At 46.5% G+C, this 72,089-nt stretch overlaps 1 protein-coding gene across 1 annotated transcript; it reads right to left on the reverse strand.

The window, feature by feature from the left end:
• Nucleotides 1-22,958: 22,958 nt before the first annotated feature.
• On the reverse strand, nt 22,959-43,148 carry LOC136520281 (callose synthase 3-like). Its single transcript, XM_066513736.1, has 41 exons — nt 42,611-43,148; nt 42,396-42,496; nt 41,975-42,099; nt 41,784-41,877; nt 41,551-41,661; nt 41,314-41,445; nt 41,105-41,197; nt 40,885-40,976; nt 40,556-40,682; nt 40,275-40,412; nt 40,117-40,193; nt 39,936-40,029; nt 39,428-39,550; nt 39,196-39,310; nt 38,306-38,640; nt 38,146-38,198; nt 38,002-38,062; nt 37,369-37,450; nt 37,246-37,295; nt 37,083-37,169; nt 31,460-31,585; nt 31,175-31,363; nt 30,929-31,089; nt 30,247-30,370; nt 30,069-30,169; nt 29,607-29,736; nt 29,352-29,503; nt 28,528-28,637; nt 28,294-28,419; nt 28,119-28,187; nt 27,849-28,023; nt 27,000-27,144; nt 26,426-26,545; nt 26,227-26,345; nt 26,025-26,108; nt 25,728-25,840; nt 25,416-25,645; nt 24,474-25,283; nt 24,339-24,389; nt 23,886-24,071; nt 22,959-23,785 (listed from the first exon to the last, which is right to left on the reverse strand). The coding sequence occupies exons 1-41, from the start codon at nt 42,843-42,845 to the stop codon at nt 23,537-23,539; spliced, it is 5,895 nt and encodes a 1,964-aa protein (XP_066369833.1). The 5' UTR covers nt 42,846-43,148; the 3' UTR covers nt 22,959-23,536.
• Between the last annotated feature and the right edge of the window lie 28,941 nt (nt 43,149-72,089).

Below are 72,089 nucleotides of genomic sequence, written 5' to 3' on the forward strand. Positions count from 1 at the left end.
TGATGGAGTCAGCATGGCCTACATGGGGCATCCCTTTGCTCCTTACCTGTCTCTCGGTGTTTTCCTAAGCCATTCAATCGACTTAGGAAGCCCGATGGTCTCTCCTGGTGGAGATCTCGTTGTTTGGGGTTTTTTCAAGTCCCGCCTAGGGAGGCGGAGAGCCGCCTGCGTGTGGTGACGCTTTGGTTTTTGCGCCTGGCGTGCGCTAGTGGTGGGCCATACCTAGGCCACGTCCTGTCTGACCAGGCGCCATTCCATCTGACCAGGCGTCGTTCCATCGGTCAGTGTGCGTCTGAAAGGTCCTAATGGCTAGAGAGGGGGTGAATAGCCTAATAAAATTTCTACAACAACACTTAACAAAACGGTTAGACAATTATGAGGTGAAGCAAGTGTTACGCTAGCCTACTCAAGATGCAAGTCACCTAGATAGTGTCTATTCACACAATAGCTATGACACTACCCTATGTTAGTGTGCTCTCAAAAGCTAACTAAAGAGCCACACCAACCAAGCAAACAAGCTCTCACAACTAGGCTACACTAAAGAGCTTGACAACTAGTTTGCGATAATGTAAAGAGAGTGATCAAGAAGGTTATACCGCTGTGTAGTGGAAGAAACCAATCAATCACAAAGATGAATAACAATGAAGACCAATCACCTCGGAATCAATGATGAACACAATGATTTTTACCGAGGTTCACTTGCTTGCCGGCAAGCTAGTCCTTGTTGTGGCGATTCACTCACTTGGAGGTTCACGCGCTAATTGGCTTCACATGCCAAACCCTCAATAGGGTGCCGCACAACTAACACAAGATGAGGATCACACAAGCCACGAGCAATCCACTAGAGTACCTTTTAGCTCTCCGTCGGGGAAAGGTCAAGAACCCCTCACAATCACCATGATCGGAGCCAGAGACAATCACCACTCTTCGCTCGATGATCCTCGCTACTCCAAGCCATCTAGGTGGCGGCAACCACCAAGAGTAACAAGAGAAATCCGCAGCGAAACACGAATACCAAGTGCCTCTAGATGCAATCACTCAAGCAATGCACTTAGATCACTCCCAATCTCACTATGATGATGAATCAATGATGGAGATGAGTGGGAGGGCTTTGGCTAAGCTCACAGGGTTGCTATGCCAATGAAAATGGCCAAAGTTATGAGCTATAGCCGGCCATGGGGCTTAAATAGAAGCTCCCACGAAATAGAGCCGTTATACCCCTTCACTAGGTATAACGCGGGCTGACCGAACGCTCTGGTCAAGTTGACCAGACGCTAGACCTCAGCGTCCGGTCACCCAATGACAGCCACGTGTCCCGATCTCAACGGTCACATGAGTTGATCGGACGTTGCGCTATCAACTAATCGGACACTGAGCCACCAGCGTCCGGTCATTTTTAGTAAGGTTCTAGAAGCGACTTTCTTCGACCGGACGCGTTCGGTCAAGCATGACCAGACTCTTATAGCGTCCATTGAGAGACCCTAGCCTCTGCGCACTGCCCGACAACACGACCGGACTCTACCTCCAGCGTCCGGTCGCTGTATAACCAGCAACACTTACTCCTTTTCACTTCTAACTTCTTCACCCTTGCTCAAATATGCTAACCACCAAGTGTATCACCTTGTGCACATATGTTAGCATATTTTCACAAATATTTTCAAGGGTGTTAGCATTCCACTAGATCCTAAATGCATATGCAATGAGTTAGAGCATCTAGTGGCACTTTGATAACCGTATTTCGATACGAGTTTTACCCCTCTTAATAGTATGGCTATCAAACCTAAATGTAATCACACTCTCTAAGTGTCTTGATCACCAAAACAAAATAGCTCCTATGGTTTATACCTTTGCCTTAAGCTTTTTGTTTTTCTCTTTCTTCTTTCCAAGTCCAAGCACTTGATCATCATCATGGCATCATCTTTATCATGCTATGATCTTTGTTTGCTTCGCAACTTGGAGTGTGCTACCTATCTCATGATCACTTGATAAACTAGGTTAGCACTTAGGGTTTTATCAATTCACCAAAACCAAACTAGAGCTTTTAATCTCCCTATTTTTGGTATTTGATGACAACCCTTATACAAAGATATGAATTAAAATTCAATTGAATCCATGTTGCTTGCCCAAGCATATTTACCATGTGTAAAGGATATGGACAAGTTTCATAAACACCATATAGTAGCAATTGCCCCCTACATATATGCTAAGAGTTTGGATTATAGCTTGCACATATGATTATATAGGAAATATGTGAGTCAATGTCTACCAAATGATGCTAAGGTATAAAAAATGGACCTTTGAAGCGTGATACCAATCGGAGTGCACCATTATACCATCCTTAGCATCATGGTTAGCTAGATACCACTTGAACACTTGATAGCTAGATACCACTTGTAAAAACTTTATAAATATTTGGAAATAAAATCACTAGTTAACCTGTACATGAAAGATTTTTATTTCATCATTCAATCTTACAACTAGCATACATCACACAAGCATGGATACTTAAATTTGAACTTGTGCCATGCAAGCAAACATATGAAATGCACATTCAAATGCATCATACAAGTTTATGAGCTTGCTCCCCCTACTTGTGTGCTCAAGATTTTAATTTATGCTCCTTTGTCATACTTCTCCCCCTATGTGAATTTCTCCCTTCTTTCACTATCTTTGAATTCTCCCCCTTTCATTATCTTTGTAACTATTTCTCCCTATGTACCCCATGTACTAATATCTTTGTTTCTCTCCCCCTTTGTCATCAAGGACCATAAAGGTTTAAAATGTAGATAATAACACTTCTAGGGTTGAGATTATCAAAGTCAATCAATGGGGTGAGGATCATGTTCTCAAATTTTGGTTCAAACTAGAATATTTGCCAAAGACATTTAACTCGGTTTGATCCAAGGATAAGCTTCTTCACACCTCCAAATAAGGGTTATCTTGTATCATGTTGAGTTAAACACTTAGAGCTCATTTTCTAGATTAAACACTAGGTTTACAAGCCCACAAACATGTCATATGCTACCACTAGATCAAGTCAAGCATAGAAACAATAGTGGTACCATACAATCACCAAATTCATTTGATTTTCATGAATGAGCCTAATAAAATTGATGAAAGGTCTAAATAAAATTGAAAATGTGACTAGATGCACTAAACATGTCCTTAGCAAGGATGTATGTCATGCCAATCAACTTTTACCTTGAATAGCTCGAAGGAGAGGCATCTCATATAAGTGGGGGGTGCATCAACACATATTTGAGAAATCTAATTTGTTCAACTCATTCCTTAGCTTGCAAAACCTTTTCTCATCAAATGGCTTGGTGAATATATTGGCAAGTTGATCTTCGGTGCCTATACTCTCAATGCAAATGTCCCCTTTTTGTTGATGATCTCTTATGAAATGGTGGTGGACATCAATGTGCTTTGTTCTTGCATGTTGAACCGGATTATTGGTTAGCTTGATTGCACTCTCATTATCACATAGCAATGGCACTTTCTTGAACTTGATTACAAAGTCATTCAAGGTGGCCTTCATCCAAAGAATTTGTGCACAACAACTACCGACGGATATATATTCGGCTTCGGCGGTTGATAATGCAATACTATTTTGCTTCTTTGATGACCATGAAATAAGTGATCTTCCCAATAATTGACATGTGCCTGAGGTGCTCTTTCTTTCAACCTTGTATCCCACATAATCCGAGTTGGAGTAACCAACTAGCTCAAACTTTGCTCCTTTGGGATACCACAAACCAACATTTGGTGTATGCTTCAAGTACCTCAATATTCTCTTTGTAGCATTCAAATGACTTTCTCTTGGTGAGGCTTGAAATCTTACACACATGCATACACTAAACATGACATCCAGTCTTGATGCGGTCACATAGAGTAGGCTTCCAATCATAGACCGATACAACTTTTGATCCACCATATTTTCACTTGCATCACTATCTAAGTTGCCATTGGTTTCCATTGCTGTGCTAATGGCTTTACTATCACTCATTCTAAACTTCTTGATCATATCCTTGATGTACTTGCCTTGGCTCATAAATGTACCATTCTTCAATTGCTTGATTTGAAGACCAAGGAAGTAACTCAACTCTCCAATCATGGACATCTCAAACTCATTAGCCATCATCTTTTCAAACTCATCACAAAAATCTTGATTGGTTGACCCGAATATGATATCATTAACATAGATTTGCAATACAAACAAGTCTTTTCCAAACTTCTTGATGAAAAGAGTTGTATCAACCTTGCCCATTGTGAACCCTTTAGAGAGGAGGAAGTCCCTCAATCTCTTATACCATGTTCTAGGTGCTTGTTTCAATCCATACAATGCATTTTTCAACTTGTATACATGGTTGGGCTTCTTATCATCTTCAAAACTAGGAGGTTGCTCAACATATACTTCTTCATTGATGTAGCCATTTAGAAATGCACTCTTAACATCCATTTAATAGAGCTTGATGTTATGGGCACAAGCATAGGCTAGCAAGATTCTAATTGCTTCCAATCTAGCAACCAGGACATATGTTTCTCCAAAGTCAAGACATTCAACTTGTGTATAGCCTTATGCTACTAATCTTGCTTTGTTCCTTACAACTATCCTATCTTGATCTTGCTTATTTCTAAAGACCCATTTGGTTCCAATCACATTATGTCTCTTTAGTCTTTCTACCAATTCTCATACTTGATTTCTTGTGAAGTTATTCAACTCTTCATGCATAGCATACCCAATCAACATTCTTCAATGCTTCATCTATCTTCTTTGGTTCAATGAATGACACAAATGAGAAGTGTTCACAAAATGAAGCCAATCTTGATCTTGTTTGCACACCTCTTGAAATATCTCTAATTATAGTGTCCAATAGATAATCTCTTGCAACATTGGTTGGTTGGAGGATTAGAGCTTGATTGTTTGCACTTGCTTGATCATTGGGTAGAGGTGATGTACTAGCCACTTGATCTTGTTCATTATCATGAGAGTCACTTGTGCTAGCTTGATTTGTATCATCTTGCATATTTGAGTTTGAGAGCACTTGCCCTTGATCATCTTCATCACCATTTACTTGCCTAGGCCTCAATTCACCAATATCCATGTTCTTCATGGCATTTGAAAGTTGAATGCCTCTAACATCTTCCAAGTTCTCATTCTCTACTTGTGAACCCTTGGTTTCATCAAATTCAACATCATGAATTTCCTTAAGAGTATTACTAACCAAATTCCAAACTCTATATGCTTTGCTTATGGTGGAATAACCAAGTAGGAATCCTTCATCATATTTCTTATCAAACTTGCCCAATCTAGTGCCTTTCTTTAAGATATAGCATTTGCAACCAAAGACCCAAAAATATATAATGTTGGGCTTTCTACCATTCAAGAGCTCATATGGTGTCTTCTCTTTCAATTTGTGACAATAGACGCGGTTGCTAGAATAGCAAGTCGTGTTGATAGCTTTAGCCCAAAAGGATTGACTCACATTGTACTCACTAAGCATAGACCTTGCCATATCAATGAGTGTTCTATTCTTTCTCTCAACAAGGCCATTTGATTGAGGTGTATACTTAGCCGAGAATTGATGTCTAATTCCAAATTCATCACATAACTTATCAATTCTAGTGTTCTTGAACTCACTACCATTGTCACTTCTAACTCTCTTGATGGTTGTTTCAAACTCATTATGAATGCCTTTGACAAATGATTTGAATGTTGCAAATACATCACTTTTATCCACTAGAAAGAATACCCATGTGTATCTAGTGTAATCATCCACTATCACAAAGCCATATTTGTTTCCACCAATGCTAGTATATTATGTTGGCCCAAACAAATCCATGTGCAATAACTCAAATCCTTTACTAGTGCTCATCATGCTTTTCTTAGGATGGGTGTTTCCAACTTGTTTGCCGGCCTGATAAGAGCTACAAAGCTTATCCTTTTCAAACACAACATCTTTCAAGCCTTTAACTAAGTCATGCTTAACCAATCTATTCAATTATTTCATTCCAACATGACCAAGCCTTCTATGCCATAACCAACCCATACTAGACTTTGTGAATAAGCACATAGATAATCTAGCTTCACTAGCATTGAAATCAACCAACTATAGATTCTCATATCTAAAGCCTTTGAAGATCAAGTTAGAGCCATCTATACTTATGATCTCTACATCATCTACTCCAAATATGCATTTGAATCCAAGATCACATAATTGAGCCATAGATAGCAAATTGAAGTTCAAGCTTTCTACTAGCAACACATTGGATATGCTCATGTCATTGGATATTGCAATCTTACCAAGTCCTTTGACCTTGCCTTTGCCATTGTCACCAAATGTGATACAATCATAACCATCATTGCTATTTGTGTTGATTGAGTTGAACATTCTTGCATCACCGGTCATGTGTTAAGTGCACCCACTATCAAGAACCCAATGTCTTCCTCCGGCTTTGTAATTGACCTACAAAAGAAGATCAATTCTTTTTAGGTACCCAAACTTGTTTGGGTCCTTGAAGGTTAGTCACTAAGCTCTTTGGTACCCAAATAGCTTTCTTCTTTGAGCCCATCCATGATTTACTAATGAACTTAGCCTTCACACCATTTGTACCCTTAGTAAGCACATAGAAAGAATTAAGCTTAATGGAGGATACATTAGCATTTTTGCTCTTGTTGGTGCAATCATGCTCTTTGTGACCAACTTGCTTGCAACTAGTGCAAAACCGACCATTGTTCTTCACAAAACTAGTTTTGTGAGGAGCAATGGCTGCCTTGCCTTTCTTGGGGTATAGCCCAATCCCTCTTTGTAGAGAGAAGCTCTTTGGCTACCCAAGCACATAAGCAAGCTGTCCTCACCACCATAAGCCTTAGCTAAGGTGTGAGTGAGCTTGTTGACCTCCTTCTTCAGATTCTCATTCTCAACCACTAGTAAGGTGTCACAAGTGAGACCATCACTACTAGATGAGGTGAAAGTAGTAGTACTACAAGAAGGTTTAGTAGGAGCAACAATGATAGATATAGATAGTGATGTATCAATTAAGTCACAAGTTAAACCTACGTTGTAAGTTTCAACATGCTTCTTTTTATTTTGCTCATCAAGCAAAGAAGAATAAGCTTTTTCAAGCTTCTTGTGAGCCTTGCCAAGCTTCTCATGGGCTTCCTCTTGCCTATCATGAGATGCATTGAGCTCATCAAAGGCTTGCTTAAGGGCTTTGATTTCCTTACGCAAGCTTTTGCATTCTCTTCTCTTAATGTCAAAGTGTTCTCTAGCATCTTCTAGCATGTCAAATAATTCATCCTTAGTAGGTTCATCATTATCACTATCACTATCATTTTCATTTTCATTTTCATGTTCATTTTCATCATCATGTTCTTCATCACTTTCATCATCACAAGATTATACCTTAGTGGCCTTAGCCATGAAGCATGATGAAGATTCGAAGAGAGAAGGCTTCTTATTGATAGCAATGCTTGCAAGTGCCTTCTTCTTCTTGGTGGTCTTGTCATCATCACTATCATCATCATCACTTGAGGAAGCATCACTATCCCAAGTGACCACATATGAACCACCCTTCTTCTTTTTGAAGGTCATCTTGTCATTCTTCTCTTTCTTTTCCTTCTTGTCCTTCTTCTTGTTCTTCTTGTTATCATCATTATTGTCGCTATTGTATGGACATTGAGCAACAAGATGATCTTTGCCTCCACACTTGAAGCACCTTCTTGACACTTCTTTGTTCTTGAATAAAGACTTCTTTCTTCTAGCATGGTAGCCCTTCTTCACCATGAACTTACCAAATCTCTTGATAAAGAGAGCCATCTTCTCATCATCATCATCATCCCAAGAGTCATCATCTTCACTTGATGTTTCTTGCTTTGCTTTGCCCTTGGATGGTGCATCTTTGAATGCCATGCTCTTCTTCTTCTCATCCTTCTTCTCATCTTTCATCTCCTTCTTTTCTTCTTTCTCATCTTCATCTCTATATGTGTCATCGGTCATTATATCTCCCAACACTTGGTTTGGTGTCATGGTGTCCAAACCACTTCTCACTAGAATTGTGACCAATGTGCCAAATCTTGAAGGTAAGCATCTCAAGAACTTGTGGGAGAAGTCCTTGTCCTTCACCTCTTCTCCAAGTGCTTTGAGATCATTGACAAGCACTTAAAGCCTATGAAACATCTTCGACACATTCTCATCCTCCTTCATCTTGAAGCTTGCAAACTTCTCTTTGAGAATGTATGTCTTTGCACGCTTCATGGCTTGAGTGCCCTCAAATGATTCTTCCAACTTCTTTCAAGCCTCATGAGCCATCTCAATATTCTTGATTTGCTCAAATATTCTTTCATCAATTGCATCATGAATGGCACTTAGAGCAATGTCATTGTTTTGGAGTAGCACTTCTTCGGCCACGGTGGGATTCTCCGGATCACCAATCTCAATTTTGGTTTCTACCACCTTCCACACTTGGGGTGGCTTCTTGGTGTTGTTGATTTGAGCCATTTTTACACCAAAGGTTGTTAAGCCTCAAATCACGGTGACCTTGGCTCCGATACCACTTGAAAGGTCCTAATGGCTAGAGGGGGGTGAATAGCCTAATAAAATTTCTACAACAACACTTAACAAAATGGTTAGACAATTATAAGGCGAAGCAAGTGTTGCGCTAGCATACTCAAGATGCAAGCCACCTATCACAATTCTAGTTTAGATAGTGTCTATTCACACAATAGCTATGACACTACCCTATGTTAGTGTGCTCTTAAAAGCTAACTAAAGAGCCACACCAAACAAGCAAACAAGCTCTCACAACTAGGCTATACTAAGGAGCTTGACAACTAGTTTGCGGTAATGTAAAGAGAGTGATCAAGAAGGTTATACTGCCATGTAGTGGAAGCAACCAATCAATCACAAAGATGAATAACAATGAAGACCAATCACCTCGGAATCAATGATGAACACAATGAGTTTTACCGAGGTTCACTTGCTTGCCGGCAAGCTAGTCCTCATTGTGGTGATTCACTCACTTAGAGGTTCACACGCTAATTGGCTTCATATGCCAAACCCTCAATAGGGTGCCGCACAACTAACACAAGATAAGGATCACACAAGCCACGAGCAATCCACTAGAGTACCTTTTGGCTCTCCACCGAGGAAAGGTCAAGAACCCCTCACAATCACCACGATCGGAGCTAGAGACAATCACCACTCTCCGCTCGACGATCCTCACTGCTCCAAACCGTCAAGGTGGTGGCAACCACCAAGAGTAACAAGCGAAATCCGCAGCGAAACACGAACACCAAGTGCCTCTAGATGCAATCACTCAAGCAATGCATTTAGATCACTCCCAATCTCACTATGATGATGAATCAATGATGGAGATGAGTGGAAGGGCTTTGGTTAAGCTCACAGGGTTGCTATGTTAATGAAAATGGCCAAAGTTGTGAGCTACAGCCGGCCATGGGGCTTAAATAGAAGCCCCCACGAAATAGAGCCGTTATACCCCTTCACTGGGTATAACGCGGGCTGACCAGACGCTCTGATCAAGTTGACCGAACGCTGAACCTCAGCGTCCGGTTGCCCAATGACAACCATGTGTCCCGATCTCAATGGTCACATGAGTTGATCGGACGCTGCGCTATCAATTGACCGGACGCTGAGCCACCAGCGTTCGGTCATTTCCAGTAAGGTTCTAGAAGCGACTTTCTTTGACCGGACACATCCGGTCAAGCTTGATCAGACTCTTCCAGTGTCCGTTGAGAGACCCTAGCCTCTACGCGCTGCCCGACAACACGACCGGACTCTGCCTCCAGCATCCGGTCGCTGTATAACCAGCGATACTTACTCCTTTTCGCTTCTAACTTCTTCACCCTTGCTCAAATGTGCCAACCACCAAGTGTATCACCTTGTGCACATGTGTTAGCATATTTTCACAAATATTTTCAAGGGTGTTAGCATTCCACTAGATCCTAAATATATATGCAATGAGTTAGAGCATCTAGTGGCACTTTGATAACCGCATTTCGATACGAGTTTCACCCCTCTTAATAGTACGGCTATCAAACCTAAATGTGATCACACTCTCTAAGTGTCTTGATCACCAAAACAAAATAGCTCCTATGGTTTATACCTTTGCCTTGAGTTTTTTGTTTTTCTCCTTCTTCTTTCCAAGTCCAAGCACTTGATCATCATCATGGCATCATCTTTATCATGCTATGATCTTTGTTTGCTTCGCAACTTGGAGTGTGCTACCTATCTCATGATCACTTGATAAAGTAGGTTAGCACTTAGGGTTTTATCAATTCACCAAAACCAAACTAGAGCTTTCAGCGTCCCATCGGTTAGGGTGTATCCCATCGTTTCCCATACGCATTGAATGGGGGAAGGGAGAGAGTTTTTTGCTCTGATCTTTTGCCCTTCTTCAGCTATCACATTTCCTCCTTAAATAGGGGTAGGGAGAGGGCTTCTCGTCACAATCCTTTGCCTATTCTCCAACTATTGCCTCTCCTCCTTCTTCCTCCTCACCGAGAGTGCCTGTATATCGCGGTGGTTCCTAAGTGAGAGAGAGGGGAAGCGAGGGGGAGGACTTATAGATCCTTTCATGAATTCAGAGCATGATGTCGAGTTGGAGGCTGCCCTAGGTGGTGCTAGTCGTCTTTGCCTAAGAAGGGGTGGCTTCCACCGAAGGAGGTGGCGCTAGATTCATCTGCAAGGCCTTTTTTGGGATGGAGCCATGTGTGGATTTTTTCTAGTGGATCTTCACCGGTCGAGCCTTGTCGGAGGGGAAGTTGTCTAGGATCATGCTGGTGGAGGGTTCCATGGCTGCAGCTGCTCAGGTTGGCCAGTTCATAAAATTTGATGAGATCTCTTCCAGCCATGGTGGCCATACCACGGTGGCAGCGTCTTTGCCTAGAAGCTGCCTCGACTACATGAGAAGGTCAGGAGCTCTATGCTTTTCTGCTAAGCATCTATGGGTACGATGCCCTTGAGGTACCCGTTACGCTCACCGAAGTCGAGGGAGTGGAACCGGGCAGGTCCCTTGAAGTACCCATTGCGCTTTGCTAAAGTCGAGGGAGCGAAACCAAGCGGGGCCCTTGTGGCGGTGGTTATGTCCGGCGGCGTGTGCCGTGGCCTCTCCTTTGTCATCAGGCGATGTCGTCGAGCGGCCACAGTAGTATTTGGAGTAGAAGTAGTTAGAAAATGTAACAATTGAGTTCATGGGTGAGCCCCCGTATGAACAGTTTTTGTATCAATGAATACATCAGTTCTGTTTTTGTGATAGAACCACTATCCGTTCCTTGTTTTTTTATCCTAGCATAGCTTTTGTTTTTATCCTTTCTTTTTCGCACCTGCCCGTTAGTTCCATAGGCTATATCTTTTAAGAACCTAGGCATGGCCCACAGGGCTCGGCTGCTCGTAACCATAGGTCGTGGCAGGGTGCGTTCGGTTAGGAGTAAGAACAAACTCACATAGGGCAATCAAAGGAATGGAATGCGCTTCCGTTTGGGAACAAAGTTGTTACCATGTGATAGTAAAAAAGAGAGGTAGTATTTAGTATTGTACCCTCATGGAGCCCCCGAGCAACCTGGGCTAAAAGTGTTTGAGTTGGGGTGCTTTACAGGAGCAAGTGTTGACTAAAAAGCGGTAAGACCAAATTTAGGGGGAAAACGACGTAGCTGTTCAATGTTCCAAGTGTTGGTGAGAACGTTGCCGTTGTTGTCCTCCAGTCGGTAGGTGCCCGGTTGGATCACTTCAGTCATCGTATAGGGTCCTTCCCATAGTGGAGAGAGTTTGTGTTTTTCCTTCGTTGATTGGGTCCTCCGGAGTACGAGATCACCGACTTTGAGTATCCTCCCCCTGATCTTCCTTTTGTGGTACCTGTAGAGAGTTTGTTGGTAGCGAGCGGAGCGGATGATGGTCGTCTCGTGGGCCTCTTCGAGCAGGTTGACTGTGTCTTGCTGAGCCTCCGTGGCTCGGTCGTGGTCAAAAGCCTTCACTCTTGGGGTATCGTGGTCGAGGTCGGAGGGTAGCACTGTCTCAGCTCCGTAGGCCAGGAAGAAGGGTGTGAGCCCAATGGATCGGTTTGGGGTCATTCTTAGGCTTCAGAAGATCGCTGGGACCTCTGCAACCCATTGCCCAGCATACTTGTTGAGTCGGTCAAAGATGCATGGCTTAAGTCCTTAGAGGACCATGCCATTGGCATGCTCGACCTGGCCATTAGTACGTGGATGTCCGACCGAGGCCCAGTCGATCTTGATGCCATATCCATCACTAAAGTCTAGGAACTTCTTTTTGGTGAAGTTAGTCCCGTGGTCAGTGATGATATAGTTAGGAACGCTGAACCGGTAGATGATGTCGAGGAAGATATTGACCGCTTCTTCCGAGCAGATGTTGGTGATGGGCTTGGCCTCTATCCACTTGGTGAACTTGTCGACTCCTACGAGTAAGTGAGTGAAGCCGCCCAGGCCCTTTTTGAGGGGTCCTACCATGTTGAGGCCCCAGACCACGAATGGCTAGGTGATGGGGATGGTTTGAAGTTCCTATGTCGGTAGATGAGTTTGCTGAGCATAGAATTGGCATCCCTCACACCTGCGGATGATCTCCTCTGCATCTCGTAGTGCGGTGGGCCAGTAAAAACCTTAGCGAAAGGCTTTTCTGACCAGTGACCTCAGGGCTGTGTGATGTCTACAGATCCCAGCATGGACCTAGAGAAGGAGCTGCTTCCCCTAGTTGGTGGGGATGCACTTCATGAGCACCCCCGATGGACTCCGTTTGTAGAGTTCATCACTGAGCGCGATGAAGGTCTTGGCGCATCGAGCGATCCGTCGGGCTTCTATCCTTTTGGGCGGGAGAACCTCCTCGAGGAGGTAGGCAAGTAGCGGCGCTCACCAGTAGGTTTGATCGAGTGTCAATACGGCGATGTCAGTAGGTGACATCATCATAGAGGCACTAGGTTAGAGCCCTCGAGCGTCAGCTTGCCATTAGGGTCAGAGCCCTCGGGTGCTGGCTTGGCATCGAGGTGTGTCTAGATCAGACCTTACAGGACATGGGTGGATGGCTCATGGAGATCGTTGATGAAGACCCCGCTTGGGGACGGATCTCGCCTGACGGCTAATTTTGCGAGAAAATCGGCGACATCGTTGTCCTTTCGGGGGACGTGATGCAGCTTGATTCCCTGGAATTTGTCCTTGAGCTTGCGCACCTCTTGGTAGTATGCCGCCATGAGGGAGCTTTTGTAGGAGGACTCCTTCATGACCTAATCAACGATCAGCTCTAAGTCACCATGAACGTAGAGTCATGTAGCACCAGTTTGATGGTGATGCGTAGTTCGTTGATGAGGGCCTCGTACTCCGTGGCGTTGTTTGAGGCTAAAAAGTGGAGGCGGATGGTGTAGCAGAGCCTACTCCCATCTAGGGAGATTAGAACCACCCTAGCCCTCAATCTGGGTGCCATGACGGACCTGTCGAAGCACATTGTCCAGTACTCATGGGTGATATCTAGGGCTGGTAGCTGGACCTCCGTCCATTCGGCAATAAAATCCGTGAGAGCTTGAGATTTAATGGCGGTACCAGGGATATACCTGATGTTGTGGCCCATGAGTTCAAGTGCTCACTTGGAGATCCGTCCTGCGGTGTCATGGTTGCGGACAATGTCTCCGAGCGGGTATGAAGTGACGACCGTGACTTCGTGGTCGGTGAAGTAGTGCAGGAGCTTCCGGTCACCATCAGCATGGCATATAGGAGCTTCTGCACCTAGGGGTACCAGACCTTGGGGTTGGTGAGTACCTCCCTGATGAAGTATATGGGCCACTAGACCTTAAGGTGGTGTCTCGGTTCCTCCCTTTTGATGACCAGGGCGATGCTTACCACATGGTTGCTGGCCGCGACATAGAGGAGGAGGGGTTCTCCTCGTTCGAGAGCGACGAGGATCGAGGCCAATGTCAGGGATGCTTTGAGGCTCTCCAGAGCATGCTGAGCTTCCTCAGTCTAGACGAAGGCATCCGTCTTTTTAAGGAGCTTGTAGAGTGGCATCCCTCGTTTGCCAAGCCAAGAGATGAACCAGCTCAGAGCGGCCAGACAGCCGGTGAGTCTTTGCACGCCCTTGACGTTGCGATGGGGCCCATGTTGGAAATGGCCGTGATTTTTTTCGGGGTTGGCCTTAATGTCGCGCTCGAACATAATGTATCCTAGCAACTTCTCCATTGGAACCCTAAAAACACATTTCTCTGGATTCAATCTGATGTTGAACCTTCGGAGGTTCGCGAACGTTGTGGCCAAGTTTGCGATCAGGTCATAAGCTTGAGCTATTTTGACCACTATGTCAGTGATCATTGGTCTTGGCCGCTCATCTTGATCAGGCTGATCGAGCGGGTCAATTTGGTCGGTGAAGCATTGCTGCATGCATCTTTGGTAGGTGGCACCAGCATTTTTTTGGCCAAAAGGCATGGATACGTAGCAGTATAAACCATATAGGGTGATTAATGAGGCTACAAGCTGATCGAACTCTTTCATCATGATCTGGTGATAGCCCGAGTAGGCATCTAGAAAGGAGAGGATCTCGCAACCCAAGGTGGACTCCTTTGGACATGCTTTGTTGAGGCCAGTATAATCAACGCACATTCTCCATTTCTCGGTCTTCTTTTTAACAAGAACGGGATTGGTAAGCCAGTCGGAGTGGAATACCTCTCTGATAAATCTAGCTGCTAGGAGTTTGGTGATTTCTTCTCCTATGGCCCTACGCCTTTCATCATCAAAACGGCACAGGCGTTGCTTAGCGGGCTTTAAGCCCGAGATGAGGCGCAGCACATGCTCAGCGACGTCCCATGGTATGCCCGGCATGTCGGATGGCTTCCATGCAAAGACATCACGATTGGCGTGCAAGAAATCGATGAGCTCGCATTCCTATTTGGTCGGGAGCTGGGTCCCAATCCGCACCATTTTGGTTGGGTCGGTGGGGTCGATGCCCACCGCCTTGGTTTCCTCGAGTGGGCAGAAGGCCATCGAGGAGTTTGGTTTGTTGCAGTCTAGGACTGCTGGGGTCAATGACTCCTCGAGCCGTGGAAGCTTGGATGAGTTGATGACCATGGTGGTGAGCTCGAAATGCTCGCAATCGCACGTGAAGGCGTGCGAAAAGGCGCTGCTCACGGTGATGATGCCGTTCGGTCCTCGCATCTTCAGCTTGAGGTAGGTATAGTTGGTGATTACCATGAATTTGGCATAGCATGGCTGCCCCAAGATGGCATGGTAGGACCCTAGAAAGTCCACCACTTCGAAGGTGAGGACCTCCGAGCGAAAGTTGGCTCGATTGCCAAACATGACGGGCAGGTCGATTTGCCCGAGCGGGTATGCTTGCGCTCTTGGGATCACCCCGTGGAAGGGAGAGCCCACTAGTTAGAGTTTTGATCAGGGGATGCGCATGGCGTCGAGGGTGTCGACGTAGAGGATGTTGAGGCCGCTACCTCTGTCCATCAGCAACTTGGTGAGGTGCTTCTTGCGGACGATGGGGTCGACGACGAGCGGGTAACATCCTGGTCTCACGACGTGGGAGGGATAGTCCCTCTGATCGAAGGTGATTAGAGATTCTGACCAGCTGACGAAGGAGGGGATGGCCGTCTTGGCGGTGCATGCCTCCCTATAGCGCACCTTGTGCTGGCGCTTGGACCAGATGGCGTCGAATCCGCCAAAGATCATGATGCATTCCTCAGGGTCGGGGAAGCCATCTCCATCCTTGCCTGCTGCACCTCCTTTCTTGGTTGCCACCTCTTTGTCGTCTCCTTCTTTCGGCCCACCGGCCTGTCGTAGGAAAAATTGAGGAGCTCGCAGTCCTTGTAGAGGTGTTTGATGGGGCTGGCATGGTTGGTGCATGGGCTATCCATGAGCTTGTTGAAGTGGTCAGGTAGTCCCTGTTGGGGCTGCTTGCCTATGCAATCAGCTGCGGCGACCAACACGGTGTTGTCTGATCGGTGCTGATTCTTTTTATTCTTCTAGCCCCTCTATGTGGAGGAGCCCTCGTCTTGGTCTGTGCGCTTGGCCTTGCCTTTGTCTTGGCCTCTGTTGAAGACCACTCTGACCACCTCCTCATTAGAGGCATGGTTAGTGGCGACATCGAGCAGGTCACGGGTGGTACAAGGCTTCAGGCAGCCAAGCTTATGGATCAGGGACTCGTAGGTCGTCCTGGAGAGGAATGCGCTGATGACGTCCGCGTCGATGACATCAGGGAGGGAGTTGCATCATTGGAAGAACCTACAGATGTAATCCCATAGGGACTCGTTGGGCTCCTGCTAGCAGCTCTTGAGGTCCTAGGAGTTTCTAGGGCGAACGTATGTCCCCTAGAAATTTCCGACGAAGACCCTCTTGAGGTCCGCCCAGTCGCGGATACTGTCATGCAGGACAAATTCAAGCCATGCCCGAACATGTTCCCCCACGTAGATGGGGAGATACTGAATGATGAAATAGTCATCATCCACCCCTCTGGCTCGGTAGGCGAGCTGAAAATCTTTGAGCCAAATATCGGGGTTGTCTCCCCGGCGTACTTGGTGATGTTGGTGGGCGGTCGGAAGCACTATGGGAACGGTGCTCTCCGGATACGCCAGTCAAAGGCCTGTGGTTCCGAGCCCTCAGGGCTGGGAGTCCGGTCGTCAATCCAGCGACCATGCCTAGGGCGCGTTTCACTGCTCCCCTCGATGGTTCGGTCGGGACCCATGTCGCTTGCCCTCATCGCCGCCCGGTGGACATCATCATCATCTCGGGCCTGATGCTGGTTGCTGATGATGCTGTGAGCGTCTTGGTATGGACTGAGCCATTCACGTATCGACGGTCAGTGTAGAGCAGGCGCCAGGTCGGACCACGGCGCAGCCGCTGCCTCCCGAGCCGTACTTAGCGGTTGTAGCAGCGAGCGGATGGAGCGATCTATCTGGCGTATCCCCACTCCCCCGGTGGGGATACAGGGCACGTGTCGGAGTCGTGATGCGGAGCTTTCCTCCTATTGAATGGTGGTGGCTTCTATCAGCACCCAGAGGTTTTGGTAGACCGCCCGCTTCTGGGGGTCGACGGGCTCGAGAACACCGCGCAGAAGCATTATCGCAGCAGCGATGTTTTAGCTAGCCCAAGCAAATTGTGGGAGATCGTTCCCCTCATTCATGATGATGTGTTGGACTTAGCGGGCACGACCCCGGGCGCCGCCCGAAGGGTCATGCGCATAGGGCACAACGTGCTGCACCGAGCGCGCCGACGCAGGCGCCGGCTGGTGCTACCGCCGTTGTCGTAGTTCCTCGACGTGCTCTTACGCAAACGCGAGGGCCCCCGCACATGGGTCCAGAGGGGTGTGAGTCTGCATAGACTCCGCAACCACAGGCGGCTGTCCCGGAGCATCCGCCATAGCGCACTCCCAGGATGAACGGTTGCTAGGTGCCATGTCGCCGATGCTGGAGCCATCGCTCTCACCCTCGTCATTCGGGATTTCATGGAAAGTGGTAGGAGCATTGCTCACCATTCCCACGAATTCGGATGTGAGAGGGGATGGCGCCAGCGTTCTTTGGAGCCCCCGAGCACACGCGTCCGTGGGGATGCGAGGCCAGAGGGGAACCGATCGTACGGTGTTCGTGGTGTGATCAATACGGTCCCTCCGGATAATCGGCGGGAGATAGTAAATAGAGAGTAAATAACAATATGCATATTACTCACAATGGGGTTTGAGCAGAGAGTTTGCTCGGAATGAAGTGCAGATGCCTCATCGTTGAAGTCATCGTGCATCCTGGAGCCAATGGACGGCACCCCTCCGACGGGTGCCGGAACGAGTGCCTCCTCGCGGAGGTGTAGTATGCCGAGCCGATCGGCGATGAAGTCCAGGATTTTGAAGAGGAAGGCCTGGGATGGCTCGAAGACGGGTAGAACCCATATCCCAACAGGTGGGAGTGCGAAAAACTCCAGTGAGCCGAAGCGAGTCGTATCGCTTGAGCCCGCCATGGCGAAGGTGGCGGAAAAGTGGGCCATCCGATGACCAAAAAGTGTTGAACGTACAGTGTCTTTCCCACGGACGGCACCAACTGTCGGTGCAGAAAGTGACCAACACGTAAATATTTATAGTTTTGTCATACGTTGTGATCGGAGGTGGCCTAGCACTCAATGACACATGGTTTATACTAGTTCAGGCAACGTGCCCTACGTCCAGTTTGAGTCGATCGGTGACTTTATTCCTGAGCCCAGGTGCTCGAAGTTTACAGTGGGGTTACAAACGAGAAGGAGAAAGATGGGGGGTACAAGAGGTCCGGTCGGACTCTGGTCAGAGGGACCGAGAGCGACGGAAGCTCCGCTATGTGCTATGTGTTCGAGCGTATGCTCGTGGTTTGAACCAGGTGGTTCCGCTGTTGTGCACTAGTGAACTTGATCGATCTGAATCAATCTATCTGTTGGTAGAGAGCGCATCCCCTTTTATAGATGAAGTGGATGACCTTACAAGTGAGAGAGAGAGTACGTATGCTACTAAGCCTTGTTACCCATGCCGACGGGTACAGGATGATGGTAGGCGTCCACAATACTGTTGAATGTCAGATGCACGTGGGAGGTTGTGTTTTCTTCTTCGGGTACGGCAAATGTCGGCGCCTGCCACACTGTTGATACCTGAAGGCATGCAAGGGGTTTTACTATGTTCGCCTGGTACGGTAAATGCCGACGCCCACAACATTGTCGATGCCCAGAGGCATGTGGAGGGAGCCTTACCGTATGGGAGTTAATGACGTCCACAATACTGTAGGGGAAAATATCGGCGCCTATAACACTGCTTGGGTTCTGTCGTGCCAGGGAGGTCGCAGGGTACTGCCTGGTAGGTGCGCTGGGTACGATCCCGGCATTGCAGTTTGACTTGTGCGCCCTGCTTTACTTTCTCCGTCCGTTCCCTGGTCCTTACCGAGCGGGCGTCCCCGGTCGGTTAGTCCCAGTCGGCTCTAAATGCGCCAGTTGGAGAAGAGCAGTGAGCAGGGGTTCGGTGCATCCCCAGTCGAAGACACAGATCGGAGTCGAAATTAGTGCTTTGTCCATGCCTTCCGGTCGGAGAGGCTGTACGGAGGCGGGCTGGAGACCGAAGCGAGCGCTCTGGTCGGAGAGGTGGGCCAGAGTCGGAAGCGGGCGCCGTTCCTCCTCGGCCAGGCCTTCTGGTCGGAGATTGGATCGTCTTTCTGACCTGTCGTCTAGGTATTTCGGCTGGCCCATGAGTTACGCGTTGCTCGCAACGTTGTCTGTTGGACCTAGCCTTTATTGAAAAGTCAATATACGAGGGACCACGGGTTTATCAACCAGACATTATTATTAAAGTACTACTGGTAGGAGGGAGTATCGAATTGGAGAGGACATGACGCATCTCCTGTGATGTGAATATAAAATAACAATATCCTAGGGGCGACTGCTCTGATGTCCGCCACAAGCTACATACACTGAAGAAGCGAGCGATTAGCGTGATCGTGAGTGGGTAACACACCAAACCACACACCACACCACAGCAGCTGTTGGTCACGTGATCAGGTTAGTAGTGGCTGCCTGATAGCGCCAACATGCATAGCTGCTGCATGCATCGAGGATGAGATTGAGTGCCAGCAAATGTCATCGACATGCATGGAGAGTTGTACTGAATGACCCGCTAGAGCAACGTATGGTCACCGTCTACAGTTGCATGCATGTGCACAAAAGTGCCTTTGGTCCAAAATTAATTATAGACCTCAAATATACATGGACCCGTTCGCTTCGCTAAAAAAACAAGCCAAAACATTATTCCGGCTGATTTGTTGTGAGAGAAAAATACTGTTTCGGCTGAAAAAACAAGCTGAAAAAGATGGATTATAAAAGAAGCGAATAGAGCCATGAACCTGATCATATTGCGAGTCAACTTAACATGGTTAACAAAAATAGCAACTATTTCCGTATGGGCACTGGTATGTTAGAGCCACGTATAAAATATTTGTATTGCCGGCTTAATAATTTATTTTGCCTAATTAAGCATAGTCAATAATGTGCCCAAATTTCATCACGTGGTATCTTTAACGGTAATGCTACAAAGCGGACATCCGTTCGGACGGACGGACAGCTCCGCGCGCCCCGTGTCCCGCCCGCCTACGTCGTTGCTCACTTCGGCCTGCGCGGATTCGCCACGGCTGTCGCGCGCCTCGCTGCTGCGGCCGTCTCGCAGGGCCACCTCCACCGCACCAGTTCGTCACGCTGCCCGTCCATGTTGCACTAAAAGCGTATGTTGTAAACATTTTTTTGCGAATTACATAAGTACAGACACAGACACTCAACACGCACGTACACTCACCCCTATGAATACACGTACGCAAAACCTACCCCTATGAGCACCTCCGAAAGACTGTGTCGGCGTGTTTCAGATGCCCTAGATGTATGTTGTAAGCATTCTATATGGATGTTGCAAAAAAGTAGATCTGGATGTTGCATATGTTGCGATGGCCATACACATATGTTGCGAGTGTCTATTCAAAATATTTCATCTACTTCAGACGTATGTTGCTAGTGTTTTATCTGAATGTTGCATATGTTGAAGTAGCTATACACATATATTGCAAGAGTATGTTTCAAATATTTTATCTGCTTCAGACGTATGTTGCAGGAAGTGTTTTCATGTTGCAAGTGTTTTATGAGTAGGCACAGGCGGTCCCCGTAGGCGAAGGCGGTCCCTATGTGCGCAATACGGATGTTGCAAAAGTAGATCTGGATATCGCATCGTTGCAATGACTATACACGTATGTTGCAAGTATCTATTCAGAATGTTTCATTTACTTCAGACATATGCTGCAAGTGCTTTTATCTAGATGTTGCATATGTTACAGTGGATATACAGATACATTGCAAGCGTATGTTCTAATGTTTCATCTGCTTCAGACGTATGTTACAGAAAATGCTTTCATGTTGCAAGTGTTTCGTGAGCAAGCGCATGCGGTCCTGTGTGTACATATGTTTCATTTTCATACGAGGCCCATAGTTGGATGTTGCAACGTTAGTTGGGCAACAAAATAAAATGTAATCTACATAACGTCTAACAAGAGAGGTCGGTGATGCCATCCCCTCGCGGAGGTAGGAAAGGTGGAACATGCGATCGTATGAGTGTTTAGGACGTGAAATTAAAAAAGAATAATTAACGGGCCAGACAAAAAGATAATTTTTGTGTATATAAATAATTAACGGGATACAATCTAAAAACCAACAAGATACTTTTTTTTTAAAAAAAACTTAGATTAAACAAATGCGGTAAATACAAAATGGAATTGGATATTGTCCTGATTATAGTCTATCTTGCCCTTCCCTAATCCCAATCGAGAAGTTCGTCCGAAAAGTTCGTCGGCAACTCCTCGCCCTCCACCCCGTCGACACCGTCCATCTGGTTATCTCCCTCCGCCCACTCGGCGGCGCCATCGCGGCCTCGCTCATCGCCCCTCAACCCGACACCACCGCTGGGCCGTCCGACGCCCCGGGCCCCTCCTAAGCCCACCGACCATGAAACCCTAACCCCGCCGCAGCCTCGTCCACCGCTCCGGCAGTGGTGACGACCTCGCCGTTGGCCGTTCTGCCCACTACCCGCTCCCTTCCTCCTCACTTTTGGCTACAGTGCCCTCAGGTGCGCCGCTACCCACGCCCGATAAGGATTTGGCCTAGCTAGCGGTCACAAGAGGAGGAACAGGCGGCGGCGCGGCGCAAGGAGTGAATTATGGAGTTATTATATATGCAATTAATTGTGTGGGTGAACATGTTTCCACTTCCTTGAAAAGGAAATAAAACCAAAATAAGTGGTGCAAAATATCAAGCACCTTATTATTAAAGTACTACTGGTAGGAGGGAGTATCGAATTGGAGAGGACATGACGCATCTCCTGTGATGTGGATATAAAATAACAATATCCTTGGGGCGACTGAAGAAGCGAGCGATTAGCGTGATCGTGAGTGGGCCCACATGATCAGGTTAGTAGTGGCTGCCTGATAGCGCCAACATGCATCGAGGATGAGATTGAGTGCCAGGAAATGTCACGAGGCACCTCTACCACAGAAAAGATACTCCTGGATCAGAGCTAACTGCCACCACGGATATAATGTTATATACAATACATGTAATATTTTTTTTAAAAAAAAAACAGGGCACGAAATCAGAGCCACATGTCATCAACTTCTATCGCCAAATGAATTCATCTTTTTCGCTGTAAAATACTATTTCAATTCCCCTTTTGTTTTCTACTTATATCTTGTTTGACCTTTTGCCGCTGTGGACTTGTGGTGCATGCTATCCTAGCTGTAGCTATAGGACTGCTGGCTACTCGTTTCTAGACGCTTCCGTTCCGTCCCATGCGCCAAGCGGGTTACTCCAGGGCCAGTTTGGTGGCCACGGCCACCAACACACAATTCTTTTGCTTTGCTGCTCCCACCCAACAGTATTAACTGTTTGTATTTTTGTCCTTATTTATATTACTACATCCAGAGATGATAAACTCATATCACTTGAACAAAAAAGAACATACAAAATACATTTGAAGCTGCCCCGTTCGCTGGTCTGAAACTTGGCTGAAACTAGCTGAAAAACACTGTTCCGGCTGAATTGCTGTGAGAGAAAAACACTGTTCCGGCTGAAAAAAAAAAGCCGAACAAGCCATTTTTAAGACAAGCGAACGGGATTGCTTCATCCACTGATCAACTACGTTCACCATTTTCGCAGACAGTGTATTCTAATATTTTTGCAAGAGCGATCCTTTTTTTTCAATGTTGCTACTTCCCTTATTTTGTAAGTAGAGTCCCAGCCTTCTAAAATTCTACAGCACCCATGAATATACGGCACTTATATACATCAACATTGTGTTACCTGTTATACATTAAAAAAATTGGTGGATGTTGAAGTTGGGAGCCACCCGTGTCATCATCATCTGGTATCATGGTCATGGGCTTTGCTTCTCTGTTGCGTGTTAGTAGTTCGCTTGATATTGTTACTTGGTCAGCAATCAATTATCAACCACAGCACACAGGCATTGCCCTCAATCGGCCATGCCATCCAGGCAACCAACTACGTACAAGAGTATTTTGCTTCCATTTTTCTGGTTGTCCTCATCCCAGGACCCAGATACATACACCCTGTTCGATGGATCGTTTCTGTGGCTTATAAGCTGGCTGATACTGTTTTGTCGTGAGAGAAAAACACTGTATCATTGCTGATACTCGAGTAATCATTCTCACTTGTCAGCATGAACAGCTTGGGGCCCAACCCCAGCTAGACACAATCAAGATCAGCTCAGATATGACGCCTGTCATGCACGACTGAATATCAGATACTGGCCATTGCACTAGCAAATCTCAGATGCCTTCGATCCATACGACCATAGCAAACCTCAGCATGCACAGAGCCACAGATTTACATACTACTAGTACTGGGTGCAACACACATACGGCTTTACATACACTAGCTAGGCAGGCTACTGCGTCATGCTCCCCGCCGAACGATACAAAAGATTGTTCCAGGACGGACATGACTACCGGCGTCCGCCCTAACCTTCAATCAGCAGCCCTACTCCTTGTTCCGGGTCCCTCGGTCTTTCTTGTGGCCTCCGAGGATACGGGAGATCTGCAGACCTCTGCTGAAGGCCTGGTTGAACAGCATCCTGGTCTGGAACTCGGACACGAACGGGAACCAGGCGAGGAAGGCAATGGGCGTGAACAGCAGAAGTCCCATCAGGATCTCGTAGCCCCGGGCAAGAGCCTTGATCGACCCCCACAGCCCGATCTTTTGAATCACAGGCCTGATGGCTTGGGCAATCTGCAACACAACGCGACCAAGAATAATTGAGTAAATAATTCGGTCACCATGGAATCAGAAGGGACGAGGGAGAAATTATAAAACATGTTCAAGAACTAACCAAGAGCAAACCCCAGCCAGTGGGCATGAAAGCAAGGATGCAAACAAAGATGTCCAGAACCGTCATGCCGGGGATGGCTATTAAGATCACCACGATGGCTGTAAAAGTTATAAATATGAGACCCTTGATCAACCGGAACACTAGCTGGAACTCTGCACTGAACCTCCTCCTGCCCACTGATACGGTCTGCAAAAGAAAATACAACTGAGTGATCCAGCTAGAGAGAGTGGTTAAACCATTGGTGCCTCTTAACGAAACAAAAAAAAAAAAAATCTTACTACGATTATAGCATTTCTAGAGCTGTGCAGCCTAATTATATATTGTTTAGATTAAGAAAAAATTGCTAAATTATATGAGTCAGAAGGGAGTCTTTTTTTACTAGACTAGGCACTACCAAACCATTGATGAATCCTGGGAACCGTGAACGCAAGAGATGATTGTAGAAAAAGTTACCTTCATAACGAGTAAAATAACAAAAATTACAACCCATGAGAAGCAATAAACCTGGAAAGGAGCATTAGTTAGAAAGACTGCACCAGCAGAAAGCAGATGAAACCAACCCAATGCGAAATAAGACAAGTAAATTACCAGCACACTCTGGTTACCCTTGGTTATCTTCTTCGTTATATTCAGATGATACACAAGTCCATATTGGTAGATAAAGAAACGCAATGCAAGCAGTATTTCAACAATAGTGCCACGCTTCCCAGAGTATCGAAGGGGCTCTTGCTCTTTTTCCCACCATGACTCCCAGCTTTTCTCTGGTGCTACACCAATACCTCCGCGATTGCTGATCCACTTGTGCCAATCAGTCCAGTCATCCACAATCTTCTGCCACTCAAATCCAGAAGGATTGAACAGGAATGGTGCAAAGAGCCAAGCGCACACCATGAACCACATGGATACGGTGATGAAGATGTAAGTTATAGCCCCTCTATATGACTGACCAAATATTTCATACACAACTAGTAGAATCATCAGCTCGATGCCCTTGACAAAATGGCTACGGGAATAAAGTCGATAGTTGTCAGCAAATTTAGCATGGAACACCACAAACCCACGTCCAGTGGCTCTGTATTCAGCTCCTCCATGGAGTAATGTCCTTCCGTAGTAGTGAGTTTTTGTTCCCAATGAGAATGTGAAGAAAACAGAGGCCAACTGAAGCTGCATCAGTATAAAGTCACTCAATGCAGTTCTGAATCCTCTCTCCAAACCGATTTCCATCATCATGGGTAGCGCCATCAAAAACCCAAGTTGCACAAAAGACTCTGACGCAAGCGCAACCTGGAGAGGTGCATTGTGCACAAACCTCCTTCCAGTAGCCAGTGCTTCATCAAGTCCACTAAGTACAAGATATAGCCGCCCGTAGAGGAAAACATATACAGTCCATACTGTAATCTAAGTCCATGCAGAAATAACAGAGACGTTAAGGGTTAAACAACAAACAAGTCCAAACAAAAAATGCAAGAAAGGTTAAGTGTTAACCAATGAATGAACAAGAACAGTTAACAATTCAGGTCAGAAAAATACCATTGTACTGAAGTAGAAACCAATTGTTGTGTAGTAACAAGACAGCATCCTGAAGAAATCAAAGCGATGTCCTAACCGGTAGATGTCACGGCTCAGCGTCTGTTCGCCATTGCCATTTGCTATCTTTGCCTCAAACAGAGATATTTGATTGAGACCCACATCCCTTCCCTTGCCAACTTGCATGTATTCATGGTGAGTAACATTGCCTTCACGCAATGTGGAATTGAATCCTGCACCATAAGAAGCCACAATATTATCATAATAACAGTTCCACATTTACAAATGTTGAGCAGCAACAGCAAAAAAAAGTACCTGCAAATATGTCCTCACTAAGATTGATAATTTTGGATGCTTTACTCACACCACCCCTCGTAACGTGGAAAAGGCGATCGAAGACATCAGGATGACCATAATGAAACCGAACCCTGAATAAAGAAGGTTCAGGAAAAAAATATGATAAAGCCAACATCTTAGAATAGTAACATTCCGAAGAACAAAACAAAAATGAGAGGAAGATTCACACAATCCAAAGATTGACAAAAGTAGAACCAATAGACAATGCATCGCCACACCATGAATGTAAAATGAAATATGAACCAAGATGGATACCTCAACGGATTGGCAAGCACTCGTTGTCCAATTGTCACAAAACTAGTTTCCTGATTTGACATGAACCATGCAAGGGATGACACACTGCAGAAATTTCGCAATATTTAATCATGATAGGAAAACATGGACACTACAGAAAAATCAGAGGTCAGATGGTCTTAGTTTAGTTTTAACCTTAAATATATGAAACATGGCATATTACCTGCCCGTAAATATGTGTTCTCTGACTCCAAGTATTGATGGATATCTCACTCCATCATGTTTCTTCTCAAACTCTTGCAGCAGATTTCTCATTTTCAAAGCCTCCTCCATATAGTGCTCCTGCCAATACAACTCAACATAACCAAAGGTACGAAATAGACAAAACAATTCCTAAAACCTACCAGTGCACGAAGCTGTACCTGATTCATATCTATAGTTTGGAGACATTCGCCTCGGGTGAATATTATTGCATGGTTCTGATTTTCTGGCTTTCCTTCACCTAAAATGGCATTACCTGGTAGTTTTATCTTGTAGATGACCTACACAGAGAAGGTAGATGGCACATAAGTCCAACACAATTTGCACAACTGAGGCTGTGGATACTATAAATTGGATGAGTCATCAGAAAGATTTTGAACTATTCCAAATTAAACACAGAATGATCCCAACACACACACACAATAAAAACTAGTATTTAAGTTCAAAGGATTTACGTAACCAGGCACTTCTAGCAATGGCCAACCTAGATAAAGAAAATGAACCATGACTTTCTTCAGCTGCTAATCTACAGAAGGCGTTAGGAACTTAAAAATAAATGTCACATCCAAGATAATCATCTTGACATGCCTATATCATCTTCCTCAGCATTCTTTCTTCATCAATTCCAGTGCTAGTTTCAGTAAAGTAAGAATAATTGGCCAAAGCATCAACCATGATAAAGCAGAATAATGTCACACAAGTAAATACTAAATTAACAGTGTGGTTTTTCAATACCTGATCAAGGCTCTGACCAGGCTCATTAGGTTTTGTAACAGAAGCCTTCACTAACACTGAGTAGTAAACCTTTTCAATCTTCTTGTTTCTATCTTGGCTGGGTGCCTCAACTTCATCAATATAGGCGACCCGAAGCGATGGATATCTGCCAAAAAATTGCCACTTCTGTTGTTTCAATACCATCACATAACACGTCACTTATGGACAGCAAATAAACTAAAACATTAACAGTACTAAGTAGTAATGTGGCATGAACAATTTGCATCATCCTGTTACATTACTAACACCTACAGTTATTGGATGAATAACAATCATTAAAAAAAAGTTCATTTTAGCTTCATCCTAGGTCAAACTTCTCTAACTTTGACCAAGTTTTTAGAAAAATATACTAAAATCTAAAAGTTCAAATAAATGAACTATCAAGAGAATTTAATGAAACTAATTTGATATCAAAGATGTTGATGCATTTTTCTATAAATTCGGTTAAAGTTAGAAAAGTTTGACTTATCTATAAATTCGATTAAAGTTAGAAAAGTTTGACTTAGGAAAAAAGTGAAGTGAACTATAAATTGGAACAGAGGGTGTACAAAAATAAAGAGTGAACTTGGTCAACACATTGCTAAAAGTAGGGCAGATAAGCAAATATTGAAATTAACTATTGATCCATTGCTAACTACTAACAATTCCAAATCTATATTGTTCTAACCCAATAAGCATACAAAGTAGGTTGCAAGCAAAAGCAACCAGCTTATGTTATTTTCAGATTTGAGCATATAGTTTGAAAAATGGAGAATATTTGCAATTTACTCCTATAACAGGACTTATTCAGAAGTTCTCAAAGAAACTCACTCCGTCATTAGTCTCAAAATATCATGCGCACAAGGCTCATTAGAACGCTTCTGAATTCCATATTGTTGGCATGAGACAACATATGTAAACTTCATGTCAGCTATAGCCTTGCATTGAGTCATTAATTGTGAGTCCTCAGGCATTACTTCCGTTGCTCTGTAGCCTTCCATAAGATCTAATGAGACAAGAACAGAAGTTAGCACATATGTCACTAAGTCCTCATTCAGAACAACAGTTCAGAACCACAGCATAGACTGCTATTAGAAATACCATCATCTTTGGCCATATCAAGAAAAGCCTGAAGCTCCAAAGCTTTTCGATAGTACATCATCCCTCTTACTGCATACACAAGAGCAACAATGACCAAAAAAATAGACACCATACATGGTTTATGATGCTCCCTGAGAGAAGATATAAGTGCAGCCATGCAGGCGGTACACTATACCAGTTCTTGTTAATGTCTGCCCCCTATACGACGCCCAAAGACGAAGCTTCTCTTCCAGTTCTTCATCTTCACGGAGTTCCTCTTCATTCTTGCAGCCCACCCTTTCAAGGAAATTTTTCCATTCATCTTCAATGAGGTTAGTACACAAAAAGTCAGTTTCAGTGGACAGAGGGCAAACCAAAAAAATTGCATGAATATCAGTTCAAGTAAATGGTAAGCAAGTGAGAAAATAACCTGGGTAAATTTTTTGCAAGTAGAAAAGAATGGAAACTCCATCCTCATTTGGCTCTTCCAGATTTTGTAATGAGAACAGAACATCTTCCTTGTAATAAGGAGTCAAGATACTGCAATATAGAGATAGTTGAAGCAATGAAATAAGAAAAGCAAGCAAAAGATCAAATCAAACACGCATCTTGCAAAAGTGGCTTGCCAACAAGTTTTGTGGAAAAGTATGCAAAAACAAACTTATGCAAGACAAAAAAATGTAATACATGTTGCTCAAACAAAATGAATAGCCAAGCACACTATAGTTCAAACAAACAAACAATAAAATGAAACCTTTCCACATACAGCAGGATTCTTTTTGCTAAAAGAACTAATAAGGAAGCAGCATCAGCATTTCAAACAGATAAAACTGAAGCAAATACTCCCTGCGTTCCAAATTGTGAGCCATTTTAGTTTTGTCCTAAGTCAAACTTCTCTAACTTTGAACAAGTTTATTGACAAACATGTTAACATTTACAAAACCAAATAAATGTATTATCATTGCATATTTCAAGTTTGATTTAACAAAACTACTTTGATGTGATAGATGTTCCTATAAACTTGGTCAAAGTTAGACTAGTTTGATTTAGAATAAAATCAAAATGACCTATAGTTTGGAAAGGAGGGAGTAGTAAATAATCAACTACGTTATTTAGATGAGAATTGCCAACAAAATGACTGCACATTGAGCAAATTATAAAATGACATATCTAGGACTACCAAGAAGGTTTCAGGAGTAGCGCTAAATTAGTGCATAATACAACACAAACAGATAATCAGTAGTAAAAACTTACGAGAAGGGCAACATGTTCCGAACTTTTGGAGCATTGGGCATATCCATAAATAGAGAATTTGCAAAGAACGATATCCGCCGCCTAGCATCAAGATTAGTAGGAACATCCATAGCAGACTCCTTCACAGTTAACAGAAGATGAAGCCTCTTTATCTGAAACAAGCATAATGTTTATGGCATTGCAGCAACAGAAAGAAAATACATAAGCATCACATCAGAATCCCCTATATATAAAGGACGGGGATGAAAATCAGACCTTTTCAGTCCATGCATTTGATTCCTCCACAGGGAACTTAATAGCTTTAGCAAACAACTGGTCTTGCTGATCTAGCGGTGTAATTCCTTCATGTTTTCTACTGTGGGGACCATGTACGGAATCCAACAGTCTGGAAGAAAAATAATAAAATAATAAAAAATATAACACAAGCTACCACAACATTTCAGTAGACTATACTAGATAATCAGTTCCATAATCACTAAATACCATCGCAAAAAGTAACTAGATAAATCACCAAATTGTATGTAGAAACAAAATTGAACTCCAGCTTTAGTTTTTGTTACTAACAAACAAAAATAAAGAACATGATAGCTATGACAGAAAGAATGCAAGCAGATCTGCATAAGAATGCAAGCAGATCTGCATAAGTGGCATGCCATGCATGTTAATATCCGAAGAAGAATATCAAGTACTGTAACAGAAGGAAACTAAGCTACTCACGGGCCGAGCTCCTGTTCCTCCATTATATCCCTTGTGACCACCTCAAGCATATCTTGGAACAAAATGACTACCTGACCCAAGTCTTCCTCCTTGTTTTTTTGCTGCACTCAAGAAATAGATACAGTTAGGAGGTATCCACCATGAACATGACCTAAAACAATGATGACAAGATTTATACCAGTAACTCAAGTAATTCAACAAACTTCTTGCTCAGTGCAGGAAGGTTCCTCATATTGAGATCCTTTATCAGAGTTTCCTCTTGTATATGCTGATCCACAACTGCGAAAATCTGTGCTAGGACACTGAAATAGACATCACATGGTTATTCGGAAGGAAAATCCAAGCGGCTTAAAGGAACTTCAGTCAAACAGATGTTACACACCAAGGGTTAAATACAAAATATTTTTTTCCTAGAAATCCCCCACCCTCCGATTCAGATCAATCAACTCTTTTCAGTTTCAGCATCTTGAAACCATTACCCATTCAAAATGGACAGATATTGTACAAGAATAAGGTATGTGGAAGCTTCAAGGAACCACCTCACTAATATGGAGGGGGAGCCACAAATACACTAAAAGCTGCACACATGACAGTTGAAGACTCAAGGCCAGAGTTTCAGAGTTTATCATATCTTCATCCTTTCACATTAAAATGCATGACTTATGTTTTGAACCCTTGATTTGGGATGGTGTGTTCGGAGCAGAATTGGTACTACTTTAGTCTTTAGGTTCAGTGCCATATTGCTTCCAGTCCAGAGACGAAGAAACACCATGTGATCTACAAATTTGGGCCCTGGCCCAACAAGTACCAACAATGGGGCCTTCCCTAATAAATAACAATCTTGATAAGAGAAGACATACTGTTTCTCCCGCTGACCAAACACTAAAGTATTGATGACGTTCTTGAATGAAGCATAGCATTCTCTGGTAGCAAAAGAAAAGTATGGATCTGATTTTATCCTCTTTGTCAGATCACGGTCTTTTCCACCACTGTCTGCTGCCATATCGAGTGCTATTGGGATCTACAATCCAGCAGATAAACAATAAACTGCTGAATCCACAAATATAGTAAGTACAGAAATTACAGAAAGAGCAAGATGAGCAAACCTTGCTAGCAAGTAGGAAAGGCGGCCATTGGAATATATCAAGTTCACGGTCTTTACAGTATGGAACCAGTAGCAGATCCATCTCCCTATTGTCTATGAGGTCTTCTTCACGGAAACTTGTAATAATCACATTCCACATTTGAGCAAACCTTGCGGCTCTTTTCTCTCTCTCTCTTTCGTCACCAGAAGCCTAAAAAACAAAACTGTGTCAGATCAAATAGATATTACTCTATTGAACTGCCAATGATCTACTCATAATACCCAGTCTTACAATAGAAACAAATACCTTGGGTCTACTCGAAAAAGCAGCACGAAGACCTTTACTCTTATTTGCATCAGAAGGAATCAAGCGTTCATTGAAGGCCTCAGGCAAAGATTCAAAGCGAGATCTCAACATTCCTAATGTCCGTATCTGATATTATGGAACCATGAAAGGAGTCTAATGTGAGTCCCATTGATCATGATAAATTATGTTCCACAATACTAGGGAAATATATAATAAAGTAAAGAGGCATCATAAAACAAGCGGAATTTGGTAAAGAAAACGGTATAAAAAATAACAGCATTTCTATTGATGCTGTTAGCAATAGGCGCCCTAATGGGCTGTTATGGGCCAGTGTGGTTAAGCACCTTAGGGATTAAGATAGATTGATAAGGCAAGGATCACCGTTGATTGGGTGTTTCTATAAACCCTTAGGGATCCTTGCCTATATAATGTACCCCTGTACCCCTTTAATCAATCAATCAATCCCGAGGCTAATTGCTCTCATGGTATCACGCTTAGGTTTAGACTTCCGCTGCACCTTCCTCGCGCGCGCCGGCCCCCAGCCGCGCGCCTCCCAGCCCAAGCGCGCCGGCTCCTGCTGCGCCGCGCTGCCATGGCCTCTGCTCCGCCTTCTCCCAGAGACGACGCCAACGGCTCCGCCACCTCCCTCCAGGCCGACGAGGTGACCCGGCGGTTCGCCCAGGAGCAGGCGAATGAGGCCGCCGCCCCAGCTCAGCGCCTGGAGCGCGAACGCATGGCCACGCGCGACGCCGCCCTGGCTCGCGCCCTTGAAGCCGAGCAGCAGGCCGCGGCCGCTGCCAAGGAGCGGGACGAGGCGGCACAGCACGCCAGCGACGCCCTCGCGCGCGCCGCCATGGAGCGGGCAGCCGCCGACGCTGCCATCGCGCCCGAGTCTTCGGGAGGACCCACTGCGCCGCCTCCAGGAGGTCCTGCGCCGACCGACCTAACTCTGTGGAGCCAGTGGCGGTGACAGGAATAAGGGAGCCATTACCGACAATAATAGATGAAGGGTTAGGGTACCGCGGGAGAAGAACATGTGAAAGAGAGGAGGGCTGAGATGTCATATGTGAAGTAGCACCTGAGTCGAAGTACCACTCGTTGGTCGAAGGAGGGGTCAGCGATGTCGTGCTGAAGAGCTCCGGCAAGACTGCGAAAGTCTGTAGCATCAGACACAGAAGCCCCCTCAGCTGCAGCAACCTTAGAGTTGGTGTCAACTGGTGTAGAGCACGGCTTGCACTCGGTCATCCCGGCGCGATCTAAGATATCCAGCATGTACTGTCGCTGTGAGAGCAGGAGTCCATCACCACGTCGCTGAACATGCATACCGAGGAAGTGATGTAGTTCACCAAGATCTTTCATGGCGAACTCCCGCTGAAGTGCTGAGATGATCCGCCGAAGAAAATCTGACGACGAGGCTGTGAGGACAATATCATCAACATATAGCAACAGGTAGGCTGTGTCTGATCCGCGCTGATAGATGAAGAGTGAGGTGTCTGACTTGGCTTCGACAAACCCAATAGACAGCAAGTAAGAGGCCATCCGACTGTACCAAGCACGAGGAGCCTGCTTCAGGCCATAGAGCGACTTCTTCAAGAGGCAGACAAAGTCCGGATGAACTGGATCTTCGAACCCGGACGGCTGCTGGCAGTACACTGTCTCAGTCAAATTGCCATGAAGAAAGGCGTTCTTAACATCCAGCTGGTGAATGGGCCAGTGGCGAGTGAGCGCTAAGGAGAGCACCATGCGAACAGTAGCAGGCTTCACCACAGGGCTGAAGGTCTCATCAAAATCCACACCAGGCCGCTGGGTAAAGCCACGAAGAACCCAACGTGCCTTGTACCACTCGAGGGAGCCATCAGACTGAAGCTTGTGCTTGAAGATCCACTTCCCAGTGACAACATTGGCCCGAGGAGGACGGGGCACAAGATCCCAGGTGTGATTCTGCAGGAGAGCACTGTGTTCTTCCTCCATAGCTGCTCGCCAATTGGGGTCAGCAAGAGCGCTACGGAAGGTCTTCGGCACCGGAGATAGAGGCACAGCGTGGTAGATAGCAGGCATCCTGTAGCCGCTCTTCGAACGGGTGCCCATGGAGTGCTGGTTGGCCACCGGAGGAACAGCAACCGCACCCTTGGGCAGCGGGGCTGCTGTTGCAGCAGGGGCGGCCGGTGCAGCAGCTGAGGCGGCTGATGCAGCAGCCGGGGCGGCCAATGGCTCGCGCGGCCGACGCGTGTAGACATGCGTGAAGTCGCGAGCTGGCCGGAGAGGTGGGAACTCTGGTGGTGGCCCGCGGGGCGCCTGCAGGGGTGCTGGGGAGCCCGGGAACGACGCAGGGGATGGCGCGCCGGCACGCAGCGCGTCGGGCAGCTCCAGGGCCGCGTGTGGCGCGGAAGAGAGACTCCTGGTGGCCGCGCGTGGCGCGGTGGATGTCCCCGACACCCGCAGCGCAGGGGGGACGTAGAGCGCGGGCGTCGGAGGATCCTCAGCATCCTCGGGAGGCTCCAGGGGCGCCCCAGGCACGGCCTCACGGGGACCGACAGGGGGCGCGGGTGGCGTCGGAGGTACTGGGAGGAGTTCCTGCAGGCAAACACTTGTGCGACGGTCCAATAGGAGCGGGCACAGCATCAGTAGTGTCATCGGCAAGAAACTCGAGGTCTGCTGGAGTACGAGGACCATGACGCTCAGCGAAAGGGAAGGCCGTTTCATCGAAGATGACGTGCCGGGAGATGATGACTCTATTGGATGATAGGTCAAGGCAGCGGTACCCTTTATGATGAGCTGAATAGCCTAGGAGGACGCACAGGACAGACCTAGGGGCAAGCTTGTGAATGGCAGTGGCGGACATGTTGGGATAACATTTGCAACCGAAGACTCGCAGATGATCATATGTGGGTGGCTTGCCAAACAAGGCAAGATGAGGTGTGGAGAACTCTAGAGTCTTGGTGGGCAATATGTTGAGGAGGATAGTCGCCGTGGAGAGAGCCTCCACCCAGTAGGAGGGAGGCATGGACGCCTGAAAGAGCAGGGAGCGAACAACGTTATTTATAGAGCGAATAATGCGTTCAGCTTTACCGTTCTGAGACGAGGTGTAAGGGCAGGACATGCGAAGGTGAATGCCCTGGGTGAGGAAGAAGTGCCGGGTGCTGGAGTTGTCAAACTCTTTCCCGTTGTCGCACTGTACGGCTTTGACGCGGGCGCCAAATTGAGTGGAGGCGTGGGCGATGAATTGAGCAAGCGTGCTGAAAGTGTCAGATTTAAGTCGTAAAGGAAACGTCCACAAATAATGAGTGCAATCATCAAGAATGACCAAATAGTATTTATAACCAGAAATGCTGACAACTGGAGAGGTCCATAAATCACAATGAATAAGATCAAACTTGCTAGACGCACGAGAGGTGGACACATGAAAGGGCAGACGAACATGACGCCCTAGCTGACAAGCATGACATAAATCGGAACAATCCTGAATAGGGAATGAAACACTAGACGCGAGCTTTGACAAGGCCTCGTGACCAGGATGCCCAAGACGCCGATGCCACAGTGGAGAGGAGCCCTGAGCGGCAAGGGAAAGTGCTGGTGGAAGGCGAAGTGGGTACAATGGCCCGGAGCTATTACACCGGACGATCTCTTTCCGAGATGGAAAAACCTTCACAGAACAACCAGCGGGGTCAAACTCAACAGAGCAATTATTGTCAATAGTAAATTGGCGAACAGAGATAAGATTCTTAATAATTTGTGGCGACACAAGGACATTATTAAGACGTAAATTGGATGATAACTCTGTGGAGCCAGTGGCAGTGACAGGAATAAGGGAGCCATTACCGACAATAATAGATGAAGGGTTAGGGTACCGCAGGAGAAGAACATGTGAAAGAGAGGAGGGCTGAGATGTCATATGTGAAGTAGCACCTGAGTCGAAGTACCACTCGTTGGTCGAAGGAGGGGTCAACGATGTCGTGCTGAAGGCGGCGGCAAGATCCGTCGGGTCCCAGGAAGGGAGGCCAGTCATAGGGTTGTAATACCCCGGAGCGACCCACTGTCCAGCGGGCTGCTGGTGAGCAACAAGCGTCTGCTGCTGCTGCTGAGCGAGCAGGGCCTGCTGCTGTGCCTGGTGCTGCGCCTGCTGCTGGGCCTGGTGCTGCGCTTGGAGGTGAGGGGGCACCGGGATGGGTGCCAGAGGCGGACGAGGAGCTCCTGGCCACATCTGGATGGTGCCGGACCAGGGATTGTAGAAGCTGGGCCAAGGGCGCCCCCCCCCCCAGCCGGCTGCTGCTGTGTGGCGCCGGCAGGGGGCCGGGAGCCCTGTCCTGAAGCGCTGCTGCTGCCTTGTCCTTTGCCGCCGCCGCCGCGCTTGCTGCGGCGGCTGTTGGGAGCCTTGGAGCCCCCTCCAGTGCCTCCAGAGCCTGCAGAAGGTGGAGGTGCCGCGGTGGGAGTAGTGAAGGCGGTGAGTGCAGCCGCGGGAGCCTCCTTGCGATTCGCCATGGTGAGTTCCTCAAGGATGAGGTCCTCACGGCCTTCGAGGAACGTGGGGAAGGGCTTGGCTCGGCGAAGAAGCGTGCCGACGTGGGCGAAGCGCTCGTTGAGGCCGCGGATGACGTTGTACTTGACGTTCACTCGCCCAGACATTGCATATGCTGTTCAGCAGGTCTGCCTCCACATGCATGACCCTCGAGAGCCTCACCTTGCTGCTCTGAAGCGGATCCTTCGCTATGTTCAGGGCACACTCCACCTCGGTCTCCTGCTGCGACCGACTACTTCGACTGATCTTGTTGTCTACACCGACGCTGATTGGGCTGGTTGTCCCGACACTCGCAGATCCACCTCGGGTTATGCAGTGTTCCTCGGTGACAATCTCGTTTCCTGGTCTTCCAAGCGCCAGAATACAGTATCAAGATCAAGTGCTGAAGCCGAGTATCGCGCAGTGGCTAATGGAGTTGCAGAGGCGACCTGGCTACGTCAGCTTCTTTTGGAGCTACATGCCCCTCTTCGGCGCGCCACACTGGTGTACTGCGACAACATCAGTGCCGTCTACATGACCTCCAACCCGGTGCAACATCAGCGCACCAAGCACATTGAGATCGATTTTCACTTCGTCCGGGAGCAAGTCGCCATTGGTGATCTACGAGTTCTGCATGTTCCTACCTCCTCGCAGTATGCTGATATCTTCACCAAGGGACTGCCTACCTCAGTGTTCACGGAGTTTAGGTCCAGTCTAAACGTGCAAAGTGGCTGACGTTTCGACTGTGGGGGAGTGTTAGCAATAGGCGCCCTAATGGGCTGTTATGGGCCGGTGCGGTTAAGCACCTTAGGGATTAAGATAGATTGATAAGGCAAGGATCACCGTTGATTGGGTGTTTCTATAAACCCTTAGGGATCCTTGCCTATATAATGTACCCCTGTACCCCTTTAATCAATCAATCAATCACGAGGCTAATTGCTCTCAGATGCTACCAATATGGAAAAAACTAGAAACGGTTGCTTAAAAATAGGAAGGAGGGAACACAATCCTAGGACGAATTTTCTGATTGCTACTAGATGCAATGCAGTTTATTGGACAAGGAAACTGTTTCGAAGGCCAAAGAAAGGCGCATTAAAAATACGCAAGATACTAAAAAATTTTACCAACCTCACCAAGGCGACGATAAGCCCCGTAGATGCCACCAATTAATGTAGAAAATAGTGCATACCAAATTTGGGTGTCCATGAAATATACCTGTATTTTAACTAATTAAACTCAAACTAAAAGAAAGATTTCCTTCTTATGAGCAACAAGACAGATCAAAACGTACAAGAATTATCGGAGCCCAGAGTGATATAACAACACCAATATTGTTAGTTCCTGCAAATTAAACCTAAATAAGAAGCCAAAAAAGTTATCAAAAAATGTAAAATAGGGATTTCATGACAAATACCATGAGGGAAAAACTCGTGCCACTGGAATGTCCTGATAGGTTCTCTCATTATATCTTTGGTTGGCTGTACCAGAGGTTTGATCTGCAACGGGACAGTAAGACAAGATGAATAGCCAGCAGCCGTGGAGAGCTTAGAAGGATTAGTCGTCTTTGAATCCCAAACAAATGGACAATAGATCTCCAATCATTCCGCATGGCAAGCACTTTTTTTAACATGTACAAACTATGTGCTCATTCTTATTTATGTGAACATTTGATGCATCTGATCAGGGAATAGCTTCTGGTCGGCAACTTAACTTGTGACAGAAGAAATCCAAACATGAATTCGGTAACCCAAAGTTCATGCCAAACCATAAGTCTTCAGGGAGTTGTGCAGTCAAATCATATTTTGCCAATAAACTACCATGCATAAGCTACATGACGTGGGACTTATTGTTTCTACATTATCTGTTTTCCAACTACCAAAACCACAAAAAATATACCGAGGACAGTCAAGGTCAATACTCAAACCGTGAGATTTATCGATTTATTTTTGTTCTTTGATAATGAGTCTAAACTTCATGTTCAAGGATACCGAAATATGACATCCATCAACAGTGGTGGAATGAACATGATACAAGAAATGAATGTTACCTCAATATAGAAGCTTACTATCAACTTCATTGCTAAAAGAATAATCCAGAACATGGTATACCTGTCAGGACAACAAGTTCAGTAATTGAAAAAGATGTAACACGAGACAAGACAATGTGAAGATGGGTTAACAATTTAACATACTTGAAGAGGGAGAATGCACCTTCATGCATCCCTCTGCCAACAAATAATCGAGGCTGCAGACAAAAATAGAATCTTTTTTTTTTTAAAGAAGGCATCCAGAATCTTAACCATCTAATTAACAGCATGATCATGATCTAATTAACGAGAGATGGAATGCTACCTGAGACCACCACATCATGATCGTTATGACCTTAACATTTGAACTCTCTAGGAATCTTCTCATAAATGGGAAAAGAAATAGCATAGAAGCAAGTATGTTTGGTGCCATATATATCACTACGGCCAATATATACAAAGATGGCTGATTCTGACCATCACCAAGCCAGCTTTTTATTGTTCTTGCAAGACCAGTAGGATTCTCCCAAGTGTACGCATAAGTCACAGGTAAAATCACAACCCATGCAGCAGCAGATATTAACTTCAAGACATATCGCAGCTTGACTGCAAATGACATGCTTCTTCTTGCTTTCCAGCCAAATACGAGGTCTAGGATTGCTGTCACACACATAATAGATTCATTAGCATTAATTAAATCCGTCCTCAACATAAGACACATATATGCAAATTATTGAGTTGCATGCACCGACCAGTTCGACCCAAAAGCTTAAGCTGATGGGGAGAGGTGCGCAATTCACTTATATTCCAACACAAATTGAAGAAAATGATAATTATTTCCAAAAAACAATGATGTTAAACATACAGCCCTCAATTTCAAATTTCAAATAAAAGAATAGCCCCAGACAAAGTTATTTTTTAAGGTGCATGCCTTCATGCCAGTCACCTAGCCAATATTTCTCTGTGGGTAAAAGCAAAAGATAGGCAAAAAACTGAGTAGGGTTCAGGAGATTTCAATGAGCAGGAAAACTTAATAAGGTACATGATGCTGTGCATAATTCACAAAGACCACTATAAAAGTAAAAACTGTTACAACATTGGCATGTAGAGCTCTGTTACAAGTAGCAACTACTGAGATCCCAACTAAATAATTGGGGAGTGATATGGCAAATATGTAAACAGGGAGATGGAGGGAATGATGGGAGTGTCAAATACCTTGACCCAACTTCAAAATTGCGGCAGTAATAAATATGCTCAAAACCTTCTTAAATACTCCAGCATCAAAGATATCACTTGGTGTTCCACCATTCCAAGCAATAATTATCATGGCCTATATGAAAATCATAAACCATCACAAATATGTTGAATTAAGGGGATGATAATGTTTAACAGAGGTATTTAAGGAACTGTGACAGATATAGAAAGTGCACACAGAAGAGCAACTAACCTGTAAGGACAATATTAAGAAGATCCACATTCTGTCGAAACTACGGAATATGTGCCAAAATGAACGTATCTCCACAAAATTAACTTTTCCCATCCAATGGACATTGCCTGCAGATCTGTTCTCCTGGATGACAACAAGAAAAATGGGTTTCAATAGGACTGGTAGTCCAGGGAGTCTTTATTTTGCTTGTTTTAAGTTGAAGGAAAAACTAAGCATCACATCAGACCATGGATCTGCATTCCAAGCTACGAAGTGTAAAAGACAAGGCAAGATGAATGTAAAACGAACAGATCAAACCTATCTGCAGTAATATTATAGACCAAATGAACAAATTGCCAGAATTAGAGCATCCACCAGAAAAGAAAAGGAACATCAGAATATTTTAAGTTCAATGTGTATATACTTAAGCAATTGTAATATTATCTATCACGAGAAAACATTAACGCACTTAAGTTACAGAATGTCAGAAAAGAAGTATGAGGATATCAATATTATTGAGAGAACCTACTCCATTCAAAAGATTCGGATAAGCAACTTTCGGAGTTTTGAAGAAGTCAGCATCAGCCCTCATAGGCCATCCTAGCCGGAAACAATCAACTGACCTGACAAGCCATACAGTAATGATTTGGGTTTCATTAAAATCTGGGGCACAAGATTGTAAAGAGCAATGCAATCAACTCATCACTTACCAAAAGTACTCATTCAGATCATCATAGTTTCTCCAATGCGAGTGCTTTGATTTCATGGTCTTGCTCCTTTCAGCTTCCTGTTAAGTTCCCATAAACTGTGATCAAATTGAAATGAAAGTAAGACAACATTCAGGTATTTAAAATAACACATGTTATACCTTCTCTATAACTTTGTATATTGGAGTCACGACTTTCATCAAAAAGGCTTCTTCATCACCACCATATGCTGGTTTAACATTTTCACCGGTCATTGGGCTCACATTTCCAGCCAGCATGCCATAGAGTTCAAAAGCCATCTACGCCAAGCAAGATAGCCTCACATAAATTAAAATTTGCAAGCAATATATTGCTATATTTTTGCCATGAATTTCAGGGTATAATCTTGACTACCGCAAGCATATCAAAGTTAATTTGGAAAAAGAATGCAAGCCAATCTTACATGATGGTAGATGTAACAGATACACTCTGGCATGAATCTCAAGTTAGCCGCCTCACCCCAAATCAGCAGGTAGAGGCCCATATAAAGAAGCTTACGCTGCTGCACTTCCTGCTGGATGGTTGGCAACCTAGAGATCAATTCGACAAAACGTTTAGAGAAACAGTAACTTAACAAAGAGATGTACTATATGTCCTTTCAAGTGTAGTAGCTCTAAGGCTGAAATGCCATGATTGGCAACCAACTAAATGAAACAGAGGAGTGTAAGCACAGCTCTAGAAAAAAAGTCCAAGTGATTCATATACATTTCATAATGGATCCTCTGTACCTACCATAAACTGCTTTTGCGGCCAAGGTACTTGCACCACTTCTTATAATTCTTAAATAGCTTCTTCATTACATCATCCAGAGCTTTGTCGTCCAGCTAAAAAACGTAGCGCCATCATACCATCAATATGCAAATTGGAGCAGGTCCAAAAAAGAAAGGTCATCTGGTTCCTCTAGAAGATTTAAACACACGCAGAGAGAAAGAGAAAGAGAGGAAATTTGTACCTTTGGTTGTTGGTCAGCCTTGGGTATTTTCCTTATATGAACATTTGCAAGCAACAATATCAAATGTTCCCTTTGGTTGGACACGTTGTCTTTCTGAAAAAGGACTTTAAGTTAGATGAACGTATATTCTAACTTCTAAGTGTACTTTTAAGGGCAAAGCACGCTACAACACAGAGAATGCCAGGAACAAATAAGTTTCACACAATTACCTGAAACCCAAACATAGCCTGAAGCCAATCAAGAAGGTCTTTACCAGTATTCTTCTCATCAGGCTTCTTGTCTTGGTCCTTTGGCCATGGCAGACCTCTAGTATTGCGAAGAGCATAAACAGCAGCTTGAACCTACATAATTATGAGGAACAAGACACTATTAATGGTTTGCTCGTAAAAGGCGTAGTTTGGCTCTTAAGATGGCCAATGTTAACGAGAAAGATGATAGACGAGAACCTCTGGATATCGCATAATGGCTTGACCAGTACTTTCAGGATCAAGTGGGAGAATGTTGTAAGGTAAAAACAACTTTTTCTTTTCTTCGACCTTATTGTGTGTATCCAAAATCTGTGCAGCAATAACACAAGGATAATTCACAGTTAAAGTCAATAAAAGAGGTGCAAGACTGGGTGTACCAGTGCCAAGAAAGAAAACAGAAATCAGCATAGCAACAGAGATGAATGGCATACCGCTTGATCAACTTCAACAGACTGCGAAACATTAACAGCACTCAAGACCTCAAACAAGACAGCAGCCGTTTGGTACGCCTTAGTGAGCAGTGCACTGGGGAAACAGAAAGGCAGAGCGTGAAGGGGGGGAGCAACGAGCGAGCAGCACGCACAACGACAGCAAGATGCGTCACGAGAAGAGAATGGCTCACCGGTCAGCCTTATCAGCAGCATTTTGCAGCGCCTGGATGTACTTCTTGTAGTATTCGCGGTAGAAGCGCTGCATCTCCCGAGCATCGCTCTGGTGGACCCTTCCCTTCAGTGTGGGATCATTTTCCTGGAGAAGCCAAGAGGTCAGCCTTTGTTTGTCATCAGCCATCACAGAATTATGAGAACACGAGTTGTGGAGGGATATAGGGAATGATAATCTGTGCCAAGTTTTAATATTTTATTATAATAATGACAGTGAAATCAAGCAAGGAAAGGCCTTGGTAGAAGCAGCGGGCACAGTGGCAGCTGCATTGCAGCAGTGCGTGGTGTGGAACAATAAATAGCCGTGCGTGGTGAAGAATGAATGATGAAGAGTAAAAAAAAAAGGAAAAGGGGGAAGAGTTGAGTTGTAGTACTACGGACCCTCTCAAGCCTCTGCAGAAGTGCGGTCTTGAACTGACGAACACCACGGCCACTGGAAGTCGGGTCGAGGCGGTGAGCCTTCTCGAAGGCATAGAAGCGACCTGGAGGGAGCAAGCAAGCAAGACCGTAAGAGACGACGGAAGAGGAATCGGATCGGACCGGATCGACATGGTCAGTAAAAAAAACAGCACTAGTAGTAGCACAAGAAAACTTACAGAGGTATGCGACGCGCGGGTTGGTGGCCTCGACCTCGTTGGCGACGCGGAGGATGGGCGCGATCTCGACGAGCGAGGACGGCACGACCTCGCTGTCGAAGATGGACTCGCCGAGGTTCCCGACGGTCTGGGTGCGCAGGAGGCGCCTGCCGGTGGAGGAAGGGGCGGCCGGGGACGGCGAGGGGGCGGGCGAGGACGAGGACACGTCCGCCGTCCTCCGCCCCGGCGCCGCCATCCCGCTCCTGCGTCACCTCACCTCACCTCACTCCGCAGCTAGCGCAGCGGCGGCAGCGGCAGGAAGGCAGCAGCTAGCACGGAATCGAATCTCCCCCTCTCCCTCCCCAGCACGGGAATGCGGCCCGGTTAGCTTGCCTTTTGGGTGGTAGATAGATACGGGGGACGGCGCGTGGAGATGGAAGGAAACCCTAGATCAGATTTGGCGGCGAGGCGGCGCACGGGAGGGGAGGAGGGGGTGTGGATGCCGATGGAGTGGACTGGAGTGGGATGAGCAGAGAACAGCAGCCAGTGAGGACGGAAAGCTGGAACGAGGGAAGGAAACGGACGGAAAGGTTTTGCTGGGGTTTTCAAACTTTGTTTGGAGCCGTAGTTAAGAAGGCCTGGGGTTCCAGGGATTCTACGGTTCTGCCACTAAGGTTTACGCATCGTGGGCTAGCCCAACTCTATGGCGCCGTTCGCTTCTCTTATGATCCATCTTTTTTAATTTATATTTTTAGTTGTAGCAATATTTTTTCTCACAATAAATCAGGGCTTGTTTTTTCAGCGAAGCAAACGAGGCATGTTGGTCGGATACCTAGCAAGATTTATGTCTATGCTTCTTTCTTTCTACAACTGATAAATAAGCTGACATGTCACGCATAATGGATCAAAGGGGTAGCATAAGGCCTCGTTTAGATTGCGAAAAAATTTCAAACCGATGAATAGTACCACTTTCGTCTTATTTGACAAATATTGTCCAATCGTGGATCAACTAGGCTCAAAAGATTCATCTCGTGATTTCCAACTAAACTATGTAATTAGTTATTTTTTACCTACATTTAATACTCCATGCAAGCGGCTAAAAATTGATGTGATGGAGAGAGAGTGAAAAAACTTGGAATTTTGGTGGCATCTAAACAAGGCCCAAGTGGCAAAAAGTGAAGTAGGGCTGTCCTGCTCCAATTTATATTAGTATGTGCATTACTTTTGTGTATCGTATGCTAGGATGAAGGGGCGTATTTTGCGTGTCAAGGTCAAGTTGGGGTATCGACGATGCCAATAGAGGGCTCCTATCCTTCTTATGTCTGGTGGTAGGGTTAAAAATAATGTCTCAATGTGATCGGTTTACAAATTCATTTCCTAGTCGGTTTACATGCATATATATCTTTGCATTGTCTACCAAATCCATGAGATGACCCTGAATTAGATTCGCCTTCTACCGATCAACACGGCCTACCCCGTCCAGTGGGACGGTTTATGCCCTAAACGACATGGTCTATGTGCTCATCGGTAGCCCCCCGAGCCTTCGTGCGAATTTAGAGAAACGTATGAAGGCTTAGCGGTTGTCTTCTTGTGTTCTTGCAAGGAAAGTAGTCCGACTACTCAAAGTGCCATGGTACTCGGGTGCTTCATGTTGTCAAGACAAGGTGCATCGAGTTATCATGTGGTTCTGGTGCTCGAGGTATGTCTCCTTAATCCATGTTGCGTGCATGCTGAGTGCACCCACGGGGTGTATCCCCTGAGCATCTGATTGGCTCGATGAGTCAAATAGAGGGTTATGATGTCCTTCTGGTATAGCTAAGAGTGAGTCCCGAGTGATTCAGAGGTAGGCAGTCATCCTTCATGATGTGCGTCGAGTGTTCTTCTAGGCTGGAGTCAGTAATTGATCCTCGTAAGGTATGCCAGAGTGGTGGAGCCCAACGGTGTCATCGGCAACATGCCATGATCGACTCGGGATGAGCCTAGCAACACTGTCGGTAGCATCGTGATTTACTTTATTCAAATACGAGACTTTTTCAAATGAATAATCATCATTGTTAATATATTCTTTGATTGGCTGCTAGGAGTATTTATCTAAATAACGCAGTAACACGCGGGGGTATTCGCCTGGTTATCGTTGTTGTGTCTAGCACTAGTAGTAGTATTAGTATAGGATAGGATAGCCATGGAGGCAGGAACGACGACAGAGACAAAGCGGCATCACGCGCATGGTGTACGGAGAGGGAAGACGATGTATCTTTGATTGGTGATTATTATTGACCATGAAAAACGCTGGCTTTTTTTGCGAAAGGAGATGGCCGAAAAGGGAAGACGATGTATCTTTGATTGGTGATTATTATTGACCATGAAAAAGGCTGGCTTTTTTTGAAGGAGATGGCCGAAACTCGAAGAAACGCAGGGAGATGGCGAGATGACTTTTATTACGTACGTACCACTGTAGCAGACACGCGACAAGACGGCGGACGCCAGTGCGGCAGCAGCATGTGCCGTGCCCCGTATGACGTGGCAACGCACATGCATAAAAATGCTGCTGCTCCTGCCTGACAGTATTGCATTGAGGCGAGGCAATGTTTGGGCTTTTTTTTAGGCTTTGCTGTAATATCCGCTTATGTACCGATTCATGCCAACTCTACGCACGCACGCCACGCGTACACAAACAAACATACAACTATACTCAGATCATATCGTGTTCTTCGTGAGATCACCAGGTCTATCCATAGCTAGCTCCGTAGATGACGGGTATGTCGCATTCCCTTTGTGGCTCCACCGTAGGTGACGGGTACGTCGCATTCTCTTGTGTGGCTCCACATGTGAGAGGCAACAAAATTTATTGGGGACAAACCCCGATGAGAGACGCGAATGTGATTCCGGGGAATCGAACTCGCGGTAGCTACACGCACTCCGGCTACGCTAGCCACCCGAGCCCTGCTCGGTTCTCATGTGTTGGGCTGGTTTGGTAGCGCTTTTCCACCCGATAGAAGCCTTGGTCTGGCGGTGCTAGCTTGTTGTTCACCAGCTTCTACTTCACCCTGATCGAAGCCTTGGTCGTCGCCGGCCGGCCGCGGGTCTGCCTCCCTCGCGACGCATGGCGACGTGTAGGATGGATCTCGGCGAGAACAGGGCGACAGTTGAACGCTGTAGCACAACACAGGCATGGAATCATCAATCAATCAGCCTGCCTGCTACTGCTAGCTAGCTACAATACGAGTGAGGCCATGTTCGCTTGAATTTATCAGCCGTACCGTTTTAACAAAATAACAGTGTTTTTCTCTCGAATCAATTAAGCATCCGTTGTTTTTTCAGCCAGCCGAAGAGGACCGAGTACTGCTACTAGTAGTAGGTTAGAAAAGCAAGACAATTAGACAAAGCTGCGCTATAGTGTGTAGGTAGGCCGGTAGGAGTGTAGTTATGCCTTTTTGTGGCCCTTGCCTTTCCATGGACGGTCACGGACTCCATCCAGCCCACTACCACTGCTACCCCACGCCAAAGCAAAACAAAGCAAAAGCACAGTTCGCAGAGATGCGATGGGTTGCGCCTGCGTTGCACTCCACACCACAGGTAGGATTGTTCGATTACATGCCTGTTGACACGAGCTTGCACAGGTGGTGATAACAAGCACAGTTGACACAACGCGGCCGGCGGGCCGGGGGGCGAATGAATTTTCCATCCATGCATCCCAAGAGCGAGGCCGACGAAAGTCAGCCCAAAGCGCCGATCTCGCAACCGTACCAGCCCACGGCCCGCCCAGTTTGTTCAATATAAATACTGCAAATATATACGCACACAGCAAACCAGTGTCCAACTTATATATTTTTCACGATTGGATTGGATTGGATTGGTGGCCCTTGAGAGTTGAGAGTCTCTGGTAAGTGGTAGCCTCGTACAATAACCAGAGACACAACCAGCAAACCATAGCAGCTATTGTTTCTTCTCTACTATGTACATACTCCAACCATGTGGATCACCCTGGCGGGCCCAGGGAGTATTCAGGGGTATTAATTGCACACCTATTGTTTTTTGCTAATCAACGATATTTAACAATAATGCAACCAATTTTACACCATGTTAAAGAAAATAAGGTTAAATCAATCTCCTTTTTTTAACTTTTCAAATTTTGAATATACGTTCTATCAAATCCTATACCCGCCTCTGGGAGCACCGCCGTCGAAATTATGTCGCCAGCAAGTTTGGCAAATGTATAAGAAGAGCACCGCCAATAGCCTCTACCTTAGCCAGCCGACGACGTTTTCCGCCCAAGCTCCGAGCTTCCGAGCGATGGGAGGTTGAAGACGAACGAGGCGAAGGCGACGTTTGCCCAGCGGTGGGGCGACACAGCGCTTCTTGGCCGCCTGGCCAAGAAGGCCTTATTGCCCACTGCCGCGGTTAGGCCTGCAGCCTTCGCTTTGGCCCTTAGGGCAAGTAGAAGCAGTTGCACGGAGCAGAGGGGTGAGACATGGCACCGACTTGGGCGCTTGGCAGTGGCGCGGCGCTCCAACCTCGGCGGCTCCAAGCCACGCTCCTTGAGCCCTGCTCTCACAGACCTACTGCCTACATGGCTACGCGCCTACACCAGCGGGCCCAGGTAGTATTCTTTTTTTTATTATTTTTTTAGAAGGGGGCTTACATTAAATATTGGCATAGTACATCTTCAAATTATCCATGAAAAAAAAATTGAAATAAAAAATACATAATATTCTATCTAGATTCTTCCATCTTCTTCTTCTCCAATAACATCCCTCGAACGCCAGAGCCAAAATGCCATCCTTATGCCGAATCCAACGACCAACCCCAAAACATTGGACATGACGCAAGATCCAACACTTATGAACCAATCCAAAATGCATCTAAATCGCTGAAAAAATATCAGCAGTTGCATCGTCGAGTATGACATAAGCTGCAGATTCATCACCTCAAGATATTGAAATCCTCTACGCGACCATCGACGATAAGATCGATGATCCAAAGTCATTGTCATCGTAGGGGCTCTTAGAAGGACACATTCCCTTACAGATAAAGGCCATAAATTGGCCGCCTGCCGATGAAATCGACGCTTGCAACGGCAATCTCGTCATGGCAATCATCGAAGTCATCGCAAGACACACGATCCCGACCGAAAATCATCTAATCTCATTGAAAATTTATTTGGACTAAACCCTAAACAAACTAGAACTAAAAACTATAGAAAAGAGAGATGGGTCCCCTCTCCTTCTCACCTCGCACCGGAGAGGAAGAAGGAGAGGGGCCCTAGGTTGAGGCGTGGCGACGACGAGGCCTTAGGAGCAAGGGCGGCGGCGGCGGCATTTTTCTTAAGGCCCTAGGCGGCGGCTCATGTCGAATCTTGCATATTTTTGAACTACATAATTTAGATAATTATCGATATTTGGGCCCAGGGAGTATTCAAGGGTATTAATTGCATACCTATTGTTTTTGCTAATCATTGATATTTAACAATACAATGACAATGCAACCGATTTTACAACATGTTATTAAAGAAAACAAGGTTAAATCAATCTTTTTTTATCTTTTCAAATTTTGAATATACGTTTTCCAAATCTTGAACTCGCCTCTGGGAGCATCGCTGTCGAAATTATGTCGCCAACAAGTTTTGCAAACATATAAGAAGAGTACCGCCACTAGCCTCCACCTCAGCCGGCCGGCGACGGTGTCTGCCCAAGCTCCAAGCTTCCGAGCAATGGCAAGTTGAAGACGAACAAGGCGAAGGCGACGTTTGTCTAGCGGAGGGGCAGCAGAGTGCTTCTGGACCACCTGGCCAAGAAGGCCCTATTGCCCATCATGGCGGTTAGGCCCGCAGCCTTTGCTTTGGCCCTTAGGACAAGTAGAATAGAAGCAGTCTCACGGAGCAGGGGTGCGACATGGCACCGGCTCGGGGCGCTTGGTAGTGGCGTGGCGCTCCAACCTCGGCGGCTCCAAGCCACGCTCCTTGGGCCCCGCTCTCGCCTTCCTACTGCCCACTCTCTCCGCTCCAAATTATAAGTCGAAGTATTTCAACTTTGAACAAAATTATAGTGAGAATTACAAGATTTATAATATCAAATAGGTATACTATGAAAATATAATTAATGAAGAATCTAATGATACTTATTTGGTATCATAAATGTTATTGTTTTATTATATAAATTTGATCAAACTTGTGATACTTTAACTCTTCAAGAAAAATAAAATGACTTATAATTTAGAACGAATGGAGTACATGGCTACGCGCCTACACCAGCGGGTGCCCAGGCAGCCGCGCCTACACCAGCGCCTGCCTCTAGTCTTAGTGAGTTAGTGTTTTTTTTTTGCGACTATTGAATTGGTGAATGGTGATGGTCTGATGGATGGAGAGGAGATGAAGCCAGGGGAAGAGACGAAGTTGAAGCTAGCGATGGGTCTAACAGAGGCACCACGAGTAGGCCGGCAACTCCCTCCATTGAACCAGAAGCGATATAAGAAACTGGCTATTGCCATTAATCCATTGCAAATTGGTGGCTTGATTACTTGTTAGTCAATTGAATAGGTAGAGATTGATCCCTGATTAGTAAAATTAATTTAATGGTTACACAGACTTGAAAAGCTTCTTCACTAGTAGAAATTCGGCAGATTGGAATGCTTATCTACTATGTTCGCCAATTTTTGTGTCATATTCCCTCATTTATCACTTAATAATTACTAAATTTATTTTAATTGCAGATTGTCTGTGTGTGTTTTGATCATTTGATGTATGATAAATTATCTGGACTATGGAACAAAAATTCTCTTCATGTGCTTTTCATGTGAAAGGCAATCATCTTCAAACTTCTTCTATACCATTTGTTCAATGAATTACAGATTAGAATATAATTATTACGTTGTATACTAATATAAATGATAAATAGTTAGACCGATGTATCGGCGAAGTTTAGTATATGTATGCAGTGGTCCGCTCCATAGGCGGAGCCAGGGCCCGGCGCTTGCCCGGGCTTGTCACTGACTGGACCTTAAGGCCCATTGCTGTTGCCGTCAATCCCAGGGGCAGGAAAGCAGCGAGTCGCTCAGCGCAGTAAATGTCACCTAGGCTCGTCAAGTTTTCTGGGTCCGCTCTATCTTATATTTTTGGCTGGATTTATAAAGGTAGAGAGAGAAAATGAACTTGTGACGAACTTGACTGGGTCGGAAAAAAGAAAATCAGTGTTGCGACACTGCTTCACGCAAAACCGTGGGACGTGCACACAAGCACAAAGCAGAGTATGGAAACATGCTTGTTGAAATTGAAATGATGGACGAGGACGACGGCGACCTTTTGGTCCCCGGCCTAGCTATTTGTTTAAGTTTTAAACTTCATATAATTTTCTGGCAAAAGCTATGTCGAGGATAAGCAGGGACACCTCTATCTGCTACTACTAGTAGTAGTACTCCGTACTACACAGCAACGGCACCGGTCGGGTCCAAAGGTATCTAGCTAGTGCCATAGATCCACGACGACGATGAGGCAGAGGAGCTGGCACTTGGCACTTGGCAGTAGCATATCCATCCTCTAGCTTGGTTTGGGTTAGTTCAGTTGCGTCCCTTTGGGTCCTCATCTCATGGTCTTTCTTAGATGCATGATTATAAATAAAGGCATGAAACAAAAGTTGCATGCTTTTGTTTCATTTCCATGTATGAATATCTTGTATATATCTTCTATCTATTATTCCTTTAGTTACCTATATATATCTCGCAAAGAAAATGATAGTACCGCCTCTGGCAAGCTGAAACTAAAGCAAATATCGAAAGATTCAACTTTGTTTCATCTTTCCCGGGTTTATCAATCATTCCGTGATGGAAAGGAAGCCCAGTTGCAGTTGGTGGATGTAGCTCGGTAGGTGCATGTATGGATGATATATTGATATTTGATATAATACCAGCGTCTCTGCTCTCTCAAGGCCACTCCAGCTTGCAAGTCAAAACCACACGGCTCAAGGAGAAGCGTAGCTGTTTCGTGCCAAACCGTTTCATATCATCCTTCTCTCCGAACCTTAGATTAGCAGGTCACCACCTTGATAGGATCGAGGAGCGGGGGCATGGAATCATGAGATGTCATTTAAAAAAAACATCATACAGAGGAGGGGTATATAAACTATTTGTACTGTTTGTTTGAGAGATAAATAACATGTCTAGTAAAATTAGCTCTAGTGCATCCAAACAGGAGAGCTCATTGATGAACTAGTTCTTTAGCCAAGTCTTCAAGTAATTGTTAGTCAACTAGCTAGCCAACCGTAGCTAACTTTTAGCCTCAACTAGTAACTAGCCATGTGTATCAAACAACCCATAGTATGGCTTCAAGTTTTGGGAGAACATCATCCGGATGCATGAGGCCATGAAAATTGAAATGTCCTATATATCCTTCATGTTATTTAATTTCTTGGCAGATTTGACTGGCAAAGTTTTGTTTTGGGAGTGGCAGTCGGTTTATGAGCAAAGGAACACATACGCAAGGGTGGATTCAGCGTGCAGGTTGTAGGGGCGCCTCGGGTCCCTTAACACATGGGTAATGGAACACCAGAGCATCCCAACAATTTTTATACATGGTTGAAGAAGAGGAAAGAAGAATGAAGAAATAGATAAAGAAGTAGAAAAGGAGGAGGAAGACACTACCACATACAAGATTTTTGAAGACGGTCAAAACTGGTTTCCACAGATGGGCAAGACATCTGTCTCCGGGGCATCATCACTGTTAATTAGTATTTTTGGAGGCGGTTAGTTGTCCGCCTGTGAAAATATATTTAAAAAACAAAAAACCAAATCCCATCGCCGAGACCACTGACCGAGCCTAGGCCTCGATATGGGCCACGCGCCGTCGATCCACCCACTGCCGCTGTCAATCCGCCTGCCGCCACCCGATCTGTGAGAGTGAGAGAGGAGAGAGAGAGAGAGAGAGAGAGAGAGAGAGAGAGAGAGAGAGAGAGAGAGAACGTGAGAGAGTAGAGGAGGGATAGAGAGGGAGAGGGAGCGGCCACCGTCGCTCCACCGCGCTGCCGCTCCTGCGCGGGCCCTACTAGGATGGACTGTTGCGCCACCCACCTGCAACGCACCGCCGCCAGGACAGCCCCCCCGCCCCCGCCAGCCCCAAGATGGGCCGTCGCGCTACCACACATGCTACGCACCGCCGCCGCCACCAGGACAGCCACAGGCCCCGCCCCATGTGCGCCACCTCTGGATCCGCCTCCATGCGACCCTTGTATGGCCGAGTGATGCCTCCACTTTTGCGCGCGAGATGTGAAGAAAGAGAGAGAGAGAGAGGAAGTTGTGAGTGAAGATAGAGAGAGACGGTGTGAGGAGTGGTGAGGAAATCCTAATGCCTTGGTTATATATCTCCATAAATTAATAGGCTACTGAGTCAGGCCTTATATCTAGTGACGGGCCATCTAAGACGCCTGCCTCTGTGAATAAATTTATCAAGGCAGATCTTCTAAAATGTCCGTCTCTATTAATGATCATTTCCGGAGACAGATATCTTAAGAGGACCATCTCTGTTTAATCTATCTGTAAATAAGTTATCCGTCTCCCGAAATCATGGGGTATTTTGGAAGGCAGTACTATTTTGTGCCCACCTATGTTAACTAGTATAATGCCCGTGCTAACACCACGGCTTTATCTTGGGGATCCACATGAAAACAACCAATGATTTTTTTTTCATAGTTCAACTTTTACACAATTGTATTTAAGCATGTTTACAATCCGATAAACACTTTTGCATAAGAAGGCGTAGTAAAGTTATTTCTCATATTAACCATCTAAGTTACATTATGCCTAAGTCCTTAATCATGACTCTTCAAAACATTCGTTTGCACGGCTCTTCAAAATGTCCGCCAAGAATTCCATCCTCAGTGAAGTTGATAGCTGTACATGGCAGATAATAAGCTAAATTATTAATTTTCTCGTCGTAACAGCTCCTGACACCTGTCATTCATAAATCGTACCCATCAGTAAAACTCGCAAAGAGCAAGCAATGGCAGCGGCAATCCTGGTGCTGCAGGCCGGGCATCCAGCAGGCGCCCGCCTCCACCATAAATCAAGTAGTGTAGTCCTAAAAATTATAGACCAGTCTAAAAATCGTTTTTCAATAGCGTTTAATGATGAGATTAGTATTAGCAATTGTTTATAGCTAAACTCTAAGACATGAAAGTCATCAGGGATCAGAAAACTCACATAACCATGAGAGATGGCAGCTGTGAAAAGACATCAGGAACTGAGCCCTCCAACTTATTGTGTGATAAATCCCTAAAAATATATCAGAATTCAGAAACACAAATTTATCTTCACTGACTAAAATTCACTGCAGAATTAACGTGACTGAAAACATGTAGTTACAAATACTCGAGTACTTTGAGTTTGGCAAAGTAAAATGATACATCTCCGTTCAACCCGCTGAATGAAAGATGTCTGTGTAAACATCCTAAAGTTCAGATGTCATAATTCAGACGAAAGTGTTGTTTATACTGAAAGCATACCTGCGATGTTGGTGATATCGCTTAGCGCATCGCGTGTATCTCCGGGGGCGTAGACATTGCGAAGTACCAGCGAGGATCTTCAACCGGCAGTAGTGGCGGGCAGCAGGGTTTCCTCCAAGATAAGATAACTGGGTACAGATTTAAGTGAATATTTGGTTTGGCACAGAACTAATTTGACATTATGTGTCAAATACAAATTTAACAGACTCGTAAATTGGCATACCTTGCATCAAAATTAAGCTGGAAACATATGTTATCTGTGTTAGCTATAAGCTGTGCTAGTAACTGAATCTGTAACCAGAGTACCAGACATAGCACATGACTGGAACTTCAAAGCATGAAAGTCAAGGAGGACCACATAGTAGGATCTTAAAAAAAACATGCAAGGGAGGTATATCAAAGGCAAAAAGAAAGGAAATTAAAAACCTGCAACCTTATAAGACATTAAGATGGCAGGGTAAAATAAAAGAAATCACATTCCATTGTGTATTTATCTTCATAAATCAAAAAAGGATATCTTTTTTCATTTGTTCGCTCATTCACTCTTATAAACCTACAACACTTTTAACACTACTAAGGAATATGAAAATCGGAGAAGAAAGTTGAACACAGATCCAATCATATGAATGCAATACAGAACAAGACCTGACATGACAAACGTGATGATAAACATAATTGAACTGAGTCGCAAAAGGTAACTGATTTTCTCCACAAATTACATAAAAATAGCATGCACCACAAAGTAACGAACTATCCATACAAATTCTAGAAACTATTGGCAGTTCCATATTCACTCTAGTTGTATATTTTTTTATATCTATTTTTAATGCAATGCTTTGAGATCCACCCTTTATCCACCGACGGATTGTTGTTAGCAAGCAGCCTAGAGGTCAAAAGAAAGCTTTCGATGAAGAATGAAACAACACCCAAGGGATGGCCATAAATCAAATACCTTCTAGATAAAAAACCAGTCTCTATCACCAAATTGATTTGCTGCTTCTCTTAATTCGTCTCCCTCCACCATATGAAACTAGTGCTCATATGTTGGTGTCCTGAGATAAAAAAACAAGGACAAGGGGTCAGGAGAACCAAATATGGAGAAGGTTCTACATATGTTTGTATTTTTGTAGCACATTTTTGGCTTTATTCAAAGTAGAAAGTATGTCTATCCCTACATGCCATAGCCTCTGAAAACTCAACAAGATGTGCATCAGTTGAGCTGACATGAGTTTGAGCAAGAAATTCATAATGCTGCCTTTGCTAACACACAGAAGCTTTACCAATCCAGCCACACCTTTCTAGAAAACCAAACACCAACGTCTTTATGGAAAAGGGAACCTTTGTCCAGAATCTTAATAAGACCTAAGAAAGAGATAATGCTTCACCTGAAGCATAGTAAACTGCTTTTTTTATGCCCATGAAATTCCAATTCCAGCACCGTATCCGGCATTTATAGCATACAGCAAAAACAAGAAATGGATGAAGCAAATTTAAGCAAAAATAAAGGAAATTGTAGCAGAATATATACTAACCTGCAAGAAAGTGGAGAGAAATGGACATGGATAAATTCATCATCGGCAATGGGGTGTGCTCAGTAATAGAACAACCAACAAATTACGTGAAGTAAAGACATCATTGGCAATGGATTTATTCTCAATTGCTCAGTAACAAATGTACAGAATGTAGCAATAGCGACACCGCCATCATAACACATGCAAAAGAGAATAGCTAAGATATAATGACATTGCCATCACAAGAACAATGCAAATAGCAAAATTCATGGAATAATGAAATAACTATAAGCATTATTGCACAATTCCATTGTCTCAGTCTAACAAAAGTCCATCATTGCACAATCCCAAAACCTCAGTAGATAACATAAAGAACGAAACAATCAATCATCACTATACAACGAAGGATATCAGTTCTGCACATCTAAAAACAAGAGAACGACAGGTGCCTGTGGGAGCCGACAGCCTATAACCTCCCAGGGGAGGGGGAGGTCAAGGAAGAGGGAAGAGCGCACCCCCGCCATGCGCAATGGGCCAGATGCGTCGGTGTGGGGCTCCTCCAGCGATAAAGGCCGGCGCGCCAGATCCACACACGCGTACACTTTCCCGGCGCTGGCAAGGAGAGCACAAACCAAAGAAAAACGTCTTTCCCAGCGCACGCAAGTGCGGAGAGCCTCGTACCCAGTAGACACAGATCCGGTGAGGGGACCGACGGATCCAGCCGTAGGGGTACCGAAGACGGACGCTCGAACGGTGGGATGCACAAATCCGGTCATGGAGGCACCACATCTGGAGGTGGAGTTACTGGAGCACACGCCGGAACACGCGCTGGAGCATAGAGAAGAGGGAAGTCGGAGAGAGAGCAGGAAAGGAGAGGGAAGGATGAGATAGAAGAAGCCTGGACGCAGAGTTGGTGAAGCACACGCCGATGTAGCCCATTGACGTCCGGCCCGCACCCACCGCGCGGCCGGCCGGGGGGCGCACCCGCGCCAAGGCAACACCGCGCCGGGGGGCCGCCCGCCCCACGCGCCGACACTGCTCCGCCGCGTCGAGGGCGCTCGCCCCGCACCGCCGAGCCGCCCACGCGCTACGTCGGCGGCACCATGACGTGGCGGGAGGCACCAACCACCGGGGCGCACTTGCGCCGATGCGCTGCGCCGCCATATCAGGAGCGAGGAGAGAGAGATGCACGAACGGCGCGGCGGTGGCCCGGAAGGTTTTCAATGTGTTTTTTTATTCGGTGATGATTGACTTCGAGCGTTAAATCGTAGTCGCGGCGGGTCGTGGCGTGCGATGAGGGCGCGGGGTGAGAAGCCTGGCATCCCACATCTAATCATGGTCATCGGATTTAGTTTAGGTGTTTTATTAGCCCTTGATTTTAATATAGATGAATTACTGTGTGCATTTTCCTGGGTGCATAATGGTTGGAGGCTCTCAGTGGGGGACTTTTTCCTGGGGGGACTTAGTATAATTTTGATTGATCCATTATAGTAGAGATGAATGAGGCCTGTCTCCTAAAATGGTTTTAGTAGTAGTGAGAGGAGTGACAAACGCCCATATATAATTTGTTTATATTTAATCTATTATTATAATATGAGTTAATTTTTAGTTCTAAGGTCTAAATGCACACTCATGTACTCTCCATTGTAAATTATAAGACTTTATGACATATGTAGATACACCGCTTTAATAGCATACCTAAATGTAGTGTGTATCTAAGTGCATAGCAAAATCTATATTATACTAGGTAGCGTGCCCGTGCGTTGCTATGGGATAACTAACAATTTATACTAAAAACACACGGATCGCACGATAAGATAACAATACTGTTAAATTAAATACCAACTTTAAAGTGATATTTAATCCAAAAAGCAAAGTTTATGAATTAAACACAGTCACGGAGTGCGCGGCGTCGTAGGCTCACAAACTCTAGAGCTTCCAGAGATTGGGTCGAATCCAACCTAGAGCCTCAGAACCCTGTATCTTTTTCTGGACGGGCTTCACTTCGGATGCGCCGGTAGCAATATCAACGATCTCCAATCGATGGACCAAGTCGTATGGATCCCCATATAATGGCTCAGACATGTAGATTTTATTCTCCTTATACTTGGATACACTTGTTCCACTGAAGCTTTCATTGAAATATTTAGACATGAACAGTGCCTGATCACCGATGTCCCTCACCCTGGACCACTCCGGCGTACGGTCATGGAGGTTGCACTTGTAGATCGCGATGCTGTAGGTGAAGCTCTGTGTCTCGTGGAACGTGCTCACCATGGCACCCACAATGTGCAGCTCACCGTTTGATTCCAGGTAGCTACGGTGGCAGAGCCCCGTAGGTGGCGACAGCGATGGCAGCAGCATCGCAGTTGGAGTAGCACCGGCGGCGTTGCTGCTGCAGACGGAGATTTCTCCAGTGCAGTCGATCGCCAAGAACTTGTCTTGGCAGTGGACGATGGACCCCATGGAGAACTCCAGTTTGGTGTTGAGTAGCGTCCATGCGCTGTCGACTCCAACCCCGCAGAACGCGACCTCCGTGGAGCACCCAAGCATGGCCATGGCCACGCACTCGCGGCCGGCGGCGTCAGGCGGCGCCGAGAGCACGATCTCACGGAAGAACATGTCCCTCATTTCTTCTAGCTTGATGGCTCTGCCTACGGCATCTGCGTCCCCGTAGCCGTTGGTGGGATGGAGGACCCACCGGCCGTGTACCCTAGACACGCGTTCCGATGAGGACACCGTCGCGACGTGTTCGCCTGCTGGCGGGAGCTCAATGCGGGGGGCACGGGCACCGACGAATGGATTCAGCAGCGTCACGGACGCCGCCTCGTCCATGAGCGCCACCCACCCACACGAGGAGCCGCACACCACCTTGTCGCGCACGTCGGGCAGCATCTTGGACAAGACCTTCTTCTCCGGGACGCAGTAGAAGCCGACGCGGTCCGAGTCGGGGTCGAACGGGAGCAGCAGGAGCGGCCCGAAGGTCGCGAACGGGACGGCGGCACGCCATGGGGAGCAAGCGTAGGGAAGGACGCCGCGTCGTGGCCTGACGCGAGACGCTGCCCGATGGACTCGAGGAGATCCTCTGGCAGGCCGGATCTCCTGTCAGGGAGAGGTAGGGGCCTTCTCTTGGGATTGGGAAGCTGAGCCATGGAAGACAGATGACATCAACTATGGTTCACGCAAGAAACAGCAAGCGAGGGCGATGGAACACGTGAGCGTGAAACCAAATGAAAGGATGAAAAAGCTGTCCCTTTTTGCAAATGCAAAGAGGGGAAGTAATTAAATGTAGGCAAGGTTCTTAGAAATGCAAAGAGATTCCTTTTGTCTTAATTCTCTTTCCTTCTATGTTAATTCTCTTTCCTTTTGCTCGTTGCCATGTATGCTGGTACATGCAAACATGCAATGTGTATATAGATAGCACAATAATTTTCTACTTTCTATTTTGCCGTGATTCCTCTATCACATGACAGGCAATATTCAATCAATGAGAATGACACGATCAAACAGTAATTAAGATGTCGTGGGATCGCAGGCGTGGACAGACGGACGAACCAAAATAAATATCACACCAAAAAATATCCACACTTTATTCTTTTTAGTTGTAGGAGATTTAGAAAAGTTAAAACCTTTTGTAGTTTGGAAGGGAGGAGGTAGATAGAGCGATGCACACACACCACACGCCTGCAGTCCTTATCCATTGTGTCCATGTACGGACGAAGATATGCGTGATGGGCAAATGTGTTAGTCAATCAAAGACTTTTTTTTTAAACAAAAGGTATCAAAAGCATGCATGTGTATGTATGAGCGAAAATGAACACGGAAAATTTAAAAAGATCGCAGGAGGGAGCTGTGGACTGCAGAAATTAAAGTGCGTTTTGAAGAAAGGTGTGAGAATGAAGTGAACGGCCGCTTTGCCTCAAAGTAAGCAGACATGTGCAACACGATGGAGACGACCATAAAAGGGTACGTACATTGCATGAATTGACAGGAATGGAATATATATATATTCAGATAGATAGCCTACCACCACTTTGATGAATTTGCATGGATTGTTTCCTCCTTTTTTCCTTTGGATACACCAAAATAAGTAAATAAATAAATAAATATGAGTGGAGACCAGTCAACAAATTAAAGCAAAACACGCAGGTCGTCTGCACGCGTTTAAGGGTGCAAATTAGGCACGTACTAATGGTAGTGCTCTGATAATGCCAGCATGCATATGCAGCTATCTATCGGTCGTGTGCACTCTGGCTATTCATGTCCCACAGTCCACAGAGAGGTTTGACAATATAATTGATCATGCCATCTAGGATATTATTGTTATATATGACACTAGCCGAAACAGCTCTGACTATTCATCATGTCCCACATTCAAACAGTGCAGATGAATTTCATCCCCATAAAACTCTCTCTACTTCATAAATATTTTTATCATCTCTCTCTTCATTCATCAACACAGTGTTATGTCAGTATATTTAATGCCCATAAAACTCGCATGAAACCCCATTGAGATTGGCCTTAGAGATACTCTTAGGACTTTAGGCCCATTGTGCTTGAGGGTCCTTGCTAACTTATGCCATCTCTACATCAAACAATTAAGGACATCGATGTCTCTTTTGCTATCCACAAACACCTATAAAAGCGTACACTGTATATCTACTGCTGCTTCAAACATGTAAATATGTGCTCATGCTGAGCTGCTGCTTGTAGTTTTTCCTGCATTATTTCCTCACATTAAATGTATCGTGTACTACGTGCAAGTAAATCTGGGACATAAATTATGTTGTGCTAAATTGAAGGAGGCACATGTGCTGTCGCCGTCGTTTTTATTTATTTGTTATTATTGTCGCCAAAGCTTTTCTCGCTAGCTAGTTGTTACCACAACCAAAGGAGTGGACACAGCATTCTTTCTTGATTAATACTCCTGAATTCCATCCCAAGGCCAATTACCAGCCGCCACGGTGAGTCCGAGTAAGCGACACACTGAAATGCAAAAAGCTTAAAAGCCCACTTTTGATGACAAAGGCTCTGTTTGTGTGTTACACAGTTGCCCAGTGTTTTCTGTTTTTTATCGTGTATTTCAGATGGAATAGTACGTAATGTATTCGTGCGTTGCCTAGCTACATTCATACGTTGGGTGAACTCTGTGTTATAGGTACAAACTCAGCTCTGTTTCTGTTCTCTAGATGTCCGCTCAGCTGCGCTACTTGGGCTGGCTGCAGCATAGTTTCTCTGTTTCAGAAACTGAAAGCCTTAGATCAGAAATTAAAGTTGCATTACTCCCATACTTTGCTCGTCGTTTCATCTCTGGCTACATATATGCACGAGACGAAGAGAGGAAATCGAGGTTGTATCGCCTTGCACTGTGATCTGTTGCCGGCCGACCAAAACAAACGGAAAACATTAGAAACTGATGTCGCTGTAAACCGATCACATGCCAAAAAGGCCGAACCAAACGCCTCGCATCAGTCGTATATATAGTCCACAGACAGCAGGCCAACTTCTGGCTGACTCTGCTTCTGTTTAATAAATAAAAGTCATGTTCGCTTGTCTTATAATCCGTACTTTCAGCTTATTTTTCAGCTGGAACAGTATTTTTCTCTCACAATAAATCAACCGAAATAGTATTTTGACTTGTTTTTTCAGCGAAACGAACGGAGCCAAATTAATAATTAATTAAACCGGCCTCGGAATTCTACTCGATGGATGGTGTGCTTGACCGCAATTTTTTTTTGTTGGGCAGCCTAATATAAGCCTCTTGCTCGGGCCAAATTCATACGTTGGATGAACTCTGTTTCTTGCTCTGTGTTGAGACTAGCGGTCTCAGACAGTGTGGAGGAAATAGAGGCCTTCGCCCGCCAAGCGTTGCCCTCCAGCGGAGGCTCGGGGAACAGGCACGACAGGTGGACGTGTAGGGAAATGGCACGCAAAACTAGGGTTTCATTCATTCATCCTCCAACCTCTCGTATTGTTACAAGTGTTCCCTATTTATAGGGCTCAACTACCACTTTTACAGAGTTTACAATAGTACCCTTCAGCTGCTATAGTACATTCTCGGAATATTCCACTACTCGCCTTTCCTCTCGGGAGTAATCTTGTCATGCCGCCCTCAGGTACTGGGCCTGCGCGATCAGCCGACCCATCAGGCCTCAGGACTCGGCGATGGGCCTTTGGGCCTCCGCCGTCAGTCTCCGCCTCATCAGGCCTCAGGATTCGGCGAAGGGCCTTTGGGCCTCCGCCGTCGGTCTCCGCCCCTGGGACACCGGGGCCGCAGACCCCCGACGCCCAGTATTGCCGTCCTCCTGCTTGGGTCTCTGCTCCTACGAGCGGAGGCCGAACCGGCGCGCCCGCGCCATCCACGAGCTCCTTCCTCTGGTTACCTGCACACACACGTAGGTAACGTTGGCGCTTGATTAGCCTTGCAGCGGAGTGGCCTCCGCCCCCTCCGCCCAGAGACGCCTACGAGCAATCCGGGCGGAGGCTGCGCCAGGGTCACCGGCAGCGTCCTGCAAGCAGTATGAGAAACCGTCATCTTTCTGGGTCTGGAGGCGCGGTAGGTGGGCCTTTGCTTAGGTAGTTGGTCGGAGACGTCTCTGCGAACTGCTGGCCGCGTAGGTCTCCGCCACTCTCGGAGGCCGTGTTACAACAGTTCCCCCCTTTTGAGACCACGGTCCGCCCGAGCGTGTCGTGAGCTCAAAACGCCCTAAACAAGGACGTCCGCGGGGGCGGAGACTGCGCGTAGTCACGTCTCCGACCGATCCCCGCAGGTTCCCCCTGGTCTGCTCTGGCGTGGCCGCTGGTCTTGTCACAGTAGCTGTTAGGCTGCAAAACTAGCTGTTGTCCTACGTTGTGGCCGTTTACGCCGTATTGCTTTCCGTTGTATACCTTGCGACTTTTTCGGAGTTGACCGTTGGGCGGCAGGCGAATTCTTCGGAGATGACCGTTGTACGACGGTAGCCGAACCGCCCGCCCACGGCCTATATAAGGGCGGGGTTGGTGGCGGGGTCCCCCCCCCCCGCACTGCTCGTTCGCTTTCCTTGCCTCTGAGAAATCGCTCTCTGCTCTCTTCGCTTTCGCCTGAGCTGCCTTCGCGCGTTCCGTCTTTCTGCCTGCGTCTTCCGCCTAGGCTGCCGCCACGGTGGCTTTCTTTTCCGCCTCCGCCCATACTCGCCGGCCCGCCTTCTTCGGACCCTATCGCCATCTTCTCAACGTTAGGGCCGCCGGCTGGGGTGCGCGCTTTGAGGAGTGCATGCTTGCCTCTGCCTCCACGTTGGAATTTGAAAAGCTAGTGGAGGAGGATTTGGTGTCTCCACGTCCGTCGGAGACCTGATCGCTGCGGATTCCAGAGACATGGCGATAAAGTCATGGGATTTCGGCCCTTCCTCCATTACTGAAGAGGCGGTCGCGGAGATGTTGAAGGAATCATGTTTTCCTTCTTCAAGGGTAAAAATCCCTCCACCTGGCCAGACTGTTTCGGAACTGGAGGAGGGATATGCGGTGGTGTTTCCGGACTTCTTCACCTGCGGCCTCCGCCTTCCTTACATCCCCTTCCTCCGCCGGGTGTTGGAGACCTTCAATGTCCAGCTCCATCATCTGACTCCTACTGCCTTCCTCACGCTTAGCAAATTCTGTTGGGCATGTGTTTCTTATGGTGCCGAGCTGGATGTGGACACCTTCTGCGCGTACTACGAGCTGCAGAAGCAGCCGAAGAAGAAGGAGGTGCGGGAGGGTAAGGAGGTGGAGGTGACCTACCAGTATGGTAGTTGCACCTTTATGTCGAAGAGGAACCAAGGCGTAGACCGCCTGGAGATTTCTTTTTGCCAGAAGGGCAAGTGGGACCACGGCTGGCTTAAGCAATGGTTCTACGTGAAGACCTACGGGGTCCGTGGCACTACCGAGGATGGTGTGGAGGTCACGGAGTATCCATTGACTTCAAGAATGGAGGAGATGGCGCCACATACACGCGTGGATCCGCCGGAGGAGATGTCTCCGGCGAGGGAGGCTTGCGACCGGGCTTTTGCGGCAGCGTGCCGCTACTCCGAGGGCCGCGACCTGGTGGAGGAGATTATGGCCTCCAACTACTGGCCCCTGGGCAGAGACAACCCAGCCTTTCGGCTGGAACATTTGAAGGTTCCCGTTTTTGGGCCGGAGGCCGGGATTTCGTTCCCCCGCTTCGGGCAGTCTTTGGGGGAGGGGGTGACGGAGGACAGTTTTGTCTCCGAGGTTGAGGAAGCCGCCGTCGGGTTGGTTGGCAAAATTTCTGAGCGTGAGTACACGTCTCGGAGAGCCGTGGCAGGCACCATGCCGTGGCTCAATCGAGTTTTTGAGGAGGTCAGGATCGTCTACCGGGAGCGCGAGGTTCCCGCCGAGGTCCTGGCTTCGATTGAGAAGAAGAAGAAGAAGAAGGCCTTCGCGAAGAATGTTACGGCGGAGGCCGAGTCCAAGAAGAGGAAGGGCGTCGCTGTTGCTCGGGTGCCTACGAAAAAGAAGAAGAAGAGCGGTGCTGTGGTGATCGCGCCGGCCGCGTCTTCGGCCGGTAGTGCGGGCGTTGCCTCCGCTGGCAGTGAAGACGTTCAGAGCTCCTCCGTCCCGTCAGTGGACGTGCGGGTCACGAGCAGAGAGGATCGTGGCTCTCCTGGTGCTCCGTTGTGCCCTGCGAGCGGCGCTGTGAGCGGTGCTGGGCATCCAGAGGCCAGCGCTGCTTCGACGCGCACCTTGCATGGTGCTGCAAGTGTCGCCGATCATCCGGAGGCTAGCGCCACTGATCCTATGCCCGACATTTTTGATGGGCTGTATTCAAGTTTTGAAGAGGGCGCAGAGGCTGTCTTGCGGCATGCTCCTTCGTCTCCCGCCATTGTTGTGCCTTCGCCCGCGCCAGCGGCCGACGTCGGGCAGCCGGAGGCCGTGCTTGCTGAGCAGGCCCCGGCGGCTCAGTCTTCTTCGAGCCCTCCGCCCGCCAGGCTGCTGGCTGAGGTGAGCCAGCCCTTTGGGCCTTCGCCGCATGATATGGCGGAGACTTCTACCTAGGGGCTCGGTAGGCGGCCCAGCCTGGGCTTTTTATGAGTAAGTATGTTTGGTGCACATTTTTATGTTTACTGTCTTCGCCCGGTTTATTTGTTTATGTATTGTACCAAGTGCTAATACCATGTACTTGTTGCTTTGTAGGTGATGTCATGGCTGGACTCCTCACCCCGGAGGAGCGAGCGGCCGCTGCCAGCGTCAGGTTTGGTCCGAGGCAGCCGGGGCTGGTGGCGCCGGGTCTGAGTGAGTATAGAGTGTTTTTATCTTACTTGTCTTTTGGCCTGTTGTTATTGTCTATTTCTGATCGGCCCTCTGACCTGAGTTGTTGTTGTTGTTTTTTTGCTACGCAGGCTCCTCCGACACTTCTATCTCAGGTTGGGAAGAGTGCTATCTTGGGGTTCTTGGAGACGTCGGAGGTGGTCTCTAGCAGTTGGTGTATGTATTGTGAAATTTGCTTTTCTCACCTTATGGTCTTGTTTTTTTTTGTTCTTCTTTGAACAGATCGCTTCAAACAACGTCTGAGGGACATGGATTTCTTCTAGCTTCTCCGTGTTCATCTAGAACACCAGAGCTTGGTGCGTCTTCGGCGGTTTGCCTTTTTTGGTGTATGTTCGCCTTTAGACTTGTTTTTGTTTCTATTGCTGATCGCCTTGGTCTTCTTCTTTCTAATCGTAGGGGTATCACACGGCCGTTGTTATGGAAGAGCGCTGCACTCGCGAGGTCTCCGACTGAGATACTGCGATTGAAGCGCTCAAGGCGGAGAACGAGCGCCTAGAAGGTGAAAAGGGGGTTTGGCCAACTCCCTTGCGGCTCTCCGCCTTTCTCTGGCGGAGAAGGAACAAGAAAAGGAGGCTTTGAGGGCCGATCTCGCCAAGGCCCGGGATGCAGAAGCTTTGTCCGCCGAGCAGGCCCGCAGGGCGAACGAGTTAGCCGAGGGTCTCCGGCGAGAGCTTGCCTCTGAGAAGGAATCCGTAGCTGCGGTGGGGGAGCAGTTGTCTTTGACGATGAGGCATTTGGACTCAGTCAAGGGGGTCCTTGCTGCAACCGTTGGCCATTACCGGGCCATCGTCACCGAGTTTGGAGGTGAAACCTCCGCTCCTCCGAAGGAAGACAGCGTGTACGCCCTTGCTTTCTGGCTAAAGCGTCACCTTGCAAAGCTCCCCGGTCTGATCAATGGTTGCATGGACTACGGGGCGCTGGCGAGAGTAGCGAATTACGCCAAGTTTTTGGTGCGCGGCGGGTGTACGCATACCGAAAGTATTCCGGAGGGAGCGCTGCCGGGTCCGGAGGAGCTTGGTGAGACTTCTCTTGGTTTGAGAAAAACCTTGAGAAATTTCATTGGGTACTTTTGGGCTCCGTTTGGCAGACCTGCTGCCCAAAAACTCGCAGAGGAAAAGAGGGTGAAGGTATTTCTAGTCTTTGTAGCCGCTATTTTTCTCTCCTTGCTTTTTTGCGAAGCTACGAAGGCTTTCATTGCCTGTGTCCTTGATATTTTAACCTGTGCTACAGGATGCGCAGAAGAGTCTTGCGGGCAGGCCTCCGTCAGTTTCGCGCTTGGCAACCGCGGGCGGCGCCTCCGCCACCGCAGGCGCTCCGGTGGGCGCTACGATCGGCGGTGGTGATGGTCGGAGGTCGTAGGCGTCATCCGCGCCCATAGTTGATGCGGGCTCCGTTCTAGGGACTTCTGCTGCGGCCGGGACACCGGAGGTCTAGGCTCTTTGTAGGACTTGTTGTTTTGACTTGTATATTGTAGTCCAATTGGGCTCTTGTAAATAAAACTTCTTTTGTTCTAAATGATTTTGTGGAAAATTTTAACCTTGCGCAGGTTCCGAATCGGGAGCCTGCGCAAGATGTCGCGCCTTTGACTCTCTACAACGATGGTATTTATGTGAGCGGAGAGCTTTGGGAGTATTGGCGTTTGGCCTTTCCCCGCAGCGTTGCGCGTGACATGTTTGAGTCAGTTAAGTTTGACATAGATGACGAACGTGCTGGGTTTACTCACGCGCTTGCTTGGTGCGGACCTCCGCCACAATAGTTTGGATTTTATTGTAAGTTTGTGTCTTGTAAGAATGCTACTTGACGTTTTATGGAATACAAAACATGTTCACTTTCTTGATTGTTTGTGCGGGGGCTTATGTCTGTTGTGCTAGTTTACATATCTCGTCTAGTCTCGAGCTTGCACACCATGGGCCTTTGTTTGGGCGAACGTGCGCGATACAGAGGTGGTGGCTAGGACCTCCGCCCCATGTTCTCTCCTTCTCTATGCTTGCTTGATGGCCGGGGTAGAAGTGTTGGTAGTTTTTTGGCCGGCGGAGGCGTACTTGAAGTCCGCCTGGTGAGGCTTGCTGAATCGGTGTGTGATCCGATAGGAGGTTTGGCGCAGCTTGTGCAGACGGTGGAGACTTTTGGTTTTTCTTTAGCTAGGTGTTTTAGCTGTCTGGTGGTATGGGCCTCCGACGCTGCACACTCGTGGGGCATGTTTCATTTGTGGTGATGGCAGGTTAGGTCTCCAGCGTCAGGGGGGTGTTACGAGATTTTGTGCGATATCCCCCTTCTTCCGTAGGCCTGCGCTGTTCATCACCGTGCCGTAGTTCCTGTCTCTTTTCCCACTGTCTCCGACCGTCTACTGATGCCTCCGATTTTATGAGTTTTCATACAATATCTACGGCCGACTTAGATATCTAAGGAGACCCCTGCCTCCATGGCCATTGTTGTGGCTTGTGCTTGTGCTCTGCCTTCTTCCCCCCTTGCGCCTTATGCTGACTGAGGTTTTAAGGGCGTGGGGGGAACCCGTTTTTATAGCGGGGTGTTGGCTTTTGGTTGTTAAATTTTTGGTACGTTGTTTGTTGGAACGTATCTTGGCTTTAATGTCCTATATCTTGCTTGAATTACTCGTGCCTTTTGAGATCTTTTGAAGTAAATAGGCCTAGTGCCTAAGTGACAGGGTTTTGTCAGACCTTTTCCTCGTTTTGCTATTTTCGATGGCGGAGACCTTCTTCCTGGTTCTAGCGCCATAATGGTGTTGCCCCTGATACTTGGGGTGGTTTTTTTTTTGTTAAGGTCGGAGGCCTGTTTGGTCGAGGTTGGTTTTGCCTTGATGCCTGAATTTGTTCAGGTCTTCGTCAAGGTCGGAGGCCTGTTTGGCCAAGGTTGTTTTTGCCTTGATGCCTGAATTTGTTCAGGTCTTCGTTAAGGTCGGAGGCCTGTTTGGCCTAGGTGGTTTCTGTCTTGATGCCTGAATTTGGACAGGACTTTGTCAAGGTCGAAGGCCAGTTTGGCCAAGGTGGTTTCTGCCTTGATGCCTGACTCTGGACTGGTCTTTGTCAAGGTCGAAGGCCTGTTTGGCCGTAGAGGTCGTTTCAAATTGCTAATGCCTGTGGCCGGCGCTTTGAAAGGACCTGTGCTTATTTTTGTTCACCGAATATTGCGGCGCCAGAGCTGGCCGCTTTCGGTTTTGAACTTTTCAAGCGTTCTTTTGGGGAATTACCTCTTTATACTTCTAGAGGATTTTTATATTGAGCCTGCCTCGTTAAAAACCTCACCTCCGCTTGGAGTTCCCCTGTGAGGAAAAGAGTACAGGCTCTTTTACATTTTTTGGGTTGAAGAAAGAAGAACTGAAAGGTAAATGAACGGAGGGGCCTCCGCTTATATTTTGCGGAGGTTGCCCTTTGGTACATTGCCTAGATGTAGCATCTACGGAGGCTGTTAATATTCCAGGTGTGGGTTGTCGTGACACCTTCGCTGTCGGTCAAGTGGAAAGAGCCCGGGCGGCCTGCTGCCGTTGCTGTGTATGGGCCTTCCCATTTCGGCTGCAGTTTGCCAGCAAGTTGTGCGTTGGGTTTTCTTCTGAGTATGAGGTCTCCGTGTTTTATGTCTTTCCTTACCACCTGAGAGTCTCTCCACTTCTTGGTTTGGGACTGATATTTTGCAATGTTTTCGACTGCCTCCAGTCTTATGGCTTCTATTGTTTCTTTTGCATATTCTTCATCTTGCAACATTAGCTGTCTCGTTGTGTGGAGGCTTTGGTGCTTGATTTCTTCTGGCATCATGGCCTCTTCTCCATAAAGCAATTTGAATGGTGTAAATCCTGTTGTTCTTGAGATAGATGTATTGTGTGACCAAATCACTATGGGTAATTCATCTACCCATTTTCCTTTGCGTAGGCCCAGCAATGTTTTTGATATTGCTGAAACACTATTCTGTTTGCTCTTTCTACATCACCATTAGACTTTGGATGGTATACTGAGGCGAAGGCTAGTTTTGTCCTAATGCTTTTGCAGAATTCTTTGAAGTTCTCTGAATCGAATTGTTTTCCATTGTCTACTGTCAGAATCCTCGGTACACCGAATCTGCAAATGATGTTTTGCCAGAAGAATTTTTTGACAGTTTATGAGGTTATCTTCGCCAGCGGCTTTGCTTCTATCCATCTTGTAAAATATTCTACTGCCACTACTGTGAATCTGTTTCCTCCTTGGGATGGTGGTAATGGGCCGACCAGGTCCATACCCCATCTTTGTAGCGGCCATGTCGGAGGTATAAGCTGGGTCTCCGATGATGGTTTTGACTGCCCGGGAGAGAATGTTTGGCATGCTTTGCATGTTCTAACTGTCTGCTCTACGTCTTGTATGTGTGTTGGCCAATAAAAGCCTTGCCTTATTGCTTTTGCTGATAATGCTCTAGAGCCAATGTGCGATCCGCAAATTCCTAAGTGTATTTCTTGAATCAACTCTATGCCTTCGCTTTGCGATATGCATTTGAGGAGAGGCTGGACTACTCCTTTCTTGTACAGTACACCATCTATGAGTGTGTAATTTCTTGCCCTGGCCTGTATTCTTGCTTCTTTTGCTTCATCTTCTTTGGTGGTTTTGCCTTCTAAGAATTCTATTATCGCCTTTCTCCAATCTTCATTTTGCTGATGTAGTATGGGCTTAGGTGCCTTAGATGTCTCCGTAGTTGCCGAAGACTTCAAGATCTGGTAAAAAGTGTTTGGTGGCAGGTTGTTTGCCGCAGCTTTTGCTAGTTCATCTGTCTCTGCATTTTCTGATCTTGGGATGTGCTTCAGGGTGAAGCCCTCGAATCTCTGCTCCAAATTTCTAACAACGGATATGTATTTGATGAGTTCTGGCTCTCTTGCTGTGTATTCTTTTTCTACTTGGCCAGTAACCACTTGAGAATCTGTTTTGACTGTTAATGTTTTTGCCCCTAGGGCCTTTGCTTTACTAAGCGCTAGGATCAGGCCTTCATATTCTGCTATGTTGTTTATTGATTTGAACTCTAGCCTTGCTGCATATTTTAGTCTGACGCCAGAGGGTGCTGTTAGGACGGCGGAGGCTCCTGCTCTGGCTTGGCCCCAGGCTCCATCCGTGAATGCTATCCAACCTTGAGTGGTTGGTTGTACCTTGGGCTCTGTCGGAGGTGTCTAATCTGCTACAAAATCGGCTAGTGCTTGTGATTTGATTGCTGTTCTGGGGACATACGAGATACCAAACTATGATAGCTCTGTAGCCCATTTGCCTATTCTGCCGGAGGCTTCTTTGTTTCTGAGCAAGTCTTGTAGTGGCAGCGATGTTGGAACTGAGATTTCGTGGGCTTGGAAATAATGCTTTAGTTTTCTTGATGCCATCAGTACTGCGTAGGCAACTTTTTCTACCTCAATGTAGTTTAGCTTGGCTCCGGACAATGCTTCTGAGATAAAATAAACTGGCTTTTGAGTTTTGCCTGATTCTTTTTCCAGCTCGTGGACTAAGACTGCACTGACTGCATGGTCGAAGGCCGCCACACATAGCAATAGGTGGCTATCTGATTCTAGGATGGAGACCACCAGTGAGTTTGTCAGATACTCTTTCAAGTTATGAAATGCCTCCGACTGCTTGGACCCCCACTCAAAGTTGTCTCCGCCCCTCAGGGCTTGGAAGAAGGGGAGGCTACGTTCTGCTGATTTTGAGATGAATCTGTTGAGCGCTGCTATTCTTCCCGTCAGCTTTTACACTTCTTTCTTGTTTTTGGGTTCTGCCATTGTCATTATTGCTCTGGTTTTGTCTGGGTTCACTTTGATGCCTTCGCTGCTTATGATGTATCCGAGCATCTTCCCTTTTGTAACTCCAAATATACATTTTTCTGGGTTGAGGCGGAGGCCAGCTGTCCTGAGGTTGGCGAAGGTCTCCTGTAAATCGGAGACATTATCATCCTTGTTCTTGCTCATGACCACTATGTCATCGACGTAGGCTATGATGTTTCTATCTAGTTGTGAGCCCAAAACTTCCTTTGCCATTTTGGCAAAGGTTGCTCCGGCATTTTTGAGGCCCTCCGGCATTCTGTTGTAGCAATATGTCCCGAATGGAGTGGTGAAACTTGTCTTGTCTTCGTCTTTTTTTTCATCCAAATTTGGTGATACCCAGAGAAACAGTCGAGGAGAGAAAACCTCTGGCATCTGGCTGCCTTGTCGATGGAGGCATCTATTCTTGGCAATGGGAAAGGGTCTTTTTTTGCAAGCTTTATTCAGATCTGTGAAATCTATGCACATTCTCATTTTGCCATTCTTCTTTGGTACCAGTACTACGTTTGCAAGCCATTCTGAATATTTGACTTCCCTGATAACTTTTGCATCTAGCAATCTTTGCACCTCCGCTTTTGCTGATAGGATTCTGTCCTCCGACATTTTTCTCTATTTCTGCTTTCTTGGCCTCATGTTTTCATTGGTATCCAGTTCATACTGTATGATGTCCCTGCTGACTCCCTGTAGGTCAGAGGCTGACTAGGCGAAGATGTCTTTGTTTTTTACTAGAGTTTCCATGAGCTCTTCCTCCTCTGCTTTGCTCAACTCTGAGCTGATTGTTACTTTTCTGTCTGGTAACTCCTTTTCTAGAGGGGTCACCTTTGTCTCTTCTTGACCTGCCATATCTGTTTTCCCTCTGGGCATATCTGGAGGCTCTAGTTCTTTGTGTGCCGACTCGACTGCATTGATGTTTCTTTGGGCTCTGTAGATTGCTTTTTCTATGTTTCTTGCTTCTTTCTGGCTGCCTCGGACTGTGATAATACCATGGAGTGCTAGTATTTTCATGCACAGGTAGGCCATATGCAGGGCTGCGTTGAATTTAGTCATGAATCCTTTGCCCAAGATGGCATTGTATGGGTAATACAGATCGACGACGTCGAAGGTTATGTACTCAGTTCTAGCATTTGCTTGGGTTCCAAACGACACTGGGAGTGAGATTTTTCCTAATGCTTGTATCTGCTTGCCTCCGAATCCTATCAAAGGGGATTCGGAGGGCTGTAGTTGATTTCTGCTGAGCTTCATTTGGTCAAAGGTATTTGCAAAGATGATATATGCTAAACTGCTAGTGTCAATCAGTACTCTGCTTATCTCCCATGCTGCTATGTTGGTCTTGATTACCATTGCGTCTGCGTGAGGGTAGCTTTCTAGCTAGAGATCTTCTTCTGTGAAGGTGATTGGGACTCTGGACCAATCTGTGTATTTTGCTGGGCCTTGGACTGCTATGTTGTGAGGGTAACTCGTCATACAACTGTTGTATGGAAGTTGGTTGCTTTCTTGCTAGGTGTGCTACGAACGGCCCGATTTGGAGGCCTTTGATCGCTGCTTCGATGGCGATCTCGTCTAGGACGTCTGGTGCCTTCGCCTTTAGTTGCACGAATTTCCATAAGTAGTCGTGTAGTGTCTCGCCCTGCATTTGCTTGCACTGGAACAGATCTGTGGAAGTCAGCGACTGTGCTGTTAGCCCCTTGAAATTTGCTAATATCTTGTCCCGGAGGTTTTCCCAAGAGTAGAATGTGCATGGTTTGAGCATAGAATACCAATCCAACGCGTCGCCTTCGGCTGCAATGACAAATGACTTTGCCAAGACGGCATCGTCTCCGTCGGTGGAGGCTACTGCTGCCTCGTAACTCATAATTAACTGATGGGGGTCTGTCTTTCCGTTGAACTTTGGTAGTGTGATTGGCTTGTACGCCGTTGGCCATGGCGACTGTTGTATGCCTTCAGAGAGTGGGGACTTGGGATCGATAGGCCTCCGCATCACCTGAGATGGCATCATGGTCGGGCTGATCACTGGCGGAGGCCCTTGTTGTCTGGTTGCAGTTGGTGTTGCTGCGGAGGCTGGGATTGCGGAGGTTGACACTGGTACTGCATGCTGCATACTTAGCATCTCAGCATGTAGGACTGCCAACTGCTGCCTTATTTCTGCTGCTTGTGCTGACGCTTGAGTAGCTTGCTGATTAGCTGCGAATGCTGCTGCCATTTTGTCCCTCTCTTGTTGCGCTCTTTACAACTGTGCTTGCAGCTGTTGCAGTTCTTGCTCGAGTGTTGTGGCTGAGTTTGGTTGGGCCTCCAGATCTTGAATCTCTGGATCTTGGGGTTCCGGTGGTTGACCCTGAGCATCTGCTCTGGTGTCATCCTTCGCTGGCGAGGTTGCGTAGGTGCTATGAGTGGTGCGCCTAGGCCTTCCTCGCTGACCCGTGGTC

The sequence above is a fragment of the Miscanthus floridulus genome, chromosome 18 (assembly GCF_019320115.1).
Source record: "Miscanthus floridulus cultivar M001 chromosome 18, ASM1932011v1, whole genome shotgun sequence".
In the NCBI taxonomy this organism is placed as follows: domain Eukaryota; kingdom Viridiplantae; phylum Streptophyta; class Magnoliopsida; order Poales; family Poaceae; genus Miscanthus; species Miscanthus floridulus.

What these genes read in the sequence shown, in the direction of transcription:
- LOC136520281 (XM_066513736.1), bottom strand. Translation starts at nt 42,845, where the DNA reads ATGGCGGCGCCGGGGCGGAGGACGGCGGACGTGTCCTCGTCCTCGCCC. An exon ending in CCCGCGCGTCGCATACCTCT is followed by an intron (nt 42,497 to 42,610) that starts GTAAGTTTTCTT and finishes TGCTCCCTCCAG; the next exon opens with GTCGCTTCTATGCCTTCGAG. An exon ending in TCATGATGTGGTGGTCTCAG is followed by an intron (nt 38,199 to 38,305) that starts GTAGCATTCCAT and finishes TTTTGTCTGCAG; the next exon opens with CCTCGATTATTTGTTGGCAG.